At 42.6% G+C, this 72,089-nt stretch overlaps 1 long non-coding RNA gene across 1 annotated transcript; it reads right to left on the reverse strand.

The window, feature by feature from the left end:
• Positions 1–26,989: 26,989 nt before the first annotated feature.
• LOC149860053 (uncharacterized) lies at positions 26,990–51,460 on the reverse strand. The gene is made up of 3 exons (XR_016443598.1): positions 50,449–51,460; positions 36,279–36,429; positions 26,990–27,416 (listed from the first exon to the last, which is right to left on the reverse strand). It is a non-coding gene; the product is annotated as an uncharacterized LOC149860053 (long non-coding RNA).
• Between the last annotated feature and the right edge of the window lie 20,629 nt (positions 51,461–72,089).

The raw sequence follows: 72,089 nt of genomic DNA on the forward strand, positions 1-72,089 counted from the left end.
CCTTTCCCCTTCATAGCATCTCTGAATCCTATTTTCAGGTACCCAGCTCTCCCCAGGCATTGTACAGATAGCCTTGGTGGGCACATCCCCACGACCGGGAACATGCGTCTCCCCAGGGAATGCCAGTACCACATGTGCTCTGGTGCACAGCACATTGCCCCAGGTGGGGTAGGGGAGGCCTAGGGTCCTGGGGGCCTCTGGGAGCTGCAGCCATGGCGCTCCTGCAGCAGGGAGTGTGTCTGACAGCCAGAGTGTGGCTCCGGCTGGCCAGGCTCCAGTTCACTTTTTTGACCCTGAGATCTCCACTCTGCAAAGTAGCAGCATGGGGAACACCTGCATGTGCGGTGTGTGGCACTGCAGCTAGATCTGCGGCGCTGCATACTACGTGTCCATGCTCGTCTGGATGTGCCCGGTGAGTCCATTCATGGCAGGCCACCTAAAAGCTGAACTTGAATTTAACTTCTGAATCTGGGCTCTTAGGGCATGTCTTTACGGCACAAGGCAGCACTGGGCTGAGACACCCTACCCTGGCTCTTCACGCACTACTTCCAGAGCTGGCAGCTGTATGGCCATGTTGGTGCAGCGCTGCACCCACCCTAACAGCCTCTGATTCACAGCGGAGCAAATGAACCCAGGCAAAGCACCAGGCTAAAACGGCTATCATTTTGCTGTACAGACTTACCCTTTAAAGTCACTGTCATCCATTGTGGTCAGTATTAATTCCTACAGATTCTGACTAGCTCAGCTCTTTGGTTTCCTGTTTTCCCCAAGGTTTTTTGACCAGCCTGTTTTGGTTAGAACATGCTGTGGGAACCACAAGGCATCACTGCCCTCGCCAGGACTGCTTCTGTGCCCTTAGTGGCGGGGTGATGAAGAGGTTCCCTTCCCAACATGACTTTTCTGGCCAAGCCTGGGCTCGCTCATACAGTTGCCCCATACATTAGTTAACACTAACAGACGCTCTTAGGGAAATATCTTAGAGGGAAAGGTCAGCCTCAGAATCAAAAGTTCACAAGTCAAGCTTCACTGAAAGGCCTCTTTACTTCAACGTGAAGCATTCAAAGCATATCATTAGAAAGATTAGCAAGGCCTCTGGCACACCACTGCCTTTCCTTATGTGCCAAAAGGTCTGGCAGATCAAAGCAACCATTACTTCAAATAGCTTGTGGCTTATCTAATGCTTATCCTAACACCATTGACCTCTCAATCATCTATTAACAACAATTTCTGTTCTTCTTTTCTTTTTCTTTTTTTTGGGGGGGGGGGGGGAGGGGCAGGGGTTCAGCAGGAAATACTTTGTTAAAGAGAACAGTTTATACTACAAGGCCCAGATTCTGACCTTTCTGAATTCCCCCATATCCCATGCCAAAGATGTGCAATTAAATCAGGAGTCCCAGGCATTTTGTAAATAAAATAAGATAACAGTTGCAAATTATAAAAACCATTTAGTTTAGCTAATGAGGTGACCGAGATCATGAATGGAAATGTGTTTATTGTTTATATGTTTCTATCAGTGTGGCAGAAAGTTCTTAGAAAATTGAGCTCACGCTAATTCACCCTCTTTGGCGATACATGAGTAATAAGGGCTGAAAAGACACCTTAATGCTCTATAGTTACAGATGCGTAGTGAAAGTTTGATGTCCAAATACATTTCTATCAACGTCTGCTGCATTTCTTAGATGCAGGTTTTTGCCTGTGGTAACTCATCACAGGAATAGGGTGTTACTAAAACTGATTAATAATGTTAAAAACATTCTTATTTAAAAAGTATATTGTTCTTTGTTGTAATTATTCATCAGTTTTGTTATATATTTCCATTTGCAATGGAAGGAATGTTTTTATTTTACTTTACTCCCCCCTGAATATTGAAGGAGGGGTTGGTATTTTAATATGAAAATCACTGGGATGTAATTGGCCTGAAATAACCCCAATACATTATTTGTGTTTAACCATACATCGATGGTCAATCTGAGCAAACCATATGCATTTCTATAAATCATAAGTGCAAAGTCCTCCCTTGGTTCTTTTTAGAAATTTTATAATTTGCACTTCCTCAATCAAATCATTTAAACGTCCACTTACAAAGAACTGTATATCAGGTACATAGCATATCTGTCAGTGGTGTGTCAGATGGCATTTCCACTACAAGTCCCATTTTTCATGGCTATATAATGTGATGTTTTGAATTTTACGGGGCTTAGATTTTTATTTAGGACTCTTGACTTAACAAAGGCATGGCGATTCAAAGTTAAGCCACTTCACAATGGCACTGAAGGCATGTTTTAAAGTTACCATTTAACAGTAAATGGATCTGATTTGCTTTCTAAAGTTTCTGTACTGCTGATGAAAAGAAGCAGGATAAAATCATTACTTAGGCTGGCTTCATTCTGGTCACAAGGACTCTGACATTTTAATATGAGTTTGAATTGATGTCTTTTTTGGTGATTTCCATATTTTTTCAGTCTTACCTTTTATTCATTTTCAAACTCTACATCATCACAATGGCTAGAGCATATATCATCTCCCAGATAAAATCAATACCTCATCTTAACACACATGTGGTATATAAACAATAGTATGCTAATTAGGCAAAATTAAGATCACTTTCAAATGTACGAAAATATACAGATTATGCATAATGGTCCAAAGTCATTTGTGTCAGATGCAGGATATTCTTTTAAAGAAAATATAGGCTACTCAGGGCCCAATCCAGCTCTGAAGGCAATGGAAGTTCTGCCATTTCTACTGACTTAAAGGGACAAAGGGATTTATTTTCAAGTCATACATTTCAAAGTAGATATTTTGTTGTACAAATTCCAATGTAGTTATAAAAGGGACACGCCAAAAAAAAGCAATCGAATCCTATTTATTTGAAATGGGTATCTTATGTTCCAAACGTAGGCACATAATAGGAGTTGAGATACAACGTAAAAAATGTGTTACTATAAAAAAATAAGCTTTTTTCCCTGGTGTCATCTTTAGTCAATCTGGACTTTAATGTTTTTGAGATCTGGAAATTTTAAAAAGCAGACAAAATGATCAAAGCAATTAGACTACATAAATCCCATCTCTTGCTATAGTTGTGACCACTACCTGACCATTATATCTCTTCAGTCTCTACCAATTGCAGTATCGTTCTGTATTTAGAATAGGATACAGTGCAGTACGGCAATAGCTGTAGAGCTGCAAAAAGGCGTTCCTATCCTCCATATACAAGTATACATTGGTTTTACTACTTATACACACATCTCACCCATGTGGTGGCGATAGCTCTGTAACCAAAAGCTAGATTATGCCTTGCCCTTACAATGGGGCAGGAGAGTAAAGGGAATATAAGTACTGGCCTGTGAATGAGGCTTAGTTCCTGAAGACAAAATAATATGTGATTGCTGATCAAGACCATCAGATAATGAAAGCTGACAAGCAAGTATAGCATCACATTATATGGCGTGCTACCCTGAAGTGCCCAAGTGTGCTCAAAGTAATATTACAATATCTGAGTAAAATGTGCAAATTCTGGAAGGACTCTGCTTGCCCCCTTCCCACCGCCTCCCCCGCCACAAAATCACAAGACATTTCATCCTTTGATCTGGGCTCTAGGACTTATGCCCTTCTCCTTCCTTTTTCTTGTGCTCCAGAATGAAAACATCTGATCCCAACCACCATACACTTATAACTGAGCCACTGCTGCATGCATCAAAATAAGGAATAACTCTGGCCAAATCAATAGACCCACCCTTGTGGAGTAAAAGTGGCTTAAATGAAAAAAGAATGAAACCCAAAGATCCAGGTCGAAGTATTTGATGTCATGTACCTAATGCATAATTATCAGCAGCATGTGTGACTCGTTGCAGGAAAAAGTCCGTCCCACACAGTCGCAGAAGCACCTAAAATGCAATCACCCACGTCAGTGTTTCTTAGCAAAATATTATGGGAAGATTTAGAAATCTTTAAAGGATATCTTTGCTCCCTTTTTAAGGGGACACAGCTGTTCCTCGTCAAAAAGTAAACTGATACCATTGCTTGGTGCAGGGAAGTCCCAGAATTCCCCTCCATGTTTTTATTGCAGACAAATTCTTTCACATTGTTTCCACAGAGACTCTTAAAAATGGAAGATGCTGCTCTTCGAGTTGTCTGCAACACTAAGTACAAGGAAGCAAAGCTGTGCTTTTGGTTAAATCACTGTACTGGGAGTCAAGAGGTCTGGATTCTTTTGCTAGCTCTGCACCATGTACCCCTGGCATGGACTTGAGCAAATCACTTAGCCACCCAATGCCTCAGTTTCCACATGTGTAAAATGGGAGTAATAATATTTATCTCTAGTCTTATATGAGAAGAGGAGGCAAAGAACATTACAAATTTTAGCCAAGAATTGTATACAGGTATGATCAAAACCTTGTAGTAGTAGGCAACTGTTGACCCTCTGGATCATGGTGTACACATAAAACCTCTAGTCAGGTACCTGATGAATCCACTTGTATGGAGTCCTGCAACCATCACATCAAGGCCTTTGATGTGTATGTGTAGGCAAGAGGATGGTGGAGTGAAAGCAGCCCAAGATCTACCATCTCCTCTTTGGACCATTGAGACAGCATCCAAAGGCCAGACGTTCAGTGCCTTGACGGTTGTAGCGTCTGCCAGAGAGCAACAGATTTGAACTGCTGCTGGCTGCCTAATGCCTCAGTAAGGGTGCATTTCTGCCAGGGTGACATCCATTAGCCTTCCGCCAACCACGGAGTACCCGCCAGGCAGTGAGGACTTGGGTTTCGAAGCACCTTGTACTCACCACACTCCGGAGGTTGCAAAACCTTGTAACATTACATTTCACAATGCCACCTTTAACGACAATATTATAGGCCTATGAAAATGAATCTGCACAAATATTAGATTAAATATAGGTTCACCCTGAGAAAGCTCTAGGTTCTTCAATTTTTCTATCCTTCTACATTGAGCCCATAGCCAGGACTTCCTTTTATTTTGCTCTGCATGTGTATGCATGGGCCTGGTTGCCTGCAGGATCACAGCAGATGCTGACTGACTGCAGCCAAAAATAGCATCACTGGCAACTTGTATCTTTTTCTATACCTAGTGATAACCCCTCCAACCCAGAGCCCCAAGCTCCTTTTCACCCGGCTGTACTTGTCGTCTGCTAGCACTGTATTTAGTTGTAGTACTTAGGTGGAAAACTAGACAAACATGGTACCTATGTACTCTTTTTAATTCAACATCCCCAAACCTTTTTACATAGTTTGAGTGGTCCCACGAACACGTTATACTGTAAGCTCATTGGGCTGGTTTCCCATCCCTTAGGAAGCCTGTAAGGAGTGAAAAGAAGGAGCAGATATTCTCCCAGACCAATAGTTCCCATAGGAGGAAGGACAACTTCAAGTAGAATCGAAGAAGTTATGTGCCCGACACAAATTCAGTCATTTATGCTCATTCGGGGTTGTAACCCCACCAGAATTGGTTTGGGAAATGCTTTTCTAGGCTATTCCAACAAGAGAAGAGTCTGGCCTTCCTCCTGCCTAGTGCGACATAGGGATATAGGTACCACATATTTACTGAAGAGTAAAGCGACTTTGCAATATGGGAAAAGTGGAGCAGACAGAAAATGCAGAGCCATGGTACAAAGTAAATCACGTGCTTCCAGGGCAAAGTTACCCCTTGAAAAAGTGTGGAGTAACTTTATCACCCAGGAAAGTGCCTACACAGAACATGTGTGCTGCTACCCCAGTCACTTAGGGGAGCCGTTTGCTCAATGCCAGACACTCTAAGATTGCCTGTATTTTTATGCCATGGGTCTGCTTCTTACTACAGCATAATGCTATTAAAGATAAAGGATAAATTATTGCATGTGTCCACACCCAGAATACTTACTAGCTGATCCCAAAATATCCCTGTGGATCAATGGGAGCAGAACTAACTCAGGTCTTGTGCTTGTGCATTAGCTCAGTGTCCTTTATGCCTCTCGCTCATAGTGTAGATTCACTGGAGAGGGGATGATTATATGCTTGCAGCCAGTGGACTTGTACAAGGAGGACGCCAATTATGAAGGGATGAGAGTAGAAAGATGGAGCTGGGAACAACAGGCACTGTACTGAGTGTGTGTGGAGGGAAGAGTCCAGGGGAGGAACGCGTCTCCATCCAGGCCCACTCTTACATAACTGTTCCTCTAACCATGACTCCAGGACCTGTAAGCAAACCTTTCCAGAATGGCAAGGAAGAGGGCCAGGGTGAGGGTAGTGTCATGAAGCAGCTACAATCCCATTTCCAAGTTAAGGAGGAGACCCGTGTGGACCCATGTATGGAGGTGCAACCAAAGTCCATGTCATTAGCATTTATACAACCCATATACTGTATTTTAAACGCACCAAACAGCCACTGAGAACTGAAAAATCACAATTTCACAGTTGATCCCAATGAATGTTGAAATAAATCCCCGAGACATTACTCCACTACTGTATCCTGAAATTCTGCACGCAAACACTAGACAACCTTCACGCTATGAACCCTGAGCACTGGATATTAATAATGCAATTAATAATGTAATAAACTGGGGGAGAGGAGGGGCAAGTACTTTTGTGTTTGATGTGCCCTGAGCAAATTCAATCTCATATTAATGATCATTATTATTATAAGTGAATGTAAGACACCAGTTATTGTGATATCTAGCTGTTTGCGATACTACTTTAAAGGGTCTAGGCAGCTCTGGAAATGTGTTTGTCACACAGGGCAGCATCACCGACCCTGCTTTCAGCTGTGACGGTGGACAGTGCCTGCTATTTTTGCACCTCCTCCCAACTTGGTGTTTGGGGCTGGTGCCCCGGTTGCTCTCCCCCATAGCTATGCTACTGCTTAATAGCAGCCCTGTTTCCTCAGAGAGAACATTAACTAGGGGCTGAGTATGTGAGCATGTGTGTGTGTGTAAAAATATTCATGGTTGCTTCTGGTAAATGCATATATAAAATGCAGCCTGTGCTCTAATCTAAGCACATTTAGACATGTGCTCTGGGAGAGTGTGTGTGTGTGTGTGGGGGGGGCAAATAAAAGTGCCTGGAGTGTCTTGTATATCAGCATCCTTGTACATAAAAATAGCAGCAGGGGCGCTTTAAAGCTTGTTCCACAAGCTTTAGTTAAAGTGCCTCCGCCACCATTTTTAAGCACAGAGACACTGATATGTGAGACTCTGGAGTCTACTGGAGTGAGGTAATTATCATGCTCCAGCAGACTCAATTAATTGAGATGCTGTAATTACTGCACAGTGGAGCAGCCTATGTGGGTGTATAGGCACCCTAAATCTCTCTATATTTTTCCATGGAGTATTTTTCTGCTTGCACATTTATTAGGTTCTTACAAACAACACAGGATTCTTATCATTGAGGCCAAACTGTGGACTATTTCATTGCAAACTGGTAGGCAGATCAACTCATTTTTCTGCAGATCTCTAGATTTCCTGAGATCAGCTCATTGACTTCCAGCACTGTCTAGAGCCAGATCAGCTCTCTTTCTCCCATACCAGGCGCTTGGTTGCCTCCAAGCAGTGGCCCAAGCCTGTAACTTCTTAGATTATGGGGGGGGGGAGGTTCCTGCCAGTTGCAAAAAGCAAAAAGGATTTTTTTTTAAAGCTAAACTTTCATTTTGAGACAGCTTTCTTGCTAAGAAGGATTTCAGCAGTCAATGTAAATATAGTGTAAGAAGAAAACAACAGGCAATCAAACCTGAGGGCAGGTTTGGTCAATAGAGTAAAACTCATAAACTAGAGTAATGATTAACAATGAAGGCCCAAGATTGATACATTTCAGAAGATGCAAGAACCAGAAAAGATTTCTCTTTGTGCTGAAGTTGGCGGTGCAACAGTCTATAAATCACTACAACTGTGTGCAAACGAAGGAGAAGAAAACACTCACAATTGATCTCATATCCAAAGGGCCAGATCTTTTGCATAAACTCATCTGACTTCAGTAGAACTACTTTGGATTATATCAGTTTGTCCAAGGAAAAGGATCAGGTCCAAGGCTCCATCCTCAATCAGGAGTAAAGCAAGTTGAAATTAAGGCCTATCACTGGGCTGTGTCCCAGATGAGTGTAAATTAGCTTCATAGGCTTCAGTAAACTCTAACTGATTTACAGGCCAGGTACAGACATTACTTTTACTGGTATAAGTGATCAGAAACCTGTCTAAACCCATAACAGAACAAAAGTTTGGCGCACACAGGCTGGTTTAATAATGGCAGACCCTGGTCTAAGATAGCAAGCCTGCGTGCCTTCCCTCTCCCCTTACAAAAGGGCGAATGCATGTTCTGTTCGCTACCAATCTAAATTACGCCACTTGCAGGAAACCCTGTAACTTAGATCAATTTTACTTCAGGCTTTTTGAATGTTTGTACCTAGTCACAGAAACTCAGAATCTTTTCCATTGTTTTCAGGCGTGTAGAAAACCGTTTCGATAAGAGAGAATTATGGAAGCAAAGCAACATAGGGCTGGCAAAGGTTTGCAATTATGTCAGACCATTATGCCAGGGTGAAAAAGGATTCATCTAGTCTTATCATTCCTAACCCAGTAGTGCTTAAATCTGTTCCTTGGGTTCAAAATTAAAAACAAGCACAACAAAAAACCCCAGCTTTCCTCAATAGATTCACCCTCCAGTACTGCTTTCACTGCTGGAGCTATCAGACGTTAGGCTGGGCCAACAGGTTAACCCTGGCTTTCTATTCAGGGTCCTGATCCTTATTAGACAAGACTTTTCACTCTCAGAGTGCACATTTATGCAGTCTAGTCATATGGTTACAATAAAACCCCCAAACCAATGGTAGATCTCCTATATGAAAATAGCCATTAGCTCTACACCTGGCCATTCTAGAAATAAAACGATGATGATCTCCCAATCTGATTTGTCATCTAAGGGGCACTGTTTGTAGATGCACATGAACTCCTTTTTTTGCATGCACAAAATGCAAATCTGCATACTTGTCCCTTTAACGACCTGTTTTGAAACCACAGCTAAATCATTCAAATAATAACAACTGCAAAAACCTAGCGGTAAATTTTGCACCATAAATATTGTGGGTGACTTTGTGCTGACAGCAGAGGCTCTGTCCTATTTTTTTTTTGAATGTCATAAATAAGAAAAATGTATAAACAGGTAAAAAGTTCATATGGATTGCAAGACTGTTTACCTCTTGGCTGTGTCAACTGCTTGAGTTACTTTGACCTTAACTGTTCGTGGAGACATTCCAGAAAGGTGCCTGTTGGAAAACAGCACCTGGATGGCAGAGCATAGCATCAGCTGCCTCCACCATTTTATTGCTTTACTGACTTTCATGATGTGGAAAACAGGATTGCCTGCATCCAGCCTGCAGTCTGCCAGGCCTTGCCGACAGCTGCCACATGTGTACGTGATGTTTACATTTTATCACCCTTCGTACAACAGTGAAGATAACAAGGACTTTTGCTCCCATGCCACTATCTTATACAAAATGTCTCTATTTATTAATTGCTTTGGCACTTCCACTGCATTTTACAGGGAATGTTTCTTTTCAATATTTGCCCTAAATTGTGGCATTGGTGACCACATAGGTCCACCCACTATCTTTTCTGAAAGACACCATTTTTTTTGCCTGTTTCAGTATTTGAGTTCATTAGTTCCCTGCCCCACTGAAGGAAAATCATTACTTTCTTTACTTGGAAACAGGAGGGAGAGGGTATATTAACTTCCCTATCATAAATTCCAGGTAGCAAGACTTCGGGAGCGGTAGGGAGAAATGGAGACTTGCGAAGCTTCAATCTATCCCCATCCAGCTGAGCAGCATCACGGTCGTGACTACATAGGAAGTAGTCACCGCGGCACTTGTTCAGTGAGCAAGATCTGCACTACGGATGTCAGCGGGAGTCCTGCCATAGTTTTGATAGCACCATGCAAACTCCACAAATATGTTCTATATGCGAGTCAAGGTTTTACAGTAACCTTATGTATCTTTACAGCAAAGACGATGAAAGGGGCTGAATAAAAACCCTAGCTCTACATGCCCACCAGCTTTGACATGTCTGGAAAATCAGATAACATTTTGTGGTGATGTCCATCTATGTTAAAAAGCAGTGGAGAATGATAAATTACTCTAAACTGACACACCCTTCAGGAAAATTCACTTCTTTTAAATACATTTCTTTTTTCACAAATGGTCTTGTTCCATTTTCAGGTTTGTTAGCTGAAGAAAATAGAAGCAAGGGAGAAAAGAAAGGGCGCATTTGATACCTCCGCTCTGTGACAGCAGCCCTCTGTTACCATAGCAAATGATGCCTTTAAGAACATCATCTCTAGTGGTGATAATGTGAGCAGTCATTTTATGGATAAAATAGATGTTTCCTCATTCTGAGGCCTTCCTTTCTTACACCTCACTTTTCAGCTAGTACCAAACTTTATACACTGGGCATTTTTTCTTTTCAAGCTGTGCATGGACATCAATTCCAAGTTCAACATAAAGCTTTATGGAAAGAATGTGACACAGCTCTGTCAGCATTTTTTATGACAAAACCCCTTATGCAAGCTCTCTGCAGCCTATGAGCTTATGCATAGTTTTAGCTAGGGTTTTCCAAAGAATTAACATCTTTATAACATAATTCATCAGAATTCTGCATTATTACATTTTCCAATTCTGATGATATATATATCTATATATATTCTGCTGATATTCTATCCAATTCTGCTGACATATATATATATATAGATATATATAATTTTTTACCTTTCTCTCCTGACCCCTAAAAAAAATCCTTAATGCTATTACTAATACAAAGAAAGGTGGCCAACTTTAGTACGATTAAATTGTTGACCTACAACTGTCCCGAGAACATCCACATGCCAAACATTTGCTAGATAATTACTAGCGTCTCTGGGATATTCTCTCCACTTTTTACATTCTACTTGAACTTTCTTAACCTGCCCCCTGGTGTAGTTAACCAAATTTAATATTCTCCTTTTTTGTCTCCTAGGGTCACACTCTGTTTAGCCAACAGAAACACACATGCACACATGTACGCGCGTGCGCACACACACGTTTTTTTCTCTTTGCAAGACCTGAATGATGTGAACACAGTATGAAAGAGACTTAGGGCTTGTCTCTGTTGCAAAATGAACTCAAGTCATAACATAAGGGTTGCCCCCAACTTAAGTCTCTATGCTAATCAAAAGTACTTCCACCCTTACTTTTCTGTTTCTCCAGCACCCAGAATCTCAAAACAGGATCAAGAGCCCTGAGTGCTAAGTGTTTCAAAAAATAAATATTTTTGAAACTGTATCTCCCTGCTCCAAATTGCTTATTTTTGAACGCAACATGGGGCTATAGTCAACAGCACAGTCATAGTGCTGTATACTCATCTGCCCCTCATGAAGAGCTTTCATGCACCCAGACCCTAAATGAGTGATTCTGCCGAATTAAATGTGTGATGACTTGTCAGATATATGAGGCAATTCATATGTCTAATTGTGTTGCTGGAAGGCCATCTTTCAAGGAGCAGATAAGTCCTCATTAACCACACAACAGCATGAGCAGCTTGCCTGTGGCTCATAAGCTTTTTATTTAATTCCTGACTGGAATTACACATAGACCCAATGCATCATGCCACTCTGCGGCTAGAAGTCACCGAGAATTAGAACCTACATAAAACTCAACATTTGCATTATTTTCAGGCTTTTCTTAGGACCTCTTGTATTGCTGTCTGTCTTATGGACTGTGGCTTTAGCTGTCCTGATTTACTCCTCAGCATACCTGAATACGGGAGTAGAACCTTCTTAATAAACATTTTTCTCGATTTCCCATGTCCTTTGTCACCGAATGACTAATTTCCAATTTCCAGAACTATGAATAATTTACTGTATGCCCTAGTTTTTAACCCCGAAGCTATTTCCTTGAGTTCATGTGCTTCAGTTTTCAACATGCATCTCCAATCTCCTGAGAAGGCTTTACAGAACACCTGCCTAAACTAAATGGCCATTTCTCCCAATAACAATTTTCAGACCTTTGACATTCATAAGCTCTAAGACTTGTTCCTGAGTTGTGTCCCTACAGCGAATGCCTGAGAAATTTTCATTTTTCATTCATAGTTTATAAGATTCCTAGCTGGCCAAAGAGCTGTTCTTTACTAAATCTGTCAGGTCTTCAATCGTTCCCATGGTTGCCTGCTCCCTTTGTCTTCTCCCTTTTTCTCGGTGCTGGATAGTATCAGTATGTAACTGATACTGTATTCCTATACAAAAGCTGTCAGGTGCAATAAGTGCAATAACTGCTCTGGTCATTACCATCAGGGTTGATTATTTTATTATGATTATTTTTTTATGATTCATCCTAGTCACTCCCAATGACAGACTGTGTGCTGTGCACAAGTTGTACAAATCATTAATACTTCGGGCACAGCTGGGAACCCTGTGGGGAGGAGGCTCCTATTCCACCCATGTAGTTACTACTAATTTGGTAGTTTCTCAGTTAAATTGTAACTGGTAACTTAATTCTGCTGCCTCTACTGCTTGCCATTGCATAATGCTGATTTCTCTTGTCTGCCTGGCCCAGATTCCACTGTACACAAACTACAGACTTCTTGCTCAAGGCTGGAACAAATCCTGGTACTCAACGGACTGCCAGTCTCAGATGTTAACTCAGGAATCTAAGTAAGAAGACAATTTATCTCCATAGCTGCCATGTGCATCCATGAGATAACTGATCTATACATATATATGAGAGTCCACAGGAAAGGACTGCTTCAACTAAGAGAAAAGCGTTCAGAAGCGTGACTCTCAATCTTCACATATAATACGCCCAATGGTTTTGATGAATCAGTGTTTTTCAAAGAAGAATATTTTCATCCAAAAATTCAGAAACAACTGGAAATCCTACACAGGGGGCTCAACCCAGTAGTATGGGGAACAAACAGGAGGAACTTGCCCTCCTGCTAGCTAACACAAACCCAGACATAGTGGGGCTCACTGAAACTTAGTGAGATCCAATGCATGAGTGGGTGGTGAACATCACTGTACAGGTGAGAGAACGGGCAGGAAAGGTGGGGGGTGTGGTGCTCTACATGAAAGAGCAGTACACGTCCTTGGCAAACAGCACTGGGTCAGAGGAGAGGCAGGCTGAAGTGCTCTGGGTCAGAATATAAGGGGGTTGGGGGGAAAGGGACTTAATGGTGGGGGTCTACTACAGACTACCCAACCAGGAGGAAGAGCTGGACTGGGAATTCTCAAGTCAGCTCACGGAGGCAGTTAACTCAAGGGTTGGGGTCATCATGGGTGACCTAAGCTATACAGACATCTGCTTGGAAAAGCAGTCAGCCAGGTCTGACTGCTCACATAAGTTCCTAGCTAAGTTACAGGACCTCCATCTAACCCAGGAGGTGCACAGTGCCACTAGGGGAAATGCCTTGTTGGACCTGGTCCCAGCCACCTGGTCTGGTGAAGGGACTGCGGGTGCTCGACCACCTGGGCAACAGCGATCATCGCCTGCTGGAATTCACCATATAGTGCAGGGTATCAAAGGCCTGCAGCAAGGCAGCAGCCCTGGACTTCAGGAGGGCGGATTTCAATGATATGGAGACTAGTTGGGAGGCACTGAGGTCCCAGAGGGGAGGGGAGTTGGGAGTCCAAGATGAGTGGTCGTTTCTTAAGGAGGCTATCCTCCAAGTCCAAAGGGTGACAATCCCAATGCAGATCAAAGGGGGGAAGAGTGCTCAAAAGCCCCCATGGCTCACCAAAAGCATCCAGGAATGTCTCAAAGGTTAAAAGCAGACATACACCCAATGGAAGGGGGTACCATCACCAAGGAGGACTCTGTTGCCCAAGGTTGTAGGGGAGACGTTAGGAAGGTTAAGGTGGAGACAGAACTGGGACTAGCAACCCAGGTCAAAGATAACAAGAAGTCCTTTTTTAAATACATAGGGGGTAAAAAGAAGGGACTCGGTAATGCGGGGCCTCTGCAAGTCATGCTTCGAGATCTGGTGGTCGCACCAGACCACAAAGCTAACTTCTTTAACAATTTCTTTGCCACCATTTTTCTGAGCAGGGATCGAGTCATCCCCCCCACCAGGATCCCAGACAGACCCAGAGGAGGCGCAGCCAGGCCCAGGGTCAGTGAGGACCTAGTCTGGGAACTTCTGGTGGGACTAGATGTGTTCAAATCAACAGGTCCTGATGATCTCCACCCCAGAGTGCTGAGGGCATTGGCAGAGGTCATTGCAGGATCCCTGGCACAGCTTAACAAGCACTAGTGGTGCTCTGGCCAGGTGCCAGAGGACTGGAAAAGGGCCAATGTGGTCCCCATTTTCAAAAAAGGGAGGAAGAAGGACCCAAGAAACTATAGGTGCATTAGTCTTACCTTGGTCCTGGGGAAGCTCTTTGAAAAAATTATCCAGGAGCACATCTGCAAGGGACCAGCAGGTGAGATTATGCTTAGAGGCAACCAACACAGGTTCATTAGAGGCAGGTCCTACCAGACCAACCTGGTGGCCTTCTATGACCAGGTCACAAAAGCCTTAGACGCAGGTATTGCGGTGGACATAGTCTTTCTGGATTTTAGGAAGACCTTGGACTCTGTCTCTCACCCTGTTCTCATTAACAAATTAGGTGATTGTGGCGTTGATGCCTGCATAGTCAGATGGGTCACAAATTGGCTGGAGGGCCGCACCCAGAGAGTGGTGGTGGATGGGTCATTTTCGACTTGGAGGGATGGGGGCAGTGGGGTTCCCCAGGGCTCAGACCTCGGGCCCGCACTGTTCAACATCTTCATCAGTGATTTGGACAAGGGGGTGAAAAGCACCTTGTTCAGATTTGCGGATGACACTAAGATGTGGGGAGAGGTGGGCATGCTGGAAGGGAGGGACAGGATACAACTAGATCTGGACAGGTTACAGGGGTGGGCGGATAAAAACAGGACGGGTTTCAACACTGACAAGTGCAAGGTGCTGTACCTGGGGAGGAAGAACCAGCAGCATACCTACAGGCTGGGGAACTCCCTTCTTGTCAGCACAGATGCAGAAAAGGATCTTGGAGTCATCATTGGTTCCTAGATGAACATGGGCCACCAAAGTCAGGAAGGCTAACTGCACCTTGTCATGCATCCACAGATGCATCTCAAGCAGGTCCAAGGAGGTGATCCTCCCCCTCTATGCAACATTGGTCAGGCTACACCTGGAGTACTGTGTCCAGTTCTGGGTGCCACACTTCAGGAGGGATGTGGCCAGCATCGAGAGGGTCCAGAGGAGGGCCACTCGCATGATCGGGGCAGCAGGGCAGCCCCTACGAGGACAGGCTATGGGACCTGAACCTGTTCAGCCTCCACAAGAGAAGGCTGAAAGGGGAGATGGTGGCCATCTATAAACTGGCCAAGGGGGGACCAGCAGGGAATGGGAGAAACCCTGTTCCCCTGAGCACTACCAGGAGTAACAGGAATAACAGACATAAGTTGACCGAGAATAGATTCAGGCTAGATATCAGAAGCCGCTACTTCACAGTCAGGGCGGCTGGGATCTGGAATCAACTTCCAAGGGAATCACCTCGCCGGGGTCATCTGACCCCAGTACTCTTTCCTGCCATGGCAGGGGGTCGAACTTGATGATCTGCTCAGGTCCCTTCCAACCCTACCAACTGTAAAACTATGAAACCCCCTACTACAGCTCTTCTGTATGCCTCTGATGGCAAAAAGCATCTAGAATAGGGCTGAAGGTCTGGAACATTCAATTAATTAATTATTAAAGTAATTTTTTAAGTGTATGTGTATTTGGGAGACTATGTCCATGCATTCCTGAAACTCACTAAAATATTATCTTTCTTCTATAGCATAACTTCATGTGAGGCGTTATCAATTGATATGCTATGGTGTTTCGTGCCTTTGCTAATATGCACAAAAAGATTTAATGGAAAATCCATTGTCCCTATTAGTTTCATTCACAATGAAATCAGTGAGCAATTTCACATCTTAATCTAAAAAATCCGGTACAAGCTGCCTCATGGAAGCTTCCAGTTGTTTGTAAAATATTTATCTTAAAATATATACAATAAGATGCACGTATAGGCATGGATTTTCAAAGCCAAAGGCAGTTAATAATAGTCAATGGGAAGCTGGTGCCTAACCCCTGCTAGGTTCCTCTGAAAATCCAAACAATGCATGTTTAGTAGGCCTGTGCAAAGCGGCTAGTATTCACTTCAGGTTCGCATTTGGCTGATTTGGGGGATAGAGATTCAATGTGGTGATTTGAATCACTGTCCCAATTTGATTCGGCTGAATCTGATGCAGAGATTTGGCACAGCTGAATCTTGGAATCAGCCAGGCCAGGCCAAGCCCATCCCCCAGCTTGGCAATGGCTGCCCTGCCCACCACAGCTCCCGGCACTTGTTAAAAAAAAAAGCCCTGACTCACAGGGTACTGCCGGGCAGGGGGGTGATCCCTGCTGCCCCCTACTGCTCCAAGCTGCATAGAGACTCTGCCATGAGCCCCCCAACCACCCCCTCGCTCCCCCAGACCCCCTACGGGTGCCACGCCTGGACCACCTCTGGCCCTTTAAGAAAAAAAACCCCTGAAAAACCCCCAAACTCACCATTCCTGCAAGCGGGAGCAATCCCCATTGCCCCCCACTTCCCTGTGCCATGTGGGCAGCTCTGTATGAGCCCCCAAAGTCCCAGGGCTTTTCTTGTTTTTTTTTTTTTAAAGGGCCAGAGCTGGCCTGGGGGGACACCTGTGGGGGGAGGCTGGGGGAGCAATGGGGGTTGGGGAGCTCATGGCAGTGTCCCTCATGCAGTGTGTGGCAGTGTGGGGGAGGGCAGCAGGGATCACCCCCCTGCCCGGCAGCACCTGGTAAGCACTGGGGCTTTTCTTTAAAGTACTGAACTGGGCCCGGGGGGTGGGGGAAGCCATGAGGGGGCTCAAGGAGCAGGGGGGCTAAGAAAGCAGGGAGTTAGGGGGGATGACAGGGGTTCCCCCATGGTCCCCTCCCCCATCCCTAGTACTTAGCAGCTCGGAGTGGCTGCAGCCCCCTGCTGCAGCCACCAGGGACTGCCCAAATCATCAAAGCTCTGCAAATCTTTGCTGAAGATTTGGAGAGCTTTGAATTGATTCAGACTTTTAATGGGCCCCCTGATTCAATTTGGCTTCAGAGATTCAGCCACCAAATCAGGCCGAATCTCCTCCGAATCAAATCACCACCCGAAGAGTTGCACATCCCTAATGTTTAGGCTAGATGTTCAAAGAGAAAAGGGCTGCTATCAGTGGGGCTTGAGCACCCAGCCTATTTTGGTCTTCTTCAGCCTTTCTGCCTTACAGAGGATTAGAAAAATATAATTGCACCAGTGCCAAGATCTGCCAGCGAACATGTGAGAACAGGCCGCCAAACATCCCAGGAACATGGAAACAAAGATTGGAAAGCAAAAATAAATAAGGGGAATGAAAAGCACATTTGAACTGGTGCTCATGGCAAAGGGGTGCTGACAAGATCACTTTCCTGCTGGAATTTTTTAGAGAAAAAGGGATTTATTCACCAGTGATGTGGATTTAGTTGGTGCTTTCAGACGAGCCCGAGAGACTCTGTGATGTTTCCAAGACATTTTGGTGTAGGTTATACAAATGCCTCAGAACAACAGTAAAGGTGTCTCTGATCAGGCAGCACCCAATATGTTTATGCAGCCCTGATGGGAAGACACATGTTTATTCAAGCTGCTAGCCAAAACTATATGTCAGGGGCTGCTTTCAATGCTAATGGTATCAAAAGCTCAAAGAAGAGGGGGATTTTAGAGGAGCCCCAAGCTTGCAGCACTCTGAAGAAATGAAAGGATGGAAGCAGGAAAGGGGAGAGAGAGAGAGGGAACGAAGAAACTAGAGGGATGCAGACCCTTAGCTGATGTAATCTGGCATAGCTCCATGGGAATCTGATTCAGGTATTAAACAAAAAACAGGAGGTCTGGGTACTGTCCCAGGCTCTCCTATCATCCTGCTCTGTGACTGGAAAGTAACCTGCAGTCATATTTTCTTAGTAGAAACGTTATTGCCTGTGCTATACTAGATGAACACAAGGGTCCTTTCTGGCCTTAAAAAACAGTGAAGTTTGTAGAGCTATGCCAACTTAAATGCATACAAAAACCTGTACGCTGAAAGGGTGGAACATGGCAAGGCCCGGAGGATAGAGCATGAGAGCAACATCCTGGCCTTCATTTCTGCCTTTATCACTGATTGCTGTGTGATGCTGAGCAAGTCACCTTAGGTTTCAGTGTGAGTAATAATACTGTTAATTTGTCTTCGTGAAATGCACAAAACTACCAAGAAAAATCTCGATATTATTCCACTACTTTAGTCAAATTATACTATAGCAATGCACATTTTGTGCTGATGGAGGTTCTATAGATACAGGAAGACAAGGTCTATGTCCTGAAGAGCTTACTAGTTCTTTAGGCCAGTTTCTGCTCCATAACCAGTTTGCAGATCTCTCTAGGCCCAGCTCCTGAGGTACCTCCCCACCGTCTTTGTTAAGAGAAGTAGTGGCCAATAAAGTAGCAGAGTAGTTCATTGCAACTGGAAATTATAGCACCTGATACAAACTTAATGAGCTTGCTTTTGGTTTTTTCAGCTGGGACATGAAGGCCTTCAGATTCTCACGCTCAATTCCTCTCAAAGCACTGTACCAATGAATGGTTTAAATGCTGAATTTTTTAAAAAAGGATTTGTTTTCCATGACTTAAGCAAAGGTCCAAAGTCTGACAGGTTGTTTAACACATACTGGTCTCTTGCCTACTGTGCATATGTATTTATTGTCCCCACAGCTGTTTATTCTGTTACTGTATGTTACCTTTTATTTGCCATCTGTCCCTTGAATGGAATCCTTCTACTGGATTATGTTTAACATATTTATTTAATGAGGGAAAAGGTACCTATAATTGTGTTTTTCAGTAACTGTTGTCTCAGTCCTATTTTTAAAGTCCAGCACAACAGGTGGGAAATAGTATGGAGGTCCAAGGTGATACTCTTTATTTCCAGACAGAGAGAGGGGAAACCCAAATGGAAAACTCAGCCATCCTGATATACTTTTGCTTCACAGAAATATTTGGATGACATTATTTCCATTGTATCGAAGAACTAAATAAATGTTTTAGAACTTGGAAATTGTGAAATAGAACTGTAACTCTCTGACCGGCTCTGTCTCCTATATAGTTTCAGTGGATATTATTACGCTTATGCTAGTTTCCACAGAGACGCACTTTGCTTTCAGCGACATGATGTCATCACACAATACAATGTGCGTTAACTGTGGGTCATCAGTTACGTCACTGCTCTGGAAAAAGCTCTCCTTGGTGCACACTCACTCAGCCACTCCATGAAAACCTCATGTTCTGTAAGCTGAATTAGTTCCAGTAGTGCAGGGGTGGACAATTATTTCATCTGGAGGGCCACTTAAGGAGTTTCAATGAGCCGCTGAGGGCTTGCAGGAGGGAAAGGGCGATACCAATTGATCCTATCTGGCCCGCCGGCCACCACTGCAAACTGAGGAGGAAGGACGGCACCCTGCCCCACTCCATTCTGCGGTAGCCAGTGCTGGGCCAGGCCGTGCAACGTATAGACTTGTCTGCTCCCCATATCCATCCTCCCCTCGCTCACCTTCCTGTAGCTGTGCAGTCCTTGCACCATGGCTGCCATCAGTTGTCCCACCCACTTGCCCACTGTGATGAGCCACTGCTGCCACTGCCTTGCACTGGGATAGCCAGGGGTGGCTGCCCCAGGCCAAGCCCTGCTATGGGCAGCATGGGCTAGTGGCACCATAGTGGTAACAGCTCATTGCAGTGGGTGGGTGGGCAGAACAGCTACTCAGCATGCTGCATCGTGCCCTGTCCCATGCAAGCCTGGTTGTCAGCAGCCACGGTGCTAGGACTGCATAGCAGCAGTAGCAGCAACAGGAAGCTGGGGCAGGGGGTATGGATGCAGTGGGGTGGAAGAGTCTGCATGCTGCATGATATGGCCCAGCCTCAGCTGCAGCAGAGTGGAGCAGCATGGGGCACAGCCTTCCCGCCTCAGACTCTGGGCAGTGGCTGGCAGGATGGATAGGATCAATTGGTGGGCTAGATATAGCCCATGGGCCATATTTTGCCCACCTCTTCAGTAGTGTCTGCCTTTTTGGCAACCAGGAAACACAGAGATACTTCCTATGTATAGATTCCCTTTTAGAGAGCCTGGTTCCCAATTTTCAACTGCCCTTGGCCCCCTAGAACAAGAACAAACGCCCAAGAACAGTGCAGTTGCTGTTCATGCCCCATAGCTTGGTGTCATCCATGAACTTGGCCAGCGAGCTTTTCACTCCCCCATCCAAATCATTGATAAAGATGTTGAAAAGCACTGGTCCAAGCACGGACCCCTGAGGGACACCACTAGCCACTTTGTGCCAGGATGACACAGACTCATTCATGAGAACTCTCTGGGTCCCACCTTGTAGCCAGTTTCCCACTGAAACATTGAGCAGCTGAGCCCACAATCTTCCAGTTTTCCCACAAGAATAGCATGGGATAGTAGATAAAAAGCCTTTTGAAAGTCTAGGTATATAATGTCTACCTCGTCTCCCGTATCCAGGTGGTGAGCGACCTGGTTGTAAGAGGAGATGAGATTGGTAAGACAAGACAAAGCCATGCTGACTGTCATTCAGCAGCTGACCTTCTGCGAGCGTATTGCACATAGATTCTTTAATGAGCTTTTCCAGGATTTTCCCTGGGATAGAGGTTAGGCTGACTGGCCTGTGGTTGCCCGGGTCCTCCCTCTTCCCCTTCTTGAAGATGGGCACAATGTTGGCCCTCTTCCAATCTCAGGGATTTCCCCTGAGCGCCACAAATGTTGAAAGAGCTTTGCCAGGGGTTCAGCTCCTTCAGCGCTCTCAGATGAAGTTCATCTGATCCTGCTGACTTATAAATATCTAGTTTTTCTAGTTGGTATTGCACCTACTAAGCATCCATAGTGGGGAGGCTACCATTCCTGGCATGCCCCCTGTGAACCTTATCTAGCTTGTTTTTCCCCCTCAGGACCACGTGAAGCGCAGAACACTCTGTTTGCAAAGCCAATCACATTTTACTTCACAAAGTACAAGTTTCCACGTTGCTCTACACTGGTCCTTGGCAGTCAGGTCAGTGTGCTTTCAGGATTCCTCTTTTGCCCAGGCTCTCCTTCACATAGCTTCTTCAAAATATCGAGCCTCTCAAGATGCCACTCGCTCTCTCTCTGCCACTTGCCACCAGTATCCTGCCATTTTCCTTCCCAGGTTTTCTGTAAACTGACAAGTGGAAGAGTCTTTGTCAAGGGACCTACCCCAGTCAGCCTTGTCAGGTGATCTCAGTATCTCATCCTATCTCCAGTGCATGGCTACCATGTTCATAAAGTTCAGACTTTCAGAACTAGTTTCTTTTGGCCAGTAGCCAAGTCTTTCTCTTAAAGTAATTAATTTAAATGAAAAATCATCAAAGTTTGATGACCTTCTATATGCCAGGTGCAAAAGTTTATCTTGTCATCTCCAGTTGATCTTAGCTTGATACACAGATAGATGACAGCAGCGGAGGAAAATAAGCTTCGCGTGCAAAAGGGAATTGGTAAATTGACAGATACAAATAGGGGATGCCCAGAATAAAACAGAATTCTTCAAACATAGATAGAGCCATCATCACAGGATTGGGAGAAAAAGACAAAGAAAGCCTTAGGAATACTGAATCTCAAGGTTAATATAACATTTACTGTTAAGTCCTACATTAAATTACACAAATTCTCACAGTAACTTTATCTAAGTGTAGCTGCCAGCTACAGATATAGAAACAAAACTTTTCCCCAAGTTAAAGAAAAGCAACCCTTCTGGGCTGGTTATCATTTCTGCTGGGCTTCTAGCTAACCCTACTCTTTCAAAGTTGGAAAAGGCCTCAGTGTAAACCAGGTTTCCAGATTAACTTTTGTTCCAGTATAATGAATTGTTTCAGAGTTGGGGCAGGCCTCTGTCTAACCCAGGCTCCCATTCTAGACTGACTTTCAAAACTGGGCTAAGATTTATAACTGTTAAACCCTGCCCCAGGAAGTTCCAGCCGATCAACAGTCACTCAGGTTGATGGACCACTTCATTATACACTGCATTGTGAAGCTGCATTGATTTCTGTGTTATTTTATAAGAGAGATACTATGTTCAGAAGTTAAAATGGCTTATGCATCTCATTGATTTTAATGTACTTCAGGCATTTGAGATGTTTCTAAATGATGTGGCTATTGCTCAGGATGATTAGCTTAGCTGATCTCAGTCCAAAATCTACATTTTTTAAAGTGAGGAGGGCCCTTCACTTTATATTAAAATTAAAAAAGATAGAGTGGATTAGAGAAATCAATAGCTTTTTCTTACTTTTCCGATATCCTCACCAAACCTCTATAGCACATGTGAATGAGCTGTGGAGCTCAGAAAGATGGTCATACTTGTGAGGTTTGCACACGTAATAACATAATTCTGTAGCCATACAGAAAAGAATAGAATTTGCACAATGCTATAATGATGGGGAGAGGAAACAACTATCATCCTTACTATAAATTCAGGAAGACTTTTGTAAGCATTATGGCATCAAATCTTTCCAGGGTATACTACTGAAATAGAGGGAGACCCTTCCCATATTCGATATAATTTAAATTGTAACTATTGTTTTAACATGGCACCACATTCTGCTGTTGAATGAGAGAGAGGAAAAGCAATCTAATTTTTAAGGCCATTTCTCTCAAAAGTAATCCCCAACCTGAACTAGATTTTCAGACAAGTTGAACAGTCAAAATTCAAACAGACCAACATATGGACTCCCAAAAGTTGAGGCAACTCATGTCAGTGCAAATTTTGGCTTAAGGAGATACTCAGTTTTCTACTGTTGTATAAATAAGTCTGGCATATTTATCAGGAAACTCCTTTATTGTTTCTATATCATCTTGAAACCATACTTTGTACAGACAAACAAAGAGTGTACAAACAAAAAGAAAGTAAAAATATACATACACATCTTCAAAGAGATGTTGCAGTGGAACAAAATGGCAAAGAATTTCCTCTGTTTGGAATAATTCGTTCAATGAAAATCTACACAAACAAAATTATGTAAGCAATGCCATGAGTTAAGTTCAAAACTAAGGCCATGGGATTGGCTATTTCATTGTTTGGATTCCCTACTGGAAGTATTTCCTTATAGTTATGGTAAAGTACATTGCACTTATCTGTGCAGTGAGATCTTGAGGAGGTAATCTAATTAACCTCTGGCACCGCTGTAGTTGCCTCTTGGATGTTTTCTTCAAGAAAAGCAAGCCCAGAAGATACATCTATAATTCTTCCCATGTAGAAGGCCTCAGTGATTGGTAATTGGCTACAGAGACTTTCACCTCTAGATCACCAGTTCAATATAACCCCGGGCATGAAAATTATTACCATCTGATAACTAAGGGGGAGAGTGAGAGAGATCTCAGTCCAGTTTCTGGTAGATAATTGTGCACATTAGTTGACACGGAGGCGTTCCTCAGCAAACAGAACTGAAAACAAGAAGGAAAAGAATCATCTTCTCACTTCTAGAGATGGTCGCTTCAGATACATGGCTGAGGCAGCCTAAGAAGGTGGCATTACATCTTGCTATGTCTTTTCCTCAGTAGACTTGAGTCCCCTAGAATTTTATATTGGCCTTTACTCCAAGACTCCTAAATATATAAAACCTTTCTTCCTGTGACTGCCCTAAGAGATGCACAAAGCCAATAAAACAAAGTGGAGGTTTTTAAATGCTTAGTTATGTAATTGTCTTCCATTTATTTCAATGAAGTTGATATTTATACTAATGAAACTGGAGATGAATATAAAGGAAAGCCCTTTGTCAGAGCCATATCACCTGTGTATCACCACACCAGCAGAATGCAACCACGCATATTGCCCCACTAAAGAAAGTGGCAATATACTATGTCCATGTCAGCTATTAGGACTCAGTGGCAATTTACCACTGAAACACTATTAAGTGAGAAATAGTGATTTTTCCCCCCCAAAATATATATTCGGTTTTATTCAATAGTTTCTGCTCATGATTGAAAACAGCCATTTCTACTAGCTCTGCTATTCTGGGCATCATTTTGTTTTGCATGCACACAAGTATTTTACTCCACAATTGCATTGTGACTGCAGTTTTAATACTTTCTTCAAAATTCCCAGAACAGCTCTCTGAAATAGTACGTTGTAAATCCTAGGAGCTCAAGTGGATTATCAGAGAAGGAGATTAAACTCCCATAAAATTCTGGGAACTACTTCATTTCTGAGCCTTTTTGTCAGCAGAGAAAGTGGGATTCAGGGAAACAAGAAAGCTGGGTGGACCTAACAAGGCAGTTGTTAAAGCCAACATGTAAAAGATTCTTTAAGCAGCTGGTGTGGGATCTCTTTTATTTTTTATGACCTATAATTAAGTAGTTGCATGTGTTTAAAACTTGCCTGTGCTTTACTGTAAAAACATTACAAATTTCTGTTGACTAAATAATATTTTAAAAGGTATTAAAAAAATCTTTAAAAATGTTCTTATATGTAAATCATGACCCTGCTAGTTAAACGTATGAATTTTTTTAAATTAAGCCAGTAAAATTAGGTATAAAGGCGCGTACTTCTCAATATAAAGCTGTCAAAATTAGTCCAATAAAGAGTCTCCAATAATCATTACATTTCTTAGGAGAAAAATAAACTAGTGCAATATTTGCATTATTTGCAAGCTTTTCTCAGAACCTGTTCTTTTAAAACATTTATTTACAGACCGGAAAACTAAATCTAGCAATGAAACTACAAGATAGTTCTTGTCTAAATATCAAGGATTCATCTACTGTATGGTGTTTTTTGTTGTCTTTAAAGCCAGTGAAGATATCCATCTGAGTACTTCCAGATGCTAAATCAACAGGCCACGTTTCTTAGATCTTGTATAGATCATGTTCTTTCAAGAACATTTCCAGGGCTTTAGAAAGTGCAGAGAGCACTGTGTTATTTTTAGGTAAGGGGGAGTGTTTTATTTTTAACACAAAGATGGAATTTCAGTCTCTGGAATCACTAATATAATCTTAAATCCAAAAAGAAAATAGCTCTGGATACCTATAATTGAATCATGCCCTATCATATTATTTGTTTGTACCAAATAACTTGCTTGTAAGTCAGACAGAGCAATCTGCTGCAGGTTGAAGATAAGCATTCAAACACTCAGCCTGATCTGATACAATAGTGATCGCCAGGCTCACCACCTATTGGCGGGGGGGAGGGGGCAAGCGCCAAGCAGTAGTCAGTGACCACCCGCAGACACCACCAGCAGCGTGAGCAGTGGCCAGCAGGCAATCGCAGACCACCCGCAGACACTGCCAGTGGTGTTGGCGGCAGAGGGAGGTGGGGTGGTGAGCAGTGACCGCCTGCAGGCGCCACCGGCAGTGTCAGTGGTGCCTTATTGCAAGGGGTGCACTGCCACGCTCAGAGGGTGCACATGCACCTGTGTGCACCCCTACCCATCAACAATGGCCGCGCCCCTGCCCAGCCAATCAGGAGCATCAGCACTGCTGCATGGGTGGCAGAGGCTCTAGGAGGGAACAGGTCCCAGCAGTGTCTGACATTAAAGGAGAGGGGGGGGAAGAGGCAGACAAAGGGAGAGTGGAGGAAGGGCGATTTTGGGGAGTGGGAGGGGAGGGGCAGAGGCTGTGGGGAGCTGGGTTGGGGGGGCGTCAGTGATGGGGGGAAGCAGAAAGGCTGCAAGGGGTGAGCCAGAGGGTAAGAGGCCCCCTCCCCCCCCCCAGCCACCTGGCTACTGCTATACCTGCTGAAGCAGTGGGAGGGGGACAAATTTAAATCAACCCCTCTAATAATTATATTCTATACCTGGAAAATTATAACAAACTTATACATTTTCTGTATACAGAATCTAATTATTGGGGTTCATCTTAAATTCAGGGTTGACCTGGATTTGAGTAAATATGTTACCTAATGGCTCATGGTTTAATTTTGAACAGGAAGTGAAAATGGATGTTGTGATCTCTTTGTTCCAAATGCCCAAACCATTAGGGACTGTAACAGTTCAAGGGAGCCTGGAGGAAGAGATGGTTCCATGTAGGACTGAAATGCATCACTAAAAATCCATAACCATATGTACTAAGACCACACAACTAGATGTTGGGAGAACTGTGAATGGAACCCTTTGTCCTATCCAGCAGGCCATGCAGCCTTCCTGGTTTTCTTTTAAACAAGATGATGTATGGGATATACTTACCTGAAAAGTAGGTGCAAGAAAAGCTTTGGGGTGTGAACAAGTTAAGTTTGTGTTTCTAATGTCACAAAAAGTGAAGTTGAATGAATAATATTCTTTATTTTAACAAGGCTGATCTTTTATTTGAACTAGAGAAATAATTGGTGTATTTAACCATTAAAAGGGTACACATTTTATATTAACTGCTAGGTAATAGGCCAAGTCAGGTTGGTAATGCTGAGCTTATCAATTTCTGATGAACTTCTGTCTTTTATGCAAATATTAACTCACTCCTGGCATTTAATGTTATTGCAAACACTAATTGTGGCAGTACTGTAGATTCATGAACAAGAAACAGGCTTAGGGTATTAAGTTCTACTGCAGATTGTAGGTGTGCATTAGGCTAGTTTGCTCGCCAAAAGCAACAAAACCAGGAAAACAAAATAGAAAACAAGCTCTCAGCTGCTTAGTTACACTCCACATACTCCTACCGCATCACAAAAAAACTTTTATGGCAATTGGCAAGCAATCAGTAGAAGTTTTAATTATCATTGTGCAAGATGTCTCAGTGGGATGATCATGGTTATTCACAGTAGGTTCTGCTTCACAAACCCAGTGACTGAATAATAAAGTCATTTTCATGTTCTAAACTATAAATTACATTTGCTAGATGATAAAAGTATCTGAATTATTTATTCACATTTGTTCTGCTGTGCACCAGCAAAAGTTAATACAGGAGTTTTACAATGAAGTCAGTAAATCATGCATTTTAGGCTTCATATACCACAAGTTAAAGCTGTAACTAGCTGAGCTTCAGTCTTTTTTTTTTTCTTTCACCCACGACAACTTAAAAATTACCATCTGGTATCCCATCTGGTCACAGGTCCAATCTTTCATTTTCTTGAGATGCTTTTATATGTCCCACTACAAACTTCATGAGGAGATAGCATTATCTCCTGGAAGTTTATACTACATGGGAATATTGAGAAACTCTGAGAGAGCTGGTTGTAGGGGTAGAAATCTACATTTCTGCTTTTTAATAAATCTATAAAAATAAACTGCTTGCCTTCCAGGTGCTTCCAATGCTGCTGGCCTGCCAAGACTCAGATTTTAAGGGAAGCTGTTGTATTTGCTGCTTCAGGTAAATTCTTGGGTCTTTAGGGACCCTATAAGCTGCAAGAAAACAAAACAAAACAAAACAAACCTATGAAAGTAGCTTGAAATGATTTATAGTCAATGGTCATTCATTTAACCAAGTGAAGATACATCAGACTTAATCATTCGTTTGTGGAATTCATTATTAGAATTAAATAGTCACATAAATAGGTCTTATCTTGATATATTGAAATAAATTGTTATTAGCAAAGGTGTATACTGCTACTGAATTCACTGGGGAGCTAGGTGGGCCAAATGCTGTACCAACACATGCACTTATGGAATAAGGCCATTCAACGCTCATACTAATTTTTACTCATTTCAATGAATAAAAGGTCAGTGTCTCTTTGTAGCTTACTGGCTTGTCCAGAGAAACCTCTCCTCGTTAACCATCCTTTGAAAATATGCTAATGGGAAGCACATTGGAACTTTTCGATTAGAGTTAATGAGTACCTGAAAGGGTATAGCCAAGATTTTCAAACCCATTTAGGAGGGTTGCTAGTTTCCACTACCTGTGGTAAGAATTGAGCATCCATATTTTGGAGGCAACTGTTAAAAATATCACCTTAACTGCAACGCAGAGGACTGAGAAGAGGCTTTGAGGTCATAAGATGAATATTAATATATCAGATGGAGTGAATTCCCATTAATATAACCAGCCCATTATATGGGTACAAATATCTGATAGACTGAGCTTTCATCAAGAAGTGCCCTGCAAAGTGAAGTGTTTTACAAATAAAGGACCATGTAGATAAGCAAAGTAGCTGTATAATTAAATGGATGGAAACTAATAATTCATTTCCCCTGTAATTCTCTTTGCATTTGTTTAACCCCAACAAGGAATAGGGATTAGTAGTGGCAGCATGCAAGTGAGTTAGCCAAGAGCTCCATTTCTCTGAAAAACGTGGGAATTATTTAAGCTTCCAGGAAGGAGAGCATGCATTTATACAGACAATCCCAAGGAAACATATATATATTTTTAAGCTATCTCAAGAGTCTATATCACTTCTGAAGCAAAAAAGCCCTGTGCTTTAGACATTCACTAGCTAAGCCACAACTTTCTCCATCTTGGTTCTGATTTTACTCCTGTTGAAGTTAGTGAGAACAGGATCATAACTAATACATGACTGTGTCAGTCCTTTGGCAATCACACCGAACATTCCCTAAAGCCACATTGTATTGGGCAGGTCCCAGTTACGTGTTTAGTAGTATAAATACATTGAAGCCAAAGGAGATTTGCTTATTCGTACTACCTAATGATCTTGCCCAGGTGTTTACCAGAGACGTTTATTCAGTGTCCATTCTTCAGAAACGGACAGCCACTGCTTATTTCTGATAATGTGTATGTATCTGCTTACGTTAAGATGACGTCTTGTGGTTCTTACAAGATTGTGCGATGGTTGGCGTGATAGCTTTCTAAAAATAATAGCCAGGGCCTTATTGTCATAATGTCATACCTTTTGTGAGTCACAAGAAACCAATGGGTTTCACTACGCTTTATCCATCAAAGCATGAATGTGAAACAATATCTTAGATTATCTTGGAAAATCTCTAGTATAAGAAATGTACCCATGGGTAGGTTTCTGAGATTGGATCCATTCTGATTTATTTTAAAAGAGTTATTAGGCAGTTCCCTTTCAGAATACAATGGGGTAGCCAGCAGGAATAGAATAATTAGCTTTGATTGGGCTAATTATGTTTTATTCAACTAGCTAGTCAAATGAAAATGTTAAGAAAGGCAAGTTCTAATTATAGCATAATTATTAACCATGGGCAGGTCCCATTAGTTTCTAAAACAAATACATACAAGTCTAAGATAAATACACTCCACATAATACTCTATTTGCATATTTCAGCTTTATTAAGGTTTCCTGATAACAGTCTTTTATGAGTAAAATGCATACAGAAACTGGTTCTTGGCTGTGACTGAGAAGAACAAAGTGCAGCTCTAAGGAGGGCATGCAATTGGTGTTAGGCCTACTAAGTTGTATCCACTGCCACTAGTCCAAGAGGACCAGGAGAGTTTCAGTCCCTGCTAGAGTCAGACAGTATTTGTCTAATCCTGTTTAACTAGCTCTGCAAGAGAAAGAATCTGATACTATTCATGGAGGAACTGAATTGTGCGGACTATGGCTGTACCGTATATTTTCCACTGTAATATCTTCATATATCTTTGACAGAAGACTTTACAACAGAAGACTTCACAGCAATTTTTCCACAGGGAAGTGACCAAGAATCTGAGCTATGCGAATCAATGGTTCGAGTCATTGTAATATGTTGCAGGATGTATGCAGGGTTTTGTTTCCTCTTAAGGGAATTAGGAGGTGCTGTAAGGTAAATAAAACGTCTAACAGCTCCACAGGGTCTGCTTCTATTGACAAGCAGGCATGGCCATTTTACTGCCTGAATAAACTAATGTGTAGACGGATGATTAAGGAAGGCTGAATAATCCAGGTGAATTTCCAGACTTTACAAAAGATGTTATTTTTCATGGGTACCTTAGCAAGAAGTTATTTTCTTAAAGAGCGTATAAAAATCATATTACCAAGGGCTAATTTACATGATTGCAAAACAAATTCATAACTTCTTATCAGGAAGACAACATCCCAGTTCCATGGCTGGGATTTTCAAAGAAAAGGGATTTGGGTGCTAAGCATCAATGACTAGGCCAATAATATTTAAAAAGACTAGTTAAATAAGAGATGATATATTAGCTCTCTTGAAAGAGGAGTTACCTCTACCCCCCGCCCTCCCAGTCTGACAAATTTAACTCTCTCCATTAAAACTGCTGTCAATCAGTTATCAAAACCCTTTTAAAATGCCCCAGGAAACAGCCTTTGTGTTCATCTCCAACCTGTTTTGTTTTATATTTTACGGGTTGAGCCTAGGCTGGATATTATCCTGTGGTGTGCCAGGGCTTAACAGATAAATCATCATTGTGATAAAATATTATACCTGAGAAATACTAGGTGTTATTTTCTTAAAGGAATAATATGTTCCTGAATGGTGTGTTTCCATGCCTCCATTAAATTAGCTATAAAAATGCTGGTGTCTAGTACTTTTAAGTAACCTGCTTTTGGAAAATGGTGGTATAAAGAGCTAACATGAGACTGAAACATAAATACACTTTCAGACCCTTCCGCCAATTCATTCCTTATTCAGTCACTCTAAGCTTGATCTATGCTTAAAAGTTTTGCCAGCCTATGTTGGGTAGGAGTATGAAAAAAATATGACATATATAGCTATGAGGGAGAAGCCCTAGGGTAGACACAGTTACACTGGCAATAGAGTACTTTTCCCAGTATGGCTCCTTTTATTCAGGACAGAGATACATTATGCAAACAAAACAATTTTCCATTTAGAGAGGCTTTCCTGTATATCTAAAATGGTAAACCTCTAATACAGAGAAGCCTTTATTTGTTCTTTATGGGAGACCTTAGCAGTAAGCAACCTCTCCAACCTCTTGCATGCGTAATAATATAAATAATGTCTCCTTAATCCTAACACTTGTAATAAATTCAGCTGGCTACCATGCTTTAGAGGAGGCAGAACAATCTGTCCATTTTACTAGAATAGCATGTTTTATAACCCCTATAAAATGAGTGTATTTAGCCTGAGGTTGTAGACAGACATTAGCATGAAGAAGCCCAGCTGAGAAATAGTAAATGATAAGCTTATCAACTGGTTGGCAAGTTACCAGTCACACTACTCGTAAACTCAGACAGAGTGATGTGCTGAAGGTGCTGGGGAAATGGTGTGCATGTACTTCTCGGCTAGTTTCACATTATTGTATAATCAAAGGCACCTAAATGGGCAGTTAGAAAACAAGAGATTAACGCCAAGAGCCCAAATATAATCCCTGAAGTGGCCCCACAAGTATTGCAAGACAAACTACAGCTGTTAGAGCCAAAACCATCTTCTACATTGTCTAGAGGATCAGTTAAACCAGAAGACTAATCTCTGGTCCATATATGCCATCACAACTCTCTTCTACAGTTAAGGTCACACACACAATAACTTTTTTTCATTGTCAGCGTTCTGTAATCAAGTTAGGTAACAGTTAAGTTCATATTTAGACTATCACAATGATGGATTACATTATATGTTACTCGGATGTGTCTGTTAACAGTGATCAGCAGCGAGAGCTTACATTGTTGACATTTAAATGGGATTTTTTAAAGTGTCTGTATTAACCTACTGAGATGCACAGGGACAAGTCACATCTCTCAGTAATGGAAACAACTGCTTGTGGTGAGATTTGGCAGGTTTGTTTTGGTTTGCAGTAAAAGAGGATGAACATTTCTCTTTAAATAAAATCTTAATTTGTGCAGGTGGTGGTGGGTGGAGATTTATAATTTTGGAGTTAGATTGGTCAACATATTTTGCTTTATGGTCATAGAGCTTGCCTGACAGAAATTCAGGGCTTTTTTTTTTAATTCAACAGCACAAAGAGATTCTGTGTCACCCTGCCATATACAGCAGCATGCCTTACACTTGTGGTATAATCTACCAGTCTGGAGTATATTCCAATGTTTCCATAAAAAGCACTATGGTCTAGAGGTACTTTTCTTGCTTTGAATTGAAAATAATTGTTTGACTTTGTCTTCATAAGTATAATTTAGTCATAGAAGAAAGCAAGACAATTATTTTATTGCAGTCACAGTCCATCTGCAAACTTCCCATTCTGTTCCATTGCAGCTTCTGGTTTGACTTTATCTGCGCTAAGCACTGTCCTAAAAAGAAAACCAGCAAAAAGTTAAGGAAATTAAATATGGGCAAGAGGAGACAAGCCAAGTTCATCGCTGGCACAAAGAATGAAGTTATCCCAAGGATTGTAAGCAGAAGCAGGAAACACCGAAAAAGGGCAGTAAGTGATTGTTGTCTGGCTAATTTATGTGTAAGACTCAACAGTGAAACCTGGAAGTGAAAAAATGGAATAGTAACTTTGCATTATAATTATAATTCTGTAATGAAAAGAAAGGATGGGGATGCCCTTACTGACCTTTGTCAACAAACAAAACTCAATTCCTGCTACAGAATTCAAAAAAACTTCGTGATTTTTTTTAAAAAAAAAGCCTCTTTTCAATTACATCATAATGAATGACTCAGCCTTCCCAATAAATCATTTAAGTTTGACCTGTTTGTTACCTCTTTGTTCCAGACTTTTTTTGTTCCTCTCTGTATTATTAACTATTAACTCTAAAGGGCATCATCAAAATTAACATCTTGGATTTGTAACCTGTGTTCTGTCACCCATAGAGTTGGTAGACAAAGGTTCAATGAACTCAGTGTGTTGCCAATATTGTGCATAAGGGATTTTTTTTTCTATATTGCTCAAGCCGTAGCCAGTGATGGATGGGATCCAGCCTGACCTTTTCCTAACCTTTTTTTTTTTAAGTGGTTCCCCTTTGATGTTTCTTGGTTTAAGTACATAATGCATATCTCAATTTTTTGTCTCTTCTACAAAACTATCCATTGCTCTAAAAAAAAAAAGGATTCTGCCCTCCTTTCCTATCACATCCTATATGAAATCCAGATATGCATTTCTATTACTTATTATTAATTTATATTAGAGCAGCACCTAAAGGAAAGATTGTGTTAGGCAGTGTACATAGAGATAGTCCTTGACCATAAGGTCTTCTATGAGAGCCAAAAGGTACAAGATAGGAAATATCATTATCCTCATTTTATGAGTGAGAGACAAGACACAAGGTCACACAGAGCTGGAAACTGAACCCTGATTTCCCAAGTCCTAATATAATGCCTAACACAACATACCATTTTGCCTCACCTGTACAGAATCCCATGCTTCAGCATTGTTACAGCTAGCAAGAGGCAGACTGAATGTGTTAAAAACCAGTCCATATATAAACCTGTGTGAGAGAGATCAGCAAAGCATACATTTTGAATGCCAACCCCTTTCTCTTCTAGAATTTTACCATGCTTGGTTCCAGGATTTTGTCTCAATAATCCTGGTGATTTATTCAAGAAAGCCAATGCTTGAATGATTCTGGAGACTCAACTATCTCAAATAGAGGAAGGACATTTATACTATAATGCAGATCAATTTGTTTTGCTAAAGCATCAGTCCCATGGATAAACTGCAGACTTTGGTCTCTAGGGCCACATCCAGATGAGCGTGAGTGTTTGGTCCTCTGGGGACAAGTAGCAGCGGTGCACCTTACGCTGCAGCTATTTGTCCCCAGGGAATGCCTGTCCCGTGTGCACTTAGGCACGCAGCAAGTCACTCCGAGTGGGGTAGGGGAAGCTGAGCCCTGCCCTGTGCTGGCCCCAGCAGCTTTACCTGGGGTCCTGGGGGCCTCCCGGGGCTACAGCAGTGGTGATCCTGCTGGGCGGTGCCTGGGTGGCAGCCACAATGCAGCTGTGGGCAGCCCAGCTCCTCTTTTCAGTGGCATGCACTGCCCGTGTGTATGCTGCTCCAGTTTTTTTTCTCCGTGGGTTTTTTTGACCCCTGGCCCTTGCAGTGCAGAGAATACCTCACTGTGTGGTATGTGGCACTGCAGGCATGTTTGTGACACCACATGCCGCACTCATCTGGACATGCCCTAGGGCTGTAATCCAGAATTTAAGTATTTATTCTCACAAAGTTAAGGAAATAAATGTTTTGGTCAAAAAGGCTTTGACAGACAGAAGTCTCTCCCACCATGTTACCTCTGAACTGATTTGTTTGCGGATAAATGCTCTTTCAACAGTACTTGCCCGATATATAGTAACTGAGTGAATTCCGGTATTTGTACCAGAGAGAAATCCTAGGCCTTTATTTTATTTCAGGATAGAAATTGACATTAGAACCTACTATAAGTTATCTTAAGGGTTGGTCCATTCATACATTGCTAGTGCATCTGTGTCTCCTAAAGAATATAACGAAGTCCTTGTCTGAAAAATAAACTATGGTTCTGTAAAAGAACAATCTCAACTGCCTTATCAGGAAGAGAGAAACTCAAGTATATGATGCCTATAATTTCCAACCATGGAACCAAAAGAAATAGCAGGTGTCATTGAACCCTAACCATGGGAACCCTAACCAAAGAAATATCAGGTGTCATTGAATCCATCCTAAAACCTCGTTACCCAAAGACCAAGTTAGCTGCCTAAAGGAGGAGTTAGGTTTAGGGTGTTGTGCCACTAGATAGTTTACAGCAGCAATTTATTCCATTTTAAGGCATCAGCCTCATCACAAATTAGGGATTGGTGTGCAGGACCACAGAAGGGGGAGAGAAAAAGGATCTACTACGGGTAGGCACATAGTCTATTTCTACCAATCCAAAGGTTGTTGTTTCCTTGTTTGTACAGTACGATTGGTATGTTGTAGTTGTGATGCTATTCCACATGTCTGGAAGGCACTTCATACCTGAAAGCTTGTCAAACATCTATCCCAACTATACAGATTGCCCAATAAAATATTTCAGAAAAAACCTTTTGCCTCTTGTACAGTTATTAATGCATTTCCTATCTTAATTAGTTGTTATTAGACCATTGGTCTAGAAGCCCTACACATTTCTCATTACTTTCCATAATAAAGCACAGGTGAGAGGTCTGACAGTGAAACATAAAATGAAGATTATTTTTTCATTCCCTAGGATAAAGTGATTATTTGACCAAGCAGAACAGAAACTATTCACACCAGCTTTGGAATGGGGGAAAGGTATGGAAGCCTCTGTTCAGTTCTTTGCCATTCTTGCAATAAAAGATCAAGACATAACCATAAGTCAATTCTAACTAATAAAACTATCTATGCAAGAAAACTCAAAAAGACGTAAAAAAAAAAAAAAAAAAAAAGAGCCTACGCTTTTTTAAAATTTTGCTGATATCCCAGAGGCTACAAGCATCTCACCAGCACCAGCCATTCTTATTACTTCTTTGGTGGATGGTTGTTCTTCACATCATTCCAAAAAAAGTGATGAAATCTCTGTTTTCCTGAGAACAAATATAAACTCTCAGAAGCCCAACAATATATGTTACAAGGTGCTTCAATGAAAAGCAACTTCGTAAAAACAGCATCCTGAGGTTGCGTACTTATTGTTTTCAATTGCTTCCAGATCAAATTTACTCAATTTACCAGTGAATAGATGCTTTTTTCTAATTCCTTGCTTTGAATATTCAAAATAACAGCTGAATGGGAAGCCTAGTTCTTTCTGGACCATACGTCTCCAGCAATAAAAAGCTTATGACTGGAAATTCGTTAACAATTTTGTTGACAGTGTGTGAGCCAGAACAGAATTCAATTCCCGCTCTGACTGCTGTGTTGGTTCTGCAGGGCAAAAGGATTAAAAAGTAGTAAAAAGTAGTAACAATTTATTTTAAAGGTTAGAGTAAATAGATCTGACTTTAAATAGATCTGGCTTTGAACCAACACAGGAAGCAGACTGGTGGCTTACGATGGAAATGCTTGCACATAGCTACTTTTCAGAAAAGAATCTCCTTTTGGGTCTGATCCAAATCTATTTAAAATCAAGGATCGTATTTCTACCGGGTGTTAGTGAGGACTTGAAGACTACAAGCGGACCTCATTTGATTCAGGGCAACAGTACCCCAGCAAATCGCTGAGAATTCATCATTCTTTCTAGTCTGCTCTTAGAGTTTGCATTAGACTTCAGAAACGAAATCCTTTTGAAACAAAGTATTTAGTCATGGTCCAACACACTGTAACTCGAGAATTTATGGCTGCCATGGTTTTGGGCCACTGTGACGAGGGCTTTTCTGGGGATACAATGTTATTAACTGGTGTTTTGAGTCACTGAGGTATTTTTAGAAAAGTTCCTGCAGATGGAATTGTGTTTGTTCAAAGAAGACTCTTTCTTTGCACAGCATGAAGGTACCAGCTTTTTGAGCACTTAGAATCATTTTGTTCTAACTTACTGCATGTGGAATTTATCCTCGTGGAAGTGAACATCCTGAAGCCCAGAAAGAAGTGCCTATTCCCGTTCCCTTTTATCCTCTTGTTGGAACTGCGGTCTCAGTAAGAATGCCATGCTTCTCATGACGGTTGCTGCTATTCCACTACTCGCGGCTGCAACAACAAAATAGAGAGACAAAACGAGTGCAATATCAGCTCTGTTACTCTGGATGCTTTGAGTTTGCAACCAGATTTTCAAACCACTTACGCTTGCCTGGGTGAGGAGCAGGGAAGTTGTCAGTAAAGAAATGCAGAGAGCAAGATCAACTAGGAGAACTCATTGGGCAGGGGAATGTTTGTTGCACCTAATGGAGAAGATGAAAACTCTGGAGAAGATTAAGAGTATATCAAAGAATGATCCAAGGGCTGAAAAATCTGCCTTTCACTTGGTAATTTAAGGAAACTCTATCAGTGCAAATCTACAGCCGTGTCAAGCTGATCAAAGCCTATACCTAGGTAGTCACAGAAAATATCTGTTATTTGGGTTTGTTGACCTAACAGGCAAAGGCGTCATATGATACAAAGACTGGGAACTGATGGTATCAAATTCAAATTCAGTGCATGGAGGTATTTTTTATTAAGAGCAATTAGCCACTGGCTAACCAGTTTATCAGATTAGATGGTTATAATGCTGCCTTCTGGTCATAATCTGTGACTGATTATAACAAGACTCAAAGATTCTGCTGTGAAACGGAGCTGGTGCCTGCACGTTACGTCATCTCTTTCCCACTCGGAGTGATGATGCTTTCATCTAGCAGGGCCAGCCAAGACATTGTGTGCTTGATAAAAATGTGCAGCTGACTTGAATTATGATTCTATTTATGGAGTATCACTACATAAACCTATAGGACGAGATTATAAAATAACATGGGCTTGCTATCATGTGACCAACTACACACATGAGTATTATTACATAGGCAAGCCTAAATCCTTGGGCAAATACGTCAAATTAACCACTGATACATGCAGTTTACCTGATCAGCAACCACAACTTCAACCATTTTGCAGGAAAATTAGGCCTGCATTTTGCAAATGCAGCTCTGCACATGGTTTCAGAAATTCAGCCTAACATATGCTTATTTGTCTATACATTTTATGTGTGTTTCCATTCAAGTGCATCTGGCCTACTGCTTAAAAATACTACTTGGCAATGCAGATTATTTACCTTATCTTTAAATGCCCACCCACATTGAAATAGGGCGTGTTTTATATCATTTGGAACACAGCTGAAGGCAGAACACCGGCTTTTGAAAAGGGATGCTTCTCTTCAGAGGAAGAGGCTGGGAAAAGAAAGGGTGACCAAGAGCTGGAGTAAGATTTTTCCACCTGATATCCCAGAAGCATTTCATACTGCTGGAGTCAGCCCTACGGCGGTTGCTGGCACTGACTACTTTACCACCTGCTTATTTACCAGTGTCCCACCAGAAAGCTGCACAAGATATAGCTTGCCTGTGGCTAATTACTCTTGTAAAATGAAAGAACGTCATCTCCACATTACACAGAGCATCTCATTAAGCCTTTCATAATGTATGATCAAGACAAATTAAAGGAAATTTCCTAAAACAATTTTATGGTCACAGACAATAAAGCTGAGGTATGTCTGGTAAGATTTCTTCACCTAGAATATATTATAAATATACACATAATATTATGCTCTGTGCTTCCTTGAACATAAAGAAAAATCTTTGATTTAATTTAATATGGCTTCCAGAAAAAATGGCTAATATCCTGTCAAGCAGTAAAAAAAACAAACAAAAAAAAACTTTCAAAACCTCCATTAATTAAATTAAATATGCTTCCAGTGTGACTTAGAAAACAAACAAAAATACATCCTGCCTCCTTGTTTTAGCTATTGCAGTCAGAAGCTCTATATTTCTGTCCGTGTTTTCAATATGAGCTAATTGCTAACTCAGAGTAGCGGGGTGTTTTGAAAGAACTTGCAGTCTAAAGCTGATACAACAATACATCATCGCCCCACTTCATACTATTACATCAACGATAGAATTCTAGAAAAATGTGTTTTTGAGGACACAATGAAAAAATCTATCTTTATTGCACCTGGAGTCATTGAAAGTGAACCCCATCGAACCATCAGTTTAATGAGCCACGTGCAAAGATCCTATCAAAGGTGCTGATGTTGAGAGCTAGAAGTTAAGACCAGAAATTGCAAAAGTTCCGTGTGGCTTTCTTGAAGATCGAGGTACAAGAAAAATCTTCAAGGTACGAATGCTTTCAGAGAGGGCAATAGAAATGAGGAAAGACCTTTTCTTGTGTTGTCTTGATTATATCAAAACTTTTGATAGAGTCAAGCATGAGGAGTTAATGCAAATGCTGGAAGAACTGGATATTGAGGGTAAAGAAGTGAGAATTTTAAGAAATGTCTACTGGGGCCAAACAGCAGCAGTGGAGAGAAAAAATGAACTAAGTGATTTCATTTAAGTTAAGAGAGGCATGAGGCAAGGCTGTGTTTTTTCACCTGACTTGTTCAATTTGTACAGTGAGAAAATACAGGTTTCCCTTGCTTTATGCGAGTTCTGTCCGTGCAAATTCGCTCTTATGCGATGCCCCTTTTTATACCAAAAATTCGTTATATGCAAGGAAGTTCACTCTTATGTGATCAGTGCAGTGGAAGCTAGCAGTCAACTGCTTTGTGCAGTGCATTGTGGGAGTGACACACACCAAAATAGTCTCCTGTGTGGATCTGTGCTCCTCGCTTGTTTGCAACGTGTTCCTGTAGTTGCCATCCCCATTATGATAGTGCCCTGTGCTTGTGTGCACCGTCTGCTGTTGGCGAGTACTAAAATTGTCTTGTAAAAGCGGTAAAAATGGGCCTGTGGGGTCAGTTCAGTCGAGGTCTTGGAATGTATCCCTATTTGTTACATTGTAAAGTGGGTTTCCTTCATGCGAATTCGAGTTACGCGCCCATTCCCAGGATCGCATGCACAGCATAAAGCGAGGAAAACCTGTACTGAGGGAGACTGAGGGTTTACCAGGGCTGATCGTTGGCGGACAGAATTTGAACACCTTATGCTATGCTGATGACACAGTCTTAATAGCTGATTCAGAAGAGAAGCTGCAAGGAATTTTAGATAAAATTGTTAGTGAAAGCAAGAAGAAGGGTTTAAGTATCAAGTGTAGAAAAACAGAAAGAAGAACATATCTGCATGCAACATCGAAGTGTAAAAGGAACAAATAAGGCAGGTCAATAAAATTAACTACTTGGAAAGCTGGATAATAGCCAATGGTAAATGTGATTATGAAATAAAATGGAGAATAGGGATGGCAAAAGATGCATTTCTGAAAATGAAAAAGATGTTGACAAATAGTAAAATTTCTATGGGGGCAAAGTTAACAGTTTTGGATTGCTATGTTATACTAGTCCTTATGTATGCATCAGCATGCTGGACAATATCTTCAAGTATGGGAAAGAGAATTGGAGCAAGTGGAATGTGGTTAAGGCTCATCTTGAAGGTATGTTGGATAAGTCACACTTCAAAGGAAGATATTTTGTTAAGAGCAGACTGCAGGAGGAAGCTGCTGATTAACACCAGAAAGAGACCGGTGGAGTTTCTCGGACATGTTATGAGGAAAGAAAAAACTGAAAGTCTGGTCATAACTGGAAAGACTGAAGGAAGGGAAAGATCATGGAAGACAGAGGTTGACTTATGCCAAGAGTCTATCTGAATGGATGAACGTATCGACACTAGAAATTCTGTATGCCTCAAAGAGATCTGTGCAAGACCATGGTCACCAACGTCCTGTTTGGATGTGCTACCTAGAGACAGAGAGAGAGAGACGGTGAAAAAAGCAATGTGATTTTCAAAGTAAAAATCACCACTGTTTTTAAATGCTGTTTGTAAGAGTCAATGCTTTTCCTTTTTTTAATATAGCCACATACTATAGTACCAATATCTAGGGAGAACTCTGATGGGCACCGTCCAAAACAGGCATTGCTCACATGAACGCTGTGCTACTGCCTAAGAAAACCAAACATTTTACCTCGTATGTCCAATGCATTGCATAACAGCATGATAGTCTCCATATTTTTCAGTTGTGAAGAAAAACTACGGGCCAAATACTGTGCGAGCTGGCATGCTATACATGTGGAGAAGTACTGAAGTGCAGAAAGCGAAGTGAGCTTGTGGTCATAAGACTTCACCAAAGTGCTTCTGTTCTTGAAGATCGTGTTTCGTCTATTATTTGCAAAGGCTTGTTATCCATATAGTTTCCTTTGCCATTTATTCAACAGGCCCTCCTTACAATTTTGGTACGTCATGGGTTGCACTTGGTGGCTTTTTGTCCCATTGCTTCACATAAAACTTGCTTGCTTCCATACAAGATATTACATTTTGGAATGGGAAATCCTACCTTGCACCAGGCAACATACTCACTAGAAATGTCTGCGTCCTTCTGCGGCTATTAATGAAAAATAATTTGATAGTAATCGTTATTAACTTACGTGTGCTTACTCTTATTATTATCCTATCATATTCCAGGAGCAAATGCATTAAGTTATGCTGTATCCAAAATAGATTATTTTCAGTAGTAATTTATCCAATATACTCTATTGCAGGGGTTTCCAAAGATTTTATGCTGCGGCGTGGAAGTGGCTGCAGCCCAGCAAACCACGTACCAGCAGTCACAGCCCACCGTGGCCAGGATTTCCAACTGGAAGAAAGGTAAGGATACCTCCAGCCCTCCAGTGAGGGAGTGGGCAAAACCCTGTACTGCTGCAGGCCCTGCGGAAGGAGCCGCGGCCTCTCCACCCGACTCTGGGGGCGCGCAGTTTGCCGGTCCGTGACCATTTCTGGTCCAGCAGCCAACCGTGCTGCGGACCGGCAACCGACCCGCCGCGGCCTGACGCGGGGCCGCGGCCTGGGGATTCAGAACCCCTACACACTTGCATTGCTTGCCCCAAATAAAATAGTCAATACCCTTCCCCTAAGAAAAACTAAATAATTTAAGTAGTTCTACTATGATGAATTAGGGATTCCCTAGCTTCCAATCCCTACGGCTGAAGTTATCTGTCTTCACTGTACCCATCTGATCACCTTTGTTTCTATCTCCTCATTTTTACCTTCAGAACTAATAGGTTTCCAAGTGATTTATTTTTAGCCCTGTATTAAAAAACACGAGAAAATCTCCAGACCAAAAAGCTAGGTCAACAGCATTTCATACAGTTCGCCCTTAAACAAATCCTTCCATTTTGTTTGCATCTTAAAGTTGCTCTGTGTCATTGTTAATCTTAGTTCTTGATGGGCAGGTGAAGAAATAATGCTGTGTGTAAAACGTGGGGCTCCAGACCTACACTCTTTACATTTCCGTACATAAACATTTACCTCATCTCTAACAAGTGGTGACACAAGGCTGTACCGAACGTTATGCAGTGCCATCTGATTACCAAATGAATGAAAGGTAGCCTTCATAACCATAAGGCTCTTGACCTTATAGTGACCCACTCATTCCCACTCTTAAGAGATTTGTGGGAGGAAAAACACTATAACGTTTGTTGAGCTATGTTAACCTTGGAACCGGTTTTCTGAATCTAAAAAAGGGCTCCTTCATATTAGTTAGACTCCTTTTGTTTGCCATCGTTACACTAACCACAGCGGGTATTTTAAAATGCTCAGGTAGTCAGCTCCCACCAGGTCGGCCTTTTGTCCGTTCCTAAAACAGGTTCAAAATGTGGGTCAGATCTTCAGTAATCTCAAAGGTGGCATGAGGGAAACAGCAGGAGATAAGAGAGAGCAGAGAAATGTCAGAGGGAAAGGAGGCAAAAACGATGCCGTAAAATAAAAAAGCTGGTATTTGGTATATAGAACTGTATATTAACTCCGCTAAGACGTCAAAAGAACAACATTCAATGTGGTATATATGTCATGGTTCAATGCTGTTTATGCACAAAGTGAAATGAGGTATTTAAAAGCTGGTGGCGGCATAAAGGGATCGCATTTTTATGCACGTGTCACCTCAGATGAAATCTTCCTATTGTTGCTTCTGTGCGAGTCATCTGGGATTTAGTTCATAGTGTAAGCACGTTCCTTACACAAGCCCTTTTCTGTGAAAATAGACCAAAACACCATACACAAAAGGAATGCTGATTGACACCAGCTGAGGCCTAGCCCGGGCAGTCAGCCTTCAGTCACCCTTGAAAGAGGCAGCTTCAGCTCCTTGCTCCTACCCCAAAGCTCCAGCTGCACCTAGAAGCCACACACAGTGATTATTTTTGTCTGGGCTTTACTCTTTGATTGATGTCTTCTGAGAACAGACAGTTTGCATTAAAGAGCGGGAGAGAGAGAAAAGGAATTAGACAAAAACGCAAGAACACTAAGGCTTATAGAAAAAGATTTAGCCGATAGCAAGGAAGCCATAACTCCTGAAAACGTTAACGCCCAATGCTAGAAGAATAAAGAGCTATTGGATGGCATGAGTCAGACATTTCAACTACACTTCACTAATAGTTATAGAGCAAGAACAACTACCCCCGACTGACACCTCATGCTCAGGTTTGAGAGGTTGTTTTATACTGGTGGCTGCTGCTGGAAGAAAGGCAAAATTGGAATGGTTTTGATTTATTCAGCTATTCAGTTTGATTTGTCATTCACTTTGATTCAGTTATTGATTTATACTAGAGACCGGCATTAGTTGCAACTAGTTGATGTAGAATGGTAACTCAAAGCAATTTTACTTTAGATAAATTTGTCCTGAATACTGTTATCGATTCTACACATCGCCGGAGTCAATAAAACTGCTTCTCCAATGCTCTCACATTCCCAGGAAGCTCATTTTTTCAAGTGACCCTTACAAAACATGCTGAAATGCAAAGATAAAGCCAGGCCAAGCACAAAAAGCAAGCGTTAAATAGAGGTAGTCAGTAATAAAAAGGCAGCTAGCAATTGCAAGGGCTTTCTAATTACTATTCCTCAGTGAAGATATCAGCTAGCTCACCTGATGATCTCAAAGGTTATAGAAGTTTTCTTGAGTACGACAGAATATTGTTCTAGTCTGAAAACATACACGGTAAGGGCAGAGCAGGAAAAATCATGTGCAATAAGCATATCCATATATGTGCCTTGTATTATGCATAGCAAATAATGAAGAATAGCAGAGAGCGTATAGGGGTAAAACACATCCGAGCGGACCTCTATGCATGTTGCTCTTGTATGAAGTCCAAAGATCTGCTACTGCTTTTTCCTGCTAATGCTGCAGTGTCCATGCTTTTAAAAAGAGCAAGAAAGAAAAATTGCTTAAAGTGCCCAACTAGCTTGGGGGAGAGATTGTATTTACATTTTTTCACCTTAAAGGATAACTGCTTTCAATATAAATCAACATGTAGAAGCTAAATGAATAACCTGTAGCTTATAAAACCAGAGCCTCCACTTCTTATGCAGTTCCATGCCTGGCAGTGTATGGAAATTATTTGAAAATATGCAAACTGGTTCATTACATAATTTTCAGACTTGCAAATAATTTATGTGTGACCACAACTGCTTTAAATTTTCCTTTATTTGGTGGTGAGGGTAGACAAGATCTTAAAATTGTTCACATTGTGGCAACCAAAAGCTATTTTTTTTTAACATATGGAATATTTTAATAACTTTTGAAAGCAATTAATAAGAACCCTCTATACAAATACTAGAAAAATCAGGGGAAAATGGAAGTATTTTGAATCCTGCAAAATAGACACAGCTTTCCAAAAATCATTTGTTATTATACTAACTTAAATAGTTAACCTTTGATTTTGTGAAGAATTAGTAAATTTTGGATTAAATTACTACCCTTAACAATGAAGAATACATGTTGAATGATGAACAAGGTATTGCTTTGATTTTACCCATTTCTGGGTTTGGTGTACATAATGGTAGCTGCTTTTTAGGCATTAGCTGTACTACTAGAACGCTGGATTCTTTGGCTATTTCTAGTTGCTCAGAAAAGCTCTTAGATATAAAGACTCCTCTTAGTGACTTAGACATTTGCCTAGGGATGTGATAGACTTCCACTACTTTTAGTCCTTAAATCAAGATTAGCTATCTTTCTAAAAATAACCTGTAGCTCAGAGAAGTTATGGGCCTGGTATAGACCTTACTGGATGAGGTTCTAAGGCCTGTGTTATGTAGGAGGTCAGAGTGGTGATCTGGCCTTCAGATCCATGAATCTAAATGATAATGTTTTAGCTGTCTATAAAGCATGAAATCCACCAAAAAAACCCTCAGAACATCTTAGCTTTTCCTTTCGTCTGACCCACAATCTGTAGCTTTGCCTTTTTGCCACCTTAATTTTGAAGGAAATTAACCTCCCTCCTTACTAATTTTATTCAGATTATTTAAAGTAAACTTTCAGGCCTCAAAGCTCTCTCATTTCAACACTTTCCCGCAACAAGAATTCCAGCTTGAAACAAAAATAATTTTTCTTGCTAACCTTTCAACCTGAAGGGTAAATACAGATGGTTGTAGAGGTTAGATCATGTTAAAAATGGCCACCCAGTCTAACTTAGTTCCCCCAGGTGTGGACCTTACACTTAGGTCCCTAGTTAGGTAGATCTAAGTGTGAACTGTACAGAAGTTCAGGAAGGTTAGATTGATCTAAAAATGACGAACCCGATCTTAGTTAACCCTGCCTCCGAGGTAGTCTTGTTAGATTGATAGTCAAGTTACACTGAGTCCAGTGAGATCTGTCTAAGTGAACTTCTGTACAGTTCCCAGCCAGTCCCAGGGCTAGGAAAGTCCAGCTGCTGGCCCCAGCCCTGAGGCTGAGCTTTTCCAACTGCCACAGGACCACTTTTAGCCCCCTGACCCTTTGCCCCCAGATGGGCAGCCCTCTCCTCCCCTCTGTGGACCAGCCAATCTTGCTGAGCCTGCTAAATTCCTCATCCAGCAAGCCACTCCTGATGCCAGTTTTACCAGCATTCACTGGTGCTGGGAGCTGAGAAAGTAAACTGGGATGGAGGTATGGGTGAGCAGGATGGGGTGAGTTGGTTTGCTGCAGGGGTGGCGGGGGTTATGGGGCTAAGAATAGCCTTTGGTCCTGGGAGGAGAGAGCCCCCTCAATTCCTCCAAGCCCCCCCACCAAAGTGCACTACCTCCCCTCCTCCAATCCCCTCCATGGACCCTACTTAAACCTCTCATGGGCACCACTTGCCCCTCTGATCCCCCTAAGCCCTCCCGTTAGTTCCCCCCCACCTTGACTTGTCTCAGATCAGTGGCCATGTTTAACTTTATCCCCAAATGTCTATACATACCCACAGTTTCTTATTCAGCTTGAAACTTAACTCTAGGGAAGAGGATTTCCCTCATTTTTCTTTGTAGTAGCAGACTACTCACCTACCTGTTGCATTCTGACTCATGCTAAGATCTTCACCTCTGAAGAAACTGTGCAATTGGTTATCTGTACATTCTCAGAGCAATGGGGAGCCCAAAATTCATAAAGTTCTTTCCAGAATCAGGGCCACAGTTTGGGGCAGGGATATTGTACATAGACAAACCCCTTTGCGTGGTGGGGCTTCAGCCAGGTTGGAGCCTCTACGCTTGTCATAATAATGGCATTTGTTAGTAATATAACAAATGCATCTTATTCATTAAATGATTAATTTCTTTCCAAATTACTGGCCCAAGGAAATCTAACACTTTTCACTTTCTCATTCTGGCTCTATATTGCGAGAGAACTTCTATTGCCTAATTTGTAGGGGAAATAAAGCATTCATTGTCTAATTGTCTACTTAAACTAGCATTATTAAATGTGATGGAACAAATACTGATTTAATCAGTTTTATATTGGACAGTAACATACTTGAAGGGAGAATTAGATACAATCAAATCTTCAGAGAACAGAATCATGATGTGTTATAAAACTGGCATAATCCAAATGACTTCACTGCAGATATTTCGGATTTATGCTAGTATAAATAAACTGAAATTGGCCCGGTATGCGTCCATTTCTAACAAACTTCAGTATACTTTCATATCATTGCAAGTTTTCTGGGTAATTGGACAAAATTAGTTATATTAGTAAATTAGAGATGAATTTGACTCTTTTGGGAAGCACGCATTCTGCATCATCTGACTTGCCAACTTCAGCTTTAAGGCAAAGCACTGGCAGTCCTTATCTGGGCTCAGTACTTCACTTATATCCACTGGAGATCAGGCATACAAGGAGATGCACAAAACACACTGTTCACTGAGTTACGCTAGACAGGCAGATTTGTATGTGAATGCTGGAAATACAATGGGCTAGGAATCCTATGTTACTTATGAAACAGGAAAATTCTGCTTGTTTACCTCTGTAGTCCCAGAAAAGGAAAAGAGAGGGCATGTTTATATGGGACACCTCACTGTACATTAGCACAGTTTACTGTTCAGTAAGCACATGCATCTACAAGTGCACATGCTTACGTCACAGTAAACCCACCTGCAAATGCAAGTAGCAAATTTACATGTCAGTAGTTATTGCTTAGTAGTACTCAAGTAGACTCTTGACTGGGAGCAAATCTACTCCTGGTCAGCCAGTCACCAGGGTGTGGGAGATTGCTCCCTGCCCCCAGGAGCTGCCTGCTGCTCAGGTGGGCTCTGTCCCCCAGAGCCCGGGTGGGGACTATGCCCCCCACTCCAAGATTGTGACTGAGGAGAGATGGGGGCTGAGAAATCAAAGTAGCAAGGGGTAGGTTCTCTTCCTGGTTCTGAACTGTGACTGTCTGGGTGTGTCTACATGTGCATTAGATCCAGTTTACTCACAAGCAAACTACTGGCAAGTAAATGCTCCCAGGCAAGTGTCTACACGTGTAGGGAAGTGGGAGTAGATTTGCTATTAAAGGTAGCAAACTGCTTTTGCTTCCTGAGACCCTGCAATGGGCCCCTGCTGCCACCAGGGGGAGCTCTAGCCTCCCCCTGGGTGCTAGCCCAGGGGCTGGCAGGGAGTATCAGATCATGAGACAGCTGTTTCCTGGCCAGGGCTAAGACATTGCTCCCTGCCCCTGGGGGCTGCCTGCTGCAGAGGCGGGGACAATGTCCCCCTGCCTCGGCAGCAGGGAACTCCCAGCTCCGGCTCCCTGATTGGGACAGAGGACTTGGAAAAAGCTGCAGGGGTGGGGCAGGTTCCATCCCTCTTCCCTGATCTGTCGGTGGGGCACATAGTAACTGAGCCCCCAGGTGGGTGGAGACATTGTAGCAAATCTACTCTACACATGTAGATGCCTGCCCATCTATGTTTACTTGTGAGTAGTTTACTCATGAGTAAACAGCTCCCAGAGCTAATGCATGTGTAGACACACCCAAAGAGACAAAGTTCAGGGGTGGGAAGAAAACCTACCTCTTGCTACTTTGTAATCGCTGCTTGCTGCCCCACCAGCAGATCAAGGCAGGGGGCTGGGACCTGCCCATCTCCTGCAGCTATTTCCAAGCCCCGTGCCTTGAAGGGGCTGGGATATGCCCCTGACATGGACAGTTCTCAGTCGCTGGTCCACGATTGCGGGGTGGGGACTGGAGAGCCTGTTCCCTGCTCAGCTCTGTGGGCATGGAGCTGGGTGGGGAACAGGCTGGGGAGCCCGTGCTGGCAGATAAGGACCTCCCAGGCCCTGGAATCACTATAAGATGATGAGACACAATTATAAGATGATGAGACACAGCTAAATTTTTTGGAGAATGGAGCAAGAGGAAACCAATTAAACACTTGCAGTTCTAGAAAAGGGCTGCTACAAGATTCAGTGCAAGAAAGCAAGTAACAGACAAAGCCGTGTACAGTAATGTCCAGCTTAAAGGGGCAGGGGTGGTCTGGAAGCCTGCCTGCAACAAATTCATTTGGGAGTTAAAACTTAGATACTAGGCTCAGCAAAAGGCAGGCTAGAGTTGGGTTAAGCAAACCTTGGTGGGGGGTAGGAGACACTGCCCAGACATCTTAGCTTTGGGCCTTTATAAGTTGAGCACTTTACTAAGCATGTTTTCTTTAATGTTTATTTTCACAGAATTGGTTTGACTGACCTCATGCTTCAAGAATGAAGCCCTGGCATGGAAGTGGCATATCTGTAAGTTAATGTCAACATTCACCGTGCAATCAGAGAGCAAACAGGATTTTATATTGTGGCAAAAGCTGAACTACTATTTGCTTTCATTCCCCATTTTTTGTGTCAGATACAGTAAGAGTTTACAAAAGCAGTAAAAGAATTTAATTATGACTACAAATCCCTCCCCTCTGCAAACAATACCAAGTTTCAGGAGAAAGTCTGTTAGCAGATAACCAAGGACAGGTAGCTAATGATACTGTGAACAGGAAATATGATGATAAAACACACCATAGTGTAGATGTGCTAAGGTAATAAAGGAAGAGGCACTTTATTTTGATTAGAAATTCCTATAGATTATAAAAGTTCCTCCAATCTAGAAATGGATAGAAGCCAGTCTGAGAGATATGGATAGTTTTCACAAACTCACTTTCCACTCACTTATTTAATCACTGTTATTCAGACACCAATACAAATGCGACCTGCTAAGTAAATAACTGCATGAGATTACCCATGTGACAGAGGATGCTCATTTCTCATTGACTCTAAAACTGCAGGAGATCAGGTCTGAGATTATTGTGAACCCATTATGCCCATTGCCATAATTAAGAGGGGTGCAAAAACAAACCCTTGAGGGATTTAGATTTACACCAGGAAACAACGTAAACAACAACAGAACCAGTTATCGGTATACTGCCGCTGCCAGTCTTATTGAAGCAACACCTGCAAAGCATCCCAGGTTGGCAGCGAGATGGAGCTGGTGACCTAATCATCTTTTTCCACCCTAACTTGTCTGATTTTACAAATTGTCAGTCACACCTAAGTGTGATACCATAAAACTCCAGCTATGTGAGAAAGCTGGCAGCACGGTTCAGCTGTGGGAGTTTTCACTTTTATGTGCAACTGTGTCCTCATGGAGTAAATGGAAAAATGAGGGCTTCTTAGGAATAGCATGGGCGGGTGCCTTTCAATATATGAGAAGAGACAAAATCCAGTCATGTAGACAGTTAACAGTTTTGACTAAATATTTTCTGCAGCCTGAATTGGTTTTTTTTGGGGGGGGGGGGTAGAGGGGGAGGCTCAATGACAGACTCCGGCTTGCCAGCTGCTTATGTGTGAGTAGAGACTATTTGGGGTTTCTTTAGGATGCAAAGCTGCCTTCACTTTGTTAGGGGTCCCAGGTGCAAAGCTAAATTCTGCCTCCTTTTATACCCCTATAAAACTGTAGGATTGTGTTCAAGTCAGTGGAGACCCTCTGGATTTATATGATCTACAATACTTAAAAAGGCTCTCATTACCATAATATCTGAATGCTTCACACATTTTAATGCATTAATATGTATACCACACTAAAACAGGAGGAGTTCTGTTACCTCCATGTTGCAGATAGGGATCTGAGCCCAGCAGGACTAAGGGTACAGCTGTATCAGTTCCCTGGTGCTCCAAAGACTGCTGCTCAGCAATGCGGCACTACCATCTATTTCTACTCTGCAGGCACCAAAGCCAGAAACCCTGAATGTGATTTCAGATTCCTGTACCCTTGAGAGCAGCAGCAGGGAACGTCCTGAGAACAGCTTCACCAGTGCAGACTGGGAGGGAGGACAGGGCCATTCTTCTCAGTGGTGGTCATGAGTGCCCTGGAGAAGCAGTATAGACATACACTGAGTGGTTTGTCCAAGGTAAACCAGGAAAGCCTATAGCAGAACTATGACTTGACCCTAAATCTTCCACATTTCAGACTAGTAGACCATAGACGATCCATTCTCTCACTGGACTAAGGGAGCAGGGTTGGCCTTGTACCTCCCAAATTCTGGATTTTGGTGTGGTCCATTCTAAAGAAAAAGTCATTCAAGAAATTTGAAGTAAGAATCCAAGCATAACTTGCCAGAAGTCTGGGGTATTCAAAATTAGATTTTGGTCGAGGTCTTTCTCTACTACATACATATGTTAAGAATGTATATCCACCGCTGACAAGGCTTTCCCAGGTGTTTTCTACTGGGACAAATTCACAGTGGTACAGTTAATCATGATGTTTTTAAGAATATATTTAATCTTCAGATGAAAGGTCCTATAGAGTAGAAAACTGTTTAATAATCAGATCTACAAACCCCAAACCAAGGTTAGGTTCATGAAAGTTCACATACCTTTTCATAAACTCAGGCCAAATGTTGAATGAATCTGAGTCAAGTTATCGTTTTAGATGGAAGTTGTATGTCACTCAGCAAACATTTCCCAAGATTTTGATTCCAGTTTAGGCAAAGCATGACAAGTTTTAGATGAGTTTTTTTGTAGGTTCATTCATCCATGACATCTGAAACTGAATACAAAAATCAGTGGATGCAACCCCACTTAATCAATAAAAAGTTACCGTAAACCACTAAATGATGTTTACCAAGTTTTGGACAGTTCCAGCTTTTTCTGTTTTGTTGAGAAAAAAACAGTATGTGATTGTGTTTTTTCTCAGCTCTTTTAGAGTGTAAGACAGGCCAAGCTGGACAGGCTCGTGAGGAGGGTGGACCTCAACCAGATGTCATTTAACAGAGAAATGTAAAGTGCTCCATCTGGGGAGAAATAATCCACAACATACTTACAGGCTCAGCAGTGCTACACTTGTTAGCACCACAGCTGAACGAGACCTGGGTGTCATGATAGACAACAAAATGAACATGAGCCACCAATGCAATGCCATAGGTGGCAGAGCTAATCAAACACTGGCATGTATCTACCAGGGCATCTCGAGCAAGGCTAAGGATGTCATCCTCCCTCTCTGCTCAGCCTTGGTGAGACCACAGCTGGAGTTCTGCATCCACACTTCAGGAAGGATGTGGAAAAGCTCGAAAGAGTCAAAGGAGGGCCACACACATGATTAGACACCTAGAAACCAGGCAGGTTGTATGAGGAGAGACTGAAAGAGTTGGAACTGTTGAGCATGGAGAAGAAAAGACTTAGAGGGGATTTGGTGGCAAGTATATCAAGGATGTACATCAGGGCCTGGGGGAGCATCTGTTCACCAAAGCCCCCAGTGGAGGACAAGCAATAATGGGCACCAGCTGACTGAGGATTGCTTCAGGCTAGATGTAGGGAAAAACTTCTTTCCAAGTCTTTCCCCAGTACTCTTTCCTGCCATGGCAGAGGGTCCGAGTAGATGATCTACTCAGGTCCCTTCCGACCCTAGAAACTATGAAACTATGAAGTCAAGTGCTAAGGGGCTGGAACAGACACCCCCAGAGGCAGTACAGTCACCCACCCTGGCAAACTTTAAAAAGTGCATTGATGCCCATCTTGTTGGAGCCATCTGATCCCAGCAGTCTTTCCTGCCCAAGTACAGGGGGGCTGGACCCGATGATCTGTAAGGTCCCTTCCAGCCCCTAACAACTATGAAACTCTGAGAGGATAGTGATATGTTACAATATTCCCTGTATTGGAAAAGTATTTTTATTAAACTCCAGAGTGGAGACTTGCCTTCATTCAATGTTTGTGGTACATTGTTGTTGATGGCAAATAGATTTTTTGAGCATTGCAACTTTGTTCATAATTAATTTCAGTTGAAAATACACACAAAATAAAACCAGAGATCATATTCCATGGTGGGTCTTAAAACCAAAACCAAAGCGCAGTTTGCCTTGCATTGGCAAATCCAAACCATCCAGTTCCTGCCCATTTATAAAAAAGTTCTTACGTAAAACGAAATTGGACTGCACATTTTTCAGTATCAACACTATAAGCCAAAGCTGATGACAATAAAAGCAATTTACAGAATCGTGGTTTGAAATGGGCAATAGCAGCTAAACAGGAAAAAAAACTATTAAAATCTTACTTTTTATGAGTACAAGCATGTTCAGTCAGCTCTTTTCCTGCGTATAGACAAATGCACTTTTCTAATCCTTCAGGAAAACAGTATAGTGTATATTCCATGGTGTTAAGCTATATGACATTTTATAGTATAAAGAGAAATTAAGATACCCAGTTAGAAAAGATATCCACATGACAGACTTTACACAAAATCTGATGGACAAATGCCTGCATGAGTTATGTTTAAAAGACTGTTTATATAGTAAATGCAAAAATAAAGCAATCTATTGTAACCTTGTAGACATTTCATCTCAGTCAAAGGAAGAAGATAAAATAAGCAGAAGTAGCAAAGTCATGCCTCCTGGAACTTTTCTGTAATTGTGAAAGAAAACTACTTTGTTTGCTTTTAATTTTTATACTTTTCATACACATTAAAGAATGCTTAGACCCTTTTTGTCTCATACTTTCAGAGATCTAAACCATTTAAAGACTCTATCACAGGCTGCGGTTAGGACTTTTAACTCCTGCACATCCAAGAGAGACAGGGCAAACTAACTCGATTCTTCCTGTAAAAAAATCACATTGGGAGATGCAAGACCTAGTGAGATGCGCTGAAGGGATGGAGAGAGAGCACGGGCGATGCATAGAGGGTGCACGCAGGTGCACGGGCACCCCCTGAGCATGGCGGTGCCCCCTACAAGAAGGCACCATGTGCCAGCGGCACTTGTGGGTGGTTGCCACTTGCCATCCTGCCGCCAACACTGATGGCAGTGTCTGCAGGTGGTCTGCAATCCCTGCTGGCCGCCGGTGGTGTCGTCTATGGGTGGTTGCCGCCCCCTGGTTGGCGCTCACCACCCCCTCAGCCCGCTGCCGACAGCACCGGTGGTGTCTGCGGGAGCTCCGCGCTTACCACCACCATGATCCCGCCACCGCCACGGCCCCCCAGCTGCCGGGGGCATGCGTCATTCATGAGAGAGAGACAGAGATTCCTCTATCACCCCACCTCTAGGAGGGGGAGAACGACAGAGCCTCATGAAAGAAAACCCAAGCAGAGTTTGGAGATGAAGTTAATCCGGGTGAATTCAGTACAAGAAACTGCAGAATTGGTCCAGGTTTTCCTTCCCCCACTGTCACCTGGTAATACAGTGGGCCATGGTGTGTAGCATAGGGGGAGTCACAAGTTCCTAGGCCTCAATTATCTTATTCCACTGATATTGTTCCCTCTACCAAAACCTGGAGTCAAATTAAAGGGGAATAATGCTATTCTTGCACCCCCTCTTCCAGAGTAACACGGCTCCCCAACTGTTTCCCCCTTTCTTTGGGCTTTATACCACGAGCTCATCTGGCTATTTCAAGCATCTGTAGTCACTGGCTGTATATGCATACACATACACATATACATACACACTTCAAATATTACACCCTCCAACTGTTGTGCCCCTGTATACTTTTTTACACAGCCCAACAAATGATCTAGGGCAGCTCTTGTATTGCCATTGCATTGTTGTTTTCCCTCAGTGAACTGATTTAGTATTAAGAGATGTTAATTATTAAACTGCTGGTTGTACATTAAGACAGACTCCTGCCTGTCTTTTAGCAGTATGAAATGCCTTCTTCTTTGAAATGCCACATAAAAGTGATAGATGCCCTTTCTTTGCAAGTCAGGCATCTAGCAAAGTTATGTTTCATATTAGTTCTGTAACAAAGAGCCCTCCTTGTTTAAATATAGAAACGTAATACAGATAAGGTTAAGTAAGCTGGCTGCTGTGAGAACACCAGGCCTGGTCTCTGTTAAGATAAGCAGGCTGGAGGGGCAGGGGGAGTATTCATTGTGCAAGACTGAGCTGTATGAATTACAGTATGGACACCTAGAACACAATACAAAAACAGATGAAGCCAAGGCCAAAAATGTAAACGGTCAAACATATTTGTGATAACACGATGAAAAGTTGCTGGCATTGGTTAAGGCCATTTAATGGAATATGAAGTATAGTTTGGCTTGGAATAGTTTTTAAAATGTCTTCAATTTAAAGGCAGCCTCCCGCTTCTGTACTTTGAAAGGGGTGGGGTGAGTTGTGTGAAGTGGGGGGGTGATTTAAAGGTCCTGCTTAAAAAGTTGCATTAATGCTTTTGGAAGTACTAGTCCTTCTCCAGAAAAACAAAACAAATACCACTAGGTGAGTAATAGGTGAACAGGATACCAGAAAAGCAAGCACTGGGTAGAGATAAATAGTCCCCCAGCATCATGAAAAATGAGCCTCCAAAGAGAAGTGGTAATTTTTTTTCTTTCTTTTTCCTTTAAACTCTTCCCCAGCTTTAACAGGAAAGAACTATAGCAAAGAAGTAGAAACGCCCACTGTTTGGGTGCTCCATGGGCTCACGAAGCAGTTAAATTAGGGCCGAGCCAATGCATAATCTGTGTTTACGTGTTAAAAAAGCTCTTATTTGGCTTCTTGATTTACAGTCCCCAGTTTTCATAAAAGTCAGTCACTCTCAGTGAGAGAATGTGGAATTGATTTATAGGATCTACTTTATGCTTTAAATCTTAATAGCATTTTAAAGCCCTTCTATGAGTCATCCTAAGTAATATTTTTCTCTATTTTAAAGGCATTAGTGCAGAAAAAGAGATCCAAATCTTTACCTTAAAAACAGATCATTTTAACCAATTATACAGGCATCAAGTCTACTGAAAGAGTAAAAAAGTTCTGTCAGCGATTACCTTATAAGCCCCTATTTTCAGGGATTATATTATACTCATACGTAAAATGCACTCTGGTCTCAGATAAGATCTCAGCCAGCATCAGTGAATGTACTTTCACCAGCGCTTTCAAAATGAAATAAACTGGTTGAGTCATTTTGAAGCAAAAAGCCTGATTCTGCCATTCTAATTCATGCCACGTCTCTCCCTCCTTGAGCAGTCCCCTCCTACTGCAAAGCATCACAGGGAACGGTGACGTGAGTAAAGGCAGTGAGCATCCAGCCCACGACAAATCAATCAAATTGTAGCCAATTACCGGCTGAGAATTTTTTGCATTCAGAGTGACTCAATGTAATTCTGAAAGCAATCTACTTGGTAGCGTTAAGTATTTGGGGGGCAGAAATCTTAAATATTATTTACGAAGTAAATTGTTACACCACTTCTACACTTTCTAACAGGTGTGTCCATTCATAGAATCTGATGAAACAGGTTGTTGCCTATGAAAGCTCATGGCTCTGAACCAGTTTGTCTCTTGTTCTACCATCTGCTGCCTTCTAAAATGGATGCATAAGGTGCTAGTTTCTTAATGAGTGTGTAAACATAAAAAACCCTCTGCTTACTGCTCTTTTGCACATCAGAAGCATGCTTAGAAGAGACTAGACAGGAACAAGAAATCAAAACCATAGGCCACAACCTATGCCAACACAGTGCCATTACTATATTCAGTAATCAGTGTTTGCAATGGGACTTAACTGATAAGCACAAATAAAAATTATGCATTTGCAGGAATGATCTTTTCATCATTAGAGATTGAGTATAAGTATGGAAATTCCTGCCAAGTTCAAGCCTTCATTGGTGCAGACGCCTGAATAAGCACCAGGCCTGAGATACCTAGATTTTCTGGAACAGTCCGGGTTATCCTGCCTTTCCCTTTTAGGTCCTTCAGTGCTGAAGATCATGTACATAGCCTCATATTTCCAACACAGATGAACTGATTCCTACACAGTTTTAGTGTGCAAGCACCTTTTGGATGATATCTTATAATCAAGGATGTTTGACATAAAATACCCTATGGCAATTATAGTAGAAGTCTGTCTTGATATCTTTAGCCACAAGTGTTTTCCAGCATGAAAACTGGTTGGATGCTGTGGATGGCTGCGTCTTACCAATGCTTGCACATTTCATTGATACATCTTCACTGCGTTTATATATTTTATATACTCATATATGGATGTGTGTGTGTGCATGTGTGAAGATCAGTATAGACAAGGACTTTAGATGCAACTTGGTCCAAATTTAATAATTCCTGCCTCCACCAGAGCTAATGATGACAGCAGCACTGATGAGCAGCAAAACATGTCATTCCAGTGTAAGTCCCCCCAGCCCTCTCTCTCATCACAGCCGCATGGGACAGTAAGAAGCCCAAGACAGAGTCTATGATTCTTCTGCATGAAAATGCTAGCATTCGAGATTAAATATAAGCCACTATCACTTTTCTGCTGTAATTCTTGCTGAGTAAAGACCTCGCCATCCTTCACGTTGATCACTAGATGGCATCTGGACAGTCTGCTGTCTTCAAAAATAATGACTGCAAGAACTTCCCAATGGGGGGGCTTTACATTCTCGGGTGTGAGATGCCACCAGGTTTCAAAAGACATCTCTGATCAAAGGATCAAAAAAAGGAATGAGGGTTAGGAAAACCGGGGAGTCTTGTGGAAATGAGATGGTGAGTAGTGTAGGGTGAAGAAATTTGGTAAATACCAGGAATAGGGGGAAAGGATCAGCTTTTAGGGATCCCAGCTCAACATCAGAACTTTTCAGAGTTTGTTAATCATTATGGGAAATACTGTCCTGGGAAAGAAAGCGTTTCAGTTAATGACCCTTGTGGCTGCTTTATAAGTTGGAACTCAGTTACTTGTTGACCCAAGTGCAAAATGCAGCTGCCTTGTATGTGCTGGAAGCTACTTTTCAGAAAATGCGGGTCTGAACAGACTTGGAATGCACTTGACAGCTCAGATTAAACTTTGGTCTTCTGATTTTACCTTTTTAATTTTAGTTTTCAACTCTTCCTTTGATGTTGATAGAAACTGGATTTTTTTTTTAAAAAGGGAAAACTATAGTTTTCCAACATGCAAAGGTTCAAAAGGAGCTAGAAATATCTTTGAGTGATATGCTGAACCACTGAAAACTACAGTAAGAGTCTACCAAGTAGTGTCAACACAGCAAAAAAAAGGTTCAGTTGAGAACAACAAACATTTCATAGTGAACTACCAGTGTGCTTTAGTGTATTCTGAATGATACTTGAAGGCATGCTACCCTTCCATACCAAGTAGCTACTATGGACCCAGTCTCACGACCTTTAATCTTGTGAATAATCTCTTTTATAGTCATCAGACTATGGGACTATTTGTGCAAGCAAAGGCTACTTGATTAAGTAAAGATTTTTATTACCTACTCCTAGACCCTTAAATGCTTTACAAATACTAATTTTGCAGTTACAAAGTGCCTTTCATCCAAAGGACAACTTTTAAAGTTAGATGGGTTTCCATTTCCCAGCTATTTCAATCCATAGAACTGGGACAATGGGACAATGATGTTTAACACAACACCCATTCTCAAGACATTTGTAAAGAATACAAGCAATTAATTCCTAACCTCATATATAACAGAGGGAGTGTCTTGACACTTGAGTGAGCCAGTAGTGTTTTTTCTCTGATTAAGATCTTGCAGTGAATAGAAACTTGAGCATGAGTTTGGTGAGATCAACAGCACCCATACACAACCATGACTGCCTGACCAATACTGGAAACATAACCAGGAGACTTGCTTGGCAAAACATTGCTAATCATGGCTGAATTCAAAGAAACATCTGCAAAGAGACCATTCGCCTTCTTTCTGCTTCACTGAGAAATTATTTCAGGATTTTTTTTAAGCATCAGTAAATAAGTCCATTTGGTTTGTATGAAGCATGCTATGAACATTCCAGTACTCGCCATCGTACCCAGATACATGCTAAATACACTGCCCAAAATATTTACTAACCAGCACCCAGAACAGCCTCTGACAGGAGCACAGCACAAAAAGGACATACCCAGAGCCACAGTGGGAGTCGGTGTTAATGGCAAAATTAAAACTAGAATTCCTGCCTTCCAATTTCATGCTGCCACCCAGAAAAAATGACTCTTCTTATGCACATTTGAATACACATACTTTCACAGTGTCGTATATTTGCTCTAACAGGAAATAACATGTCCCTTGAACTTTCCAGCAATTAGCATTTTAGCTGTACAAGTCTTGCTCTTTGTGGTCTGTACCATGTGATAAATGGGGGATAGCAACAATTACCACTATCAACACTAAAAGCTGCAAAAACTAGAATGAATAAACTAGCCAAATACTTTTATCAGGCACCAGTAAAAGTCTCTGTCACACAAAGTGCTGAATACTCTGAGCTGACCCATCAAAATATGCAACAGCACTATTGACTGTGAGAGAACTCTTCGACTATGGTGTGACAAAGAACAAAGCACCATGCAGGACTATGCCCTACAAGTCCTGCAGACCACTTCCTTTTTTATTTTTATGTCCCATCTCCCATGCGCTCACTGTGCTCTGCAGGAATGCTCACTTGCCAAAGACAAGAATGAATATGAGTGCAGTTCTTCTTTTATGCATCATTGCAGTCCAGTCCTCATGGGCAACAACCCTGAAGCAGAATTTTCCTCTCAGACCTGAAGAGCAAAACAGGCTGAAAAGTCAATGACAGGGATGTAGGTGGCACACAGAGTAACTGAATGTAGGCATCAAACGTCCAACAAAAGTACTGGCTCTGCAAACTAGAGAAGGCTGCAGCCAAACTTCTTGGGGCTAGAGTGTGTAACAGTTACAGGAGAAATCTAAGCCCAAAATTTACATCCTCAAAGCACCTGCTTGACTGGTGCATAATCCTGAGGGCACCTAGAGTTCTTTGGTGGCTAAGATGCCACTAGTAAGGCCCTGTAAATGATTAAATGCCTGCTTTTGAGAGTGCCAGAGCCATCTAAGTCTGGGCAGTGACGAGTAGCTAAGTACCTGACATATGCCTAAGATCCATCTGGATCCATGAAAGAGGTACTCTTTTTACCTCCCACTTGTGAAGGCCTGATCTCAAAGATGTTATCATAGCATATCTCCTGGATCAGACTCCACACAATACATGGAGGGAGGTGTTGCCCATAGGTGAACAGAGAAAGAGCCCATGCACATAAGTATGCCGTTATAGCCTTTATAATATTTTGATATATAGGACAGAACTGAGTTAGTACCATCCCAGGATACCCTGTAGCCTGGGATATAGAGCATTTGCCTAGGCTGTGGGAGATAAGAGCTGATACCCTCTTAGGCAGGGGTGGGATTTGAACCCAAATTTTCTGCATCTTTCATGAGTGCTATAGTATCCAGGGAAAAAATGAAGAAAAGTGACTGAAACCATTGTACTCTGCTAGGAAGGTCTAGCTTATGTGCCTAGCTCGAGGAGAGAGTGCAGTTGTGAATCCCAAATGATAATAATGGTCTCCCCTCTCCTCCATGTTAGGCTTCAAAGCCTTCTCAGGATTTCCTAATTACCACTCAGTATCTTGGCTCTTATTAATCCTGTTCTTAGGTGTCCATATATAACACAGAGAGCCTAGATTCCTTTCTTTTAAGTCCTTTTGTATATCTAGCCCACGATGCTTTATTACATTCAGACATCACAATCTAAGCAGGATCAGGCCTAGTCACAGTATGTTAAAAGCTTCAATAATAATTTACCATGTTAAAAAATGTGGGCATTGTTTACTGCTTGAAATGTTTCTTATTTCTTTTCTGCTTTATGTTTAACTGAAGCTTATGCATAGGTGTGGATACCTGCTAGACAGCCAAATACCACACCATCTAGGATCGTCTTGTATCCATCACTGAACCTTGACTACCAGGTAACTGTGGATAATCTACATGACAAGCATGGGCAGGTTTGTAGGTGCAAAGAGAAAAACATGAAAAACTTGTTGGTGCATGAGTTATTGTTGCCCTAGGACTGCATTAACTCATACATTCCTTTCTTGAAAGCTTCCTTTTGTTAAGTATACATAATGCATGCCTTAAAATGTGCTCCCTTATTGGCCTACTCCCCCTTTGGAGTAAAAATTGGTTCAGAAAAACAAACTCTTCTGGGTGTGGTTAGATTCTTTTCTTGTACTCTTACCTGGTCTTTGGGTCCAAGGACTTCCTTCATCTGGTCACATCATATTATTACATAGCAAATGCATGCCAGGTTCCTATCTCATTGTACTGAATAACAGCATCTGCTGAAGGAGTTTGTCCTGAGTGAAAACGCTCTCTTTGCCTGCTGGAGGCAGACTGTCAGGATGGCTCACATTAAGGCAAAGTGGCAACTGAGGCTCTATTTAAAAAGGCTTCAACTTTGGTTTAGTTTCATATTGGAACATCTTTAAACCTGATGTAAGGCAAACAGTTAGCACATAGGCCTAGTGATCATCTGGACTGCAGTGTTTGACTCTACCACTGATTGGTCACATCCACGACCAGGGCCATGCATCTACAGCAGCACAAACAGAAGTGGCATAAGTTTGAGCAGGCTGCCTTGCTCCCCCATCTTTGTATTTGTCCCAGCACACAGCACTTTGGCATGCTTTGTGCTGCTTTTTTTCCCAGGGTTTTTTTCTTTTGCTACCAGGAAATCTTGGTAGCAAACTTTGCCCCAGCACTGCCAATTAGCTGTGCCACGCAGTTTAACAGGTCTGTGTAAAAGAGCACCATTTCTTTTCGACTTCTGTTTCACCATTTTGAAGGGACAGTGCTTCATTTCACTGTTTTGAAGCACTGCTCTGTTTTGTTTTGTTGAAACTGTTTCACTGTTTCTACGCGTTTCCAAGTTTTGCCCATAGGCTATAATGGGGAATCACAAAAATGCCTATAATTTTGTCATTTCTTTCCTGATTTGAATGAAAAAAGTAGCCCCAGCTGAGGCCAAGCAGCCTGTCAAGTTTCAAGGAGATAGGTATAGGGGTTTCTGGGAAACTGCACCTCAAGTTGCTAACAAGCAAAACTTGTGTCACGTTTGTGTGTTAAGGCGGAGTGGGGTGAAAACAGCAGGGATGGTAGCCTCTGCTGAGCCCATGAAGCCTACTGGGTTTCAAGGAGGTAGGTGCAGGGGTTTCTGGGAAAGTGCACCTCAAGGTGCTGACAAGCAAAACTCATGACACATGTGACTTTTTACACTGTTTTTCCATCCCTCCCCCAGAGCACTGGGATTGGAAGGGACCTCAGGGAAGGATCACAGTCACTGGCCAGCTACACAGTCAATATCAGAGCAGTTCTTCCCCCTCTTCCCAGTTTCTGTTTAGCTGCCTGCAAGTCTGGGTTCGAAACTTGAAACATTTTGCAACGTTTCGAGTGCCCTCATTTTGTTTTAAAGCTGTTTCAAAGCCTTTTGTTTCATTTCAATTTCACTGTTTCGAGCTTGAAATACATCGACACAGGTTCGAAATGAAACACCCATCAAAGTTCCTCACAGTTTAACATGCAACATGGCCTCTGTGGTTAAACCTACAGTGGTGTTTGCAGTATTACTTCTACTGGAAGGTCTCATGGTGTTGTCTAGTTTGTCTGCATCTTAATTTACAAAAATCACCTAGACATACTTCCACTTCCATCCATGACAGTATGACTTTCATGTAACAACTACAAAGTGATGTTTAAAGTGGTCAGTGTATTTTCAATATCTTCTTACAGCCTTTTTACAGTTGGGAACAAGATGAGGCACCTCCTTCTGACCAGCCAGCCCTCAACAGGCTACATTCAAATACTCTACAGACAAGCAGAGGTCTGGTACTGTTGCCCCATCCAAAACCTACAGCAAGAAATATCATAAAGAGCACCGTAAATTCTGACTCTTAAAATAGTCAGACTCTTCTGCTCTGAGAAACAGAGAAAGTTTCTCTTTCATGGTTGCCTGATTGGAGAGAATAATGAGAGTGAAGTTCTGGACTTAAGCAACAGCTCTACCGGTTTTTTTGCCAGCTGCAAGATAAGGAAGTTCCACAGAGTTTAGATGCCCCCAAACAGATACACTGACATTACAAAACAGCTAATTAAGGCTGAAGCCATTTTCTGTAGCCCTTTTGCTCTGATAATTAGACATGGGGATCTCTATGATTACGTCTTTGTTTCTGAATACCGTTATAGAAGAAAAAGACTTGGGGGTCATCATTGACCACAAGATGAACGTGAGCCTGCAATGCGATGCTGCGGCTAATAAAGCAACCAAAACGCTGGCTTGCATCCATAGATGCTTCTCGACCAAATCCCGGGACGTCATTCTCCCCTTGTACTCGGCCTTGGTGAGGCCGCAGCTGGAGTACTGCATCCAGTTTTGGGCTCCATGATTCCAAAAGGATGTGGAGAAGCTTGAGAGAGTCCAGAGGAGAGCCATGCGCATGATCAGAGGTCAGGAAAACAGATCTTACGACGACAGGCTGAGAGACATGGGACTCTTTAGCCTGGAAAAGCGCAGGCTCAGGGGTGATCTGATGGCCACCTATAAGTTTATCAGGGGTGACCACCAGGATCTGGGGGAACGTTTGTTCACCAGAGCGTCCCAAGGGATGACGAGGTCGAACGGTCACAAACTCCTGCAAGACCGTTTCAGGCTGGACATAAGGAAGAATTTCCTTACTGTCCGAGCCCCCAAGGTCTGGAACAGTCTGCCAGCGGAGGTGGTTCAAGCACCTACATTGAACACCTTCAAGAGTAAATTGGATGCTTATCTTGCTGGGATCCTATGACCCCAGCTGACTTCCTGCCCTTTGGGCAGGGGGCTGGACTCGATGATCTCCCGAGGTCCCTTCCAGCCCTGATGTCTATGAAATCTATATGGAAAAAATAGGTGTAGGTTTGTTGGGAAATGGGTTAGATTACTTCAGGACTGATTTTAACAAGATTCAAATATATTACATGCCTGGAAAATTAAAATGCATTAGGAGAATTTATAAATTAGGATAAGATCTTCAAAGAGATTCTAGTGAATTCAAATATGGTATCACCTGGTGTAATGCTTCACTTCTTTTTAGTTAAAGAAAGTTAGACCAAGCTCTTTTGATGCTTCAAAGAAAAATTACAAACAATTAACTGCAACCCCCAATAAAATGACATCTGTTAAAATTATTTCTGAAAACTGTTATATGCTCCACTCACAATTTGTTTGTATGAATACAAGACACACACACAGATTTTTTTACCCACACAATCATTAATCATTAATTTTACCCACACAATCATTAATAGTCAAATAAATCAAATTAGCCTGCCATGCCCTGAAATGTGCCAACAGTGCATTCAAAACAACAGTTGAACCAAACAACAGTGAACAGCCAAGGCACACTTTGAGATACAAGGGGGCTGGCAAGGGACATAAAAGGAACTAAAAAGAGATTCTACAAGGACATGCCAAAAAAGGAAGACAAGAGAAACCATAGGTTCTTACAGAATGTGGAAGGCAATCGAGTTACAGATAATGCAAAGCAAGCTGAAGTAGTTTATGCCTTTTTTACTTCAGTTTTCACAAATAAGATCAACTACCAGAAGACAAGTACAGGAGAAGAGGACAAACTGTCCAGAGTAGTAGAAGAACAGGTTAGGGATGACTTAGAGAAGCTAGATGCTTTAAAATCAGCAGGAGTGGATGGGATGTGCCTTAGAGTTCTGAAGCAATTGGCTGGGGTTATCTTAAAGCCTTTGGCTATTCTCTTTGATAATTTGTGGGGACCCAGATGTCTGAAAAAGGGCAAGAGGATCTGGGGAACTACAGACCAGTCAGCCAAACCTGATACCTGGGAAGCAAGTCCTCAAGGAATCTATGTGAAGCACCTAGGGGAGAACAGGATAATCAGGAATAGCCAGTATGGATTTCCCAAGAGTAAGTCCTGGCACAATCTGTGGGCAAGGCAAGAGCCCCCAAGGGCACACTTGCCTGCCTGTACACTAATGCCAGGAGCCTGGGCAACAAGCAGGACGAGCTCGTCCTCCTGCTCAGTGCAAAGAAATACGATGTCATTGGGATAACGGAGACCTGGTGGGACTCCACCCATGACTGGACCACGGGTATAGAGGGCTATACCCTGTACAGGAGGGATCGTGTTGACAAAAGGGGCGGGGGTGTAGCTCTCTGTGTCCCTGCAAGATGATGTTGGCGACTGGCATGGACAGCTAGAGACCCTCTGGGTAAAAATTCGTGGGGAATACGGCACAGGGGACACAACGGTGGGAGTCTACTACAGACCTCCCACTCAAAGTCCTGAGCTTGACCAGGAGTTCGCCCAGGAACTGACTGAGGCCGCTTGCTCCAGGACCTTGGTTGTCATGGGTGACTTCAATTACCCAGACATCTCATGGGAAGATCACTCAGCAAAATCCGAGCAGTCGCAAAGTTTTCTCTCATGTGTGGATGATCTCTACCTGACTCAAGAAGTCTATGGGCCGACGAGAGGCAAAGCGCTGCTCGACCTGGTACTGGCTATGGGGGACGACCTAATCGGCGACCTAGTGATCGATGGGAAGCTGGGTGACAGCGACCACGAGCTGATCACCTTCACCATCCGCTGTAAAGCTGGCAAGTCAGTCCTTGACTTCAGAAAAGCCGACTTTGATAAGCTCAAGAGGCTAGTCAGTCAGGCCCTCAGGGACCATGACCCAAGGGTGATGGGAGTTCAAGAAGAGTGGTTGCTCCTCAAGGAAGCGATCCTCAGTGCACAAGCTAAATCTATTCCAACATGGAGGAAAGGCAGCAAGAAGGCACAGCAGCCCCCCTGGCTCTCCAGGGACCTAGCGGACCTCCTGTGGCTTAAAAGGAAAGCCTACAAAGGATGGAGGATGGGATTCACCTCCGCGCTGGTCCGGTCCTGCAGGGAGCAAACCAGGAAAGCCAAGGCTGCAACTGAACTCCAACTAGCTTCAGGCAGCAAGGACAACAAAAAGTCCTTTTTCAGATATGTGGGGAGCCGGAGGAAAAGCAAGGGCAACGTTGGACCCCTGCTGAACCAGATGGGGCAACTGACAACTGACGCCCAGGAAAAAGCCAACCTATTAAATAGGTACTTTGCGTCAGTCTTTCATCAGTCACACGGGATGCCCATGCCTGCTATGGGACAGGGAGATCCGGGTGAGAGAAATCCCCTACCCTCCATAAATGCTGACCTCATGAAGGAACACCTTGAGAAGCTGGATACCTTCAAGTCAGCTGGCCCTGACAATCTGCACCCCAGGGTACTCAAGGAGCTGGCGAGCGTCATAGCCCAGCCCCTGGCACGGATCTTTAAAAACTCCTGGCGCTCTGGTGTAGTGCCCAAAGACTGGAAGAAGGCCAATGTGGTGCCGATCTTCAAGAACGGGAGGAGAGTGGATCCGGCTAACTACAGGCCCATTATCCTGACTTCTGTCCTGGGGAAGATCTTAGAAAAGTTTATTAAGGAGGCCATCCTTGATGGACTGGCCCAGGCTAACATCCTAAGGGATAGCCAGCACGGGTTTGTTGCGGGTAGGTCTTGTTTGACCAATCTCATTTCCTTCTATGACCAGGTGACCTATCACCTGGACGAAGGAGAAGAGGTTGATGTCATATATCTTGACTTCAAAAAAGCTTTTGATCTGGTATCCCATGATCACCTCTTGGCCAAACTGGCCAGTTGTGGCCTTGGCTCCACCACGATCCGCTGGCTGGGAAATTGGCTCCGTGGTCGGACCCAGAGGGTTGTAATCAATGGCACTCACTCATCGTGGTGCCATGTGACCAGTGGGGTCCCTCAAGGCTCTGTCCTGGGACCCATACTGTTCAACATCTTCATTAACGATGTGGACATTGGAGTCAGGAGTGGACTGGCCAAGTTCGCCGATGACACCAAACTTTGGGGCAAAGCATCCACGCCAGAAGATAGGCGGGTGATCCAGGCCGACCTGGACAAGCTCAGCAAATGGGCAGACGAGAACCTCATGGTGTTTAACACCGAAAAATGCAAGGTTCTCCACCTTGGGAGGAAAAACCTGTAGCACCCTTGTAGGCTCGGCAGTGCTACATTGGTTAGCACTACAGAAGAAAGAGACTTGGGGGTCATCATTGACCACAAGATGAACATGAGCCTGCAATGCGATGCTGTGGCTAGTAAAGCGACCAAAATGCTGGCGTGCATCCATAGATGCTTCTCGAGCAAATCCCGGGACGTCATTCTCCCCTTGTACTCGGCCTTGGTGAGGCCGCAGCTGGAGTACTGCGTCCAGTTTTGGGCTCCACAATTCAAAAAGGATGTGGAGAAGCTTGAGAGAGTCCAGAGGAGAGCCACGTGCATGATCAGAGGTCAGGAAAACAGATCTTACGACGACAGGCTGAGAGACATGGGACTCTTTAGCCTGGAAAAGCGCAGGCTCAGGGGTGATCTGATGGCCACCTATAAGTTTATCAGGGGTGACCACCAGGATCTGGGGGAACGTTTGTTCACCAGAGCGTCCCAAGGGATGACGAGGTCGAACGGTCACAAACTCCTGCAAGACCGTTTCAGGCTGGACATAAGGAAGAATTTCTTTACTGTCCGAGCCCCCAAGGTCTGGAACAGTCTGCCAGCGGAGGTGGTTCAAGCACCTACATTGAACACCTTCAAGAGTAAATTGGATGCTTATCTTGCTGGGATCCTATGACCCCAGCTGACTTCCTGCCCTTTGGGCAGGGGGCTGGACTCGATGATCTCTCGAGGTCCCTTCCAGCCCTAATGTCTATGAAATCTATGGAAGTCATACTTGACGAACCCAATTTCCTTCTAAGATAAGGTGACAGACTCTGAGGATGGGGGGAGAGCAATGGATGTGATATACCTTGACTTTACAAAGGCTTTTTACACAGTCTGGGATCTGCAAAGCCCATGTGTTGCGCAGGTCCCAGACTAGCTGGATCCTGTAGTGGGTAGAATGTTTAGCACCGTCTACACTGTGGTGCGGCTCAGGATGCTGAGTGCAGACCATGGCCCACATGTTTAAAACCCCTGCTTTAAGAATTTTTTAAGGGTTTAAGATTATCCCCTTCCTCTTTGTATAAAGCAATCTGCATTTAGAGGACTATAAAAAGGTGCTTTATTTAGTTCAATTATCAGGGTGCTATCCTGTGACTAATGCTATAAAAGTTAGTAATTTCTAACAGACACAATCTTACGCATTATAGGGCAAAACACTTGATGAACTGAGCAAAAAGAATAAAAATACAAGTGAAATTTAGTGATCAATCTGCTCACAGCTTTATATCACCATTTAAGTCTCTTGCTCTCAATTCAGGTCTGAGATTGTTAATTTTATATACATACTAGGGCTGTACTAAGCTTTGGGTGGTGATTCGATTCAGAGGAGATTTGGCCAAATCTCCGAATCCAAATAGAATCAGGGGACCAATTTAAAGGGCTGGAGCTGGCCCAGACAGGGCACCTGTAGGGGGGCTGGGGGAATGAAGTGGGTGTCGGGGGACTCATGCAGAACCCCCCACACGGCATGGGGCAGTGGGAATCGCCCCCCATCTGGCTGCATCCACGGAGTCGGGGCTTTTTTTTTTATTAAGTGCCCAGAGCTGGTGCAGGTGAGGCAGCCATTGCTGGGATGCGAGGGTGGGCGAGGGATGGGCCTGGCCTGGCTGATTCGGAGATTCGCCAGCAGACAAATAACTGAATCAAATTTTGGTCACATTGAATTGGGGCAGTGATTCAAATCACTGTCCCCCAAATTCGTTAAATCTGAATCCAATGCAAATGCTAGCCACTTCCCACAGGCCAAATAAATACCCATTTCTTCCTTCCCTTATAGTTTCAATACCCACTCTTTGCATTTTTAGTTCTACAGAATAAGTAATTCATTGCACAGCAATTGTCATTGCAAGCCATTTTATACGGGAAGGCAAATTGGACCCTCATTCACAGATAGGGAAAGTAGCAGGAAAAAAAGGAGTGAACTGGCCAAGGTCACAAGGTTGCTTATTAGCTGAGCCAAGCATAGAACCCAGATCTTCTGAATGCCACTCCATTCCCCATGCTGCTCCCAAAAGTGCTCAGAGTTGAAAGTGTTGCCTTTGTGATTGGACTGTAAATAATGCTATGCAATACCCATTCAAAAGTACACGTTTAATCAACATTTACTCAAGTTAACCTTCCCTAAACTCTTACATTACCCATGTAATCTTGACAAGTCACCCGGCCCTTTGACATGAAAGCAGTACTGTGCTGCAGACAGATGAAATGAAGCACAACACTTTTCCTCCCTTGTGCTTTTATTTTTTTCTCTCTTCATTAGTTTCAATCCTGACTGATTTAAACATTTGTTAGAATTTTCCTGAAATCTTAAAGTTTAATTTGGAACATAGTCACAGAAAAAGGCTTCCGCTGACTGCATCATGTGAAAAGATGATAGCGATTTACTAGTAAGGAAAGACAACAAATTCTGCATTCAAAAAATATAAAGTGATACCAGAATATTTCCACTTGCTTTAAAACCATGCTATGGACTTCACCTGGTGGCAAATTCACAACATGTGCATCTTCCTGCACCATCCTAGATACATGTAAGACCCCCTTTGCCCCTCCCTCTCCTCCAATAAGTTGTCTACAAATAAGGGTTAAGTGAACTTGATGGGTTAAGTGAACTTGATGACAATCTCAGAAATAGTAGTGGGATGTTTATTTGTATTCTGTGATCAGAACAAGACTGCCATTGTCTTTTGTCTTGCTGCTCACTACCTTTTGTCTTATGAACTTATAAAGAAATGGAAAACAAAATGATAAATTTTGCCATTAGTTTTCACTTTAACCAACCTTATGCATAAGTGCACCAAACAAATGCAGACTACTGTATATGTCTAAAAATGAACTGTAAAATAATTCTAGATAAGTAACCAATGCATTAAAGGGCTCACCATACATTGAGCAATGATGTGGGGTGTGCTTTGAATGTATCCATACTTGTATTTTACTGTCATAAGTGTGTAATTGTCCTGAGACACCAAAGGATTGCTTGGTAGAAACTTTTAACCACAGGAATTTCTAATGCCGGGCGATTCATTAGTGATAATTATCAGAAGCCTTGACTCCACTAAAATAGGGTCCTAAGAGAAATCCAAGTTCGCCTCTCAGATGAGTCTCAGAGCAGCACATCATGTGAAATTATGCCTAATCATAAGTGGTTAAGGGAACGTGCACAATAAAATGTTTGGCACGAATATATGCAGGATATTCTCATACATACACACACACACACACACACGTGTACATAATCTTCCATTACGTCTTTAAGGCTCTCCAAAAGAAAGAGAATTCATTCTATTATCAAGTGCCACTGGAATGCTGAGTTTCAATATGTTGCACCTGGAAAATGACCCTATGTTGCAGTATTAACTTTGTGGCAGCTAAAGCTTTCAAAAGGGTTTTGATGAAGAATTCATCAGTATATTATTGGGATTAGATAAAGGTAGTCAGTCTCAGTGTGACCAATAAGCCGAGTAAATGGAAACTGAAGTCAGACAAGCTCAGACCAGAAATAGGGCACACTTTTAAGTTTGTAGTTTTTAACTGTCACTCAAAGACTTTTCATTAAGACTGGATTTCTGCCATCTGTGTTACACAGGAGCTCATCCTAGATAGTTGCAGTGGTCCATGTTAGCCTACAAAATCTATTAATTCTACTCCTATTAAACGCAAGTTTCATTTATGTTTGTTTCCTACTTTTTAAGCTCCCAAAAAGTGACAAAATCTATTTACGATTCCTAATATTCAGACTGTCAAGATGCCGAGAAGAGGTGCATGCGCTTGCGCACACCTGCACGCAGACACACACATGCTACACTGTCCACCACTGCACTGAATTAGCACCTCCAGAGCTGAATCAGACTTGCCAAAGTTGAATGAAAGTCTTTCCGCAAATATTCACATGAATAAAAATATGAATTTGCTTTGCTGCTCTGCTTTCTGCCTTCATTTACTTTCCTTTTACTTTCTGTCAAGATGTTAGCATAAATGAGCTTAGTGACAGAAATGTACATGGAAGACCCTAGACTAGAGCTCTGTCTGATGCAATTACCTCTAGCGGCACTATGCTAAGTAATACTTTCTGACACTATAGCCGAGCAAAGTTGGGAGACTAAGAGCTATCTATATTGCCCCCATAATGCACCTGGAGCTGCTGCTTTGAAGCACATGTCACCCACTGGCTCCTGCTCTGTTGGCATGTCTACAGAAGATGTTTTACTGCACATTAGTCTAATCTAGTCTGCATAGTAAAGCATCACCATCTGCACGTGCACAGGATTTACTGTGCAGTAAATTAGGCTAATGTGCTGTTTGCTAGTACCAGGACATACAGGTACTAGATTAACAGCATATTAGCTACTGTGCAGTAGCTCATGTGTAAACACTGTCTGGGAGCAATTTGCTCCTGGTCAGCCCTGGCAGCAGGGGGCTTGCTGCTGCCTGGCTAAGCCCCAATGCGGGGGTGAGGAGCTAAACCAGCTGCAGGAGCAGCTGTCTCCCTGCCACATGGCTGGGAGAGCTGTCCTAGCAGCTGCGACTGCTGCATCCCTGCGACGTGGAGATTGGGTGGGACCCAATCTCCACGTGGCTGGTAGAGCTAACTTGGCAGCTGGGACTATTGTATCCCAGCCACATGGAGATTGGGTCAGGACTCTATCTCCACATTGCTGGGAGAGCTGTTCCTGCTTGGCAGGGAGGCTGCCTGTCAGTCACATGGGAATCCATGTGGCTGGCAGGCAGCCACCTTGCTACGCGGGGATGGCTCTCCTGACCATGTGGGGATTGGGACTGGCCCTTTGTGCTCCATGCCAGCCTGGACTGGGCTGCTCCTGTCAGGCACAGTTTGCTCCTGATGGGGGCACATATGTAGACAGGGGCATACAAAGGCAGTATAAGCATTCTGCATTCTTTAGACTATCCACAGCTTGTGAATGCAATTATTCTAATTGCATCACTTGTCCAAGCAGGGAGCATGTACCAGGCTAACTGAACAATTCAAGCTGATTGGCACACCACAACCCTTTTGTTCCCTGAACTATCCATAGGGCATATCTACATGTGAATTGACACATGTCTAAACTTAATGCATGTGTATACATGTGCATGTCTTAAGGTGCCTTAACTTGGCTCACTGGGTGAACGTGTTGACAGCCTGCCCTGGGCAGCACCCCGGACAGCCCCCTACATTCATAGATTGTAAGGCCAGAAGGGGCCTCGGAAGATCATCAGGTCCAGCCTCCTGCACCAAGCAGGAAAGATAACTGGAGATCAGGTGACTCTAGTAAGGTGACCGTCTAGTCTTCTCTTGAAGATTTCTAGGGTACATGATTGCAACACCTCTCGAGGGAGCTTATTCCACAGTCTGGACACCCTGACTGTGAAGAAGATTTTCCTAATGTTGAGTCTGAATCTATCTTTCAGGAGTTTGTGGCCATTATTCCTGGTTTTCCCTTCAGGTGCCCTGGTGAACAGTTGCTCACCCTGGACGTACTCCCCTAGTGTAGCAGTAAGCTGCTACCAGGTCCCCTCTCAGTCTTCTTTTCTTAAGGCTGAAGAGTCTTCCCTTGTATGGCTTGCCTTTTAAGACTCTGATCATATGGGTGGCTCTTCTTCGGACTCTCTCAAGCTTGTCCACACCCTTGTTAAAGTGTGGTGTCCAGAACTGGAGCCAGTACTCCAGCTGCGGTCTCACCAGTGCTGAGTAGAGCAGAAGAATCACCTCCTTGGTTTTGCTAGAGGTGCATTGATTCATACATGCCAGAGTATTATTTGCCTTACTGGCTACAGCATCGCACTGAAGGATCGTGACCGTTCCAACTTGGCCGAGTGTTCCTCCCAGGAGATGTCTGGATAATTAAAGTCACTCATGACGACCATGTCACATGCACATGCAGCCTCAGTCAATTCTCAGGTGAACTCCAGATCAAGTTCCTCCTCCTGGTTTGGTCATCTGTAGTGTACACCTACAGATAGGTCACTCTCGCCACACCCACTCCTCCCTGCCACAACTTGACGCAGAGGGTTTCAAGCTGTCCATTTTTGGAGCTGATGTTGGCTATTAGAGCTGTGTTGGGGCCTGTGGGAAGGTGCTGCATTGGGAAAGTGGCTGGGGACAGTGTGCTTAACAAGCACAATGCTGGCCTGGGAGTACAAAGAAAGGTGTAGGTTATGCCCAGGGGCTATGGGGGTCTGTCAAGAGCACGTGAAGAGCCAG

The sequence above is a fragment of the Crocodylus siamensis genome, chromosome 7 (genome assembly GCF_052110815.1).
Source record: "Crocodylus siamensis isolate JL-2025a chromosome 7, ASM5211081v1, whole genome shotgun sequence".
Taxonomy (NCBI): domain Eukaryota; kingdom Metazoa; phylum Chordata; order Crocodylia; family Crocodylidae; genus Crocodylus; species Crocodylus siamensis.